At 36.8% G+C, this 72089-nt stretch overlaps 2 protein-coding genes across 4 annotated transcripts in view; both read right to left on the minus strand.

The window, feature by feature from the left end:
* Positions 1-18512: 18512 nt before the first annotated feature.
* Positions 18513-51738, minus strand: LOC103234708 (membrane-spanning 4-domains subfamily A member 5-like). The gene is made up of 5 exons (XM_037997592.1): positions 51691-51738; positions 44305-44448; positions 33099-33155; positions 20885-21015; positions 18513-18552 (listed from the first exon to the last, which is right to left on the minus strand). The coding sequence occupies exons 1-5, from the start codon at positions 51736-51738 to the stop codon at positions 18513-18515; spliced, it is 420 nt and encodes a 139-aa protein (XP_037853520.1).
* Positions 51739-68158: 16420 nt separating this feature from the next.
* Positions 68159-72089, minus strand: part of MS4A13 (membrane spanning 4-domains A13) — a 22513-nt gene continuing 18582 nt past the window's right edge. For all 3 annotated transcript variants that reach the window (XM_037997594.1, XM_037997593.1, XM_007996817.2), the window contains one exon: positions 68159-68353. In XM_037997594.1, coding sequence (XP_037853522.1) covers positions 68297-68353 — 57 coding nt within the window. In that variant the 3' untranslated portion in view covers positions 68159-68296. The remainder of the gene's footprint in view (positions 68354-72089) is intronic.

The following is a 72089-nucleotide window of genomic DNA, read 5'->3' on the forward strand; positions in this document are numbered from 1 at the left end:
TATTCTGGGTAGATACCCAGTAGTGGGATTACTGGATCAAATGGTAGATCACTTTTAGTTCTTTAAGGAATCTCCACACTGTTTTCCATAGTGATTGTACTATTTTATATTCCCACCAACATTGTAAAAGTGCTCCCTTTTCACCACATCCAGGGCAACATCTATTATTTTTTGATTATGGTCATTCTTGCAGGAGTGAGGTGGTATCACATTGTGGTTTTGATTTGCGTTTCCCTGATAATTAGTGATATTGAGCATTTTTCCATATGCTTGTTGGCCATTTGTATATCTTCTTTTGAGAATTGTCTATTCATGTCCTTAGCCTACTTTTTGATGGGACTGTTTGTTTTTTTCTTGCTGATTTGTTTGTGTTATTTGTAGATTCTAGATATTAGTCCTTCATTGGATGTATAGATTGTGAAGATTTTCTCCCACTCTGTATGTTGTCTGTTAACTCTGCTGATTATTTCTTTTGGTGTGCAGAAACTTTTTAGTTTAATTAAGTCCCATCTAGTTTTCTTTGTTTTGGTTGCATTTGCTTTGGGGTTCTTGGTCATGAAGTCTTTGCCCAAGCCAATGTCTAGAAGGGTTTTACGATGTTATTTTCTAGAATCTTTAGGGTTTCTGGTCTTATATTTGAGTCTTTGATTCATCTTGGGTTGATTTTTGTAGGAGATGAGAGACAAAGATCCAGTTTAATTCTTCAACACGTGGCTTGCCAATTATCCCAGCATTTGTTGAATATAGTGTCCTTTCCCCACTTTATGTTTTTGTTTGCTTCGTGGAAGATCAACTGGCTATAAGTATTTAGGTTTATTTCTGGGTTCTCTGTTCTGTTCAGTCTATGTGCCTATTTTTATACTAGTACTATGCTGTTTTGTACCAGTACCATGCTGTTTTGGTAACTATGGCCTTACGGTTTAGTTTGAAGTTGGGTAATGTGATGCCTCCAGATTTGTTCTTTTTGCTTAGTCTTGCGTTGGCTATGCAGGCTCTTTTTAGTTCCATATGAATTTTAGGATTGTTTTTCCTAGTTCTGTGAAGAATGATTGTGGTATTTTGATGGTAATTGCTTTGAATTTTTAGATTACTTTTGGCAGTATGAACGTTTTCCCAATATTGATTCTACCTATCCCTGAGCATGGAATGTGTTTCCATTTGTCTGTGTCATCTACGATTTCTTTCAGCAGAGTTTTGTAGTTTTCCTGTAGAGATCTTTCATCTCCTTGGTTAGGTACATTCCTAAGTGTTTTATTTTTATGTTTTTGCAGCTATTGTAAAAGGGGTGGAGTTTTTGATTTGATTCTCAGCTTGGTAACTGTTGGTGTATAGCAGAGCTACTCATTTGTGTACGTTAATTTTATATCATGAAACTTTGCTGAATTCATTTACCAGTTCTAGGAGCTTTTTGGAAGAGTCTTTAGAGTTCTCTAGGTATACATTCATGTCATCAGCAAACAGCAACAGTTTGACTTCCTCTTTACTGATTTGGATGCCCTTTATTTCTCTCTCTTGTCTGATTGCTCTGGCTAGGACTTCCAGTACTATATTGAATACAGGTAGTAAAAGTGGGCATCCCTGTCTTGTTCCAGTTCTCAGGGGGAAGAATTTCAAGTTTTACACTTTCAGTGTAATGTTGACTGTGGTTTTGTTGTAGATGGCTTTATTACCTTTATATCCCTTCTATGCCAATTTTGCTGAGGGTTTTAATCATAAACAGATGCAGAATTTTGTCAAATTCTTCTTATGAATCTATTGAGATTATCATGTGACTTTTGTTTTTAATTCTGTTTATGTGATGTATTCCATTTATTGACTTGTGCATGTTAAACTATCCCTGCCTCCCTGATATAAAACCCACTTGATTATGGTGGATTATCTTTTTGATATGCTGTTGGATTCTAGTTTGTTAGTATTTTTTGCTAGTATTTTTTTGAGCATTTTTAAATCTATGTTCATTAAGGATATTGGTCTGTAGCTTTCTTTTTTTGTTATATTCTTCTCTGGTTTTGATATTAGGGTGATACTGGCTTCATAAAATAATTTAGGGAGGATTCCTTCTTTCTCTGTCTTTTGAAATAGTGTCAATAGGATTGGTACCAATTCTTCTTTGAATGTCTGACAGAATTAAGCTGTGAATTCGTCTGGTCCTGGACTTTATTTTATTGGCAGTTTTTACAAATTATCATTTCCAATCTTGTTGCTTGTTATTGGTATGTTCAAAGATTCTATATCTTCCTGGTTTAATCTAGGAGGGTTCTATGTTTCCAGGAATGTATCCATCTCCTTTAGGTTTTCTAGTTTATGCATGTAAAGGTGTTCATAGTAGCCTTGACTAATCTTTTGCATTTCTGTGGTATCAGTTGTAATTTCTCCCTTTTTGTTTCTAATTGAGCTTATTTGGATCTTCTGTCTTCTTTTCTTGGTTAATTTGGCTAACATTCTATCAATTTTATTATTCTTTTCAAAGAATCAGCTTTTTTTTTTTTTTTTGTATTTTTTTGTTTCAATTTCATTTAGTTCTGATCTGATCTTTATTAATTTTTTCTTCTGCTGGGTTTGGGTTTGGATTGTTCTTGTTTCCCTGAGGCATTTTCCTCACAGTTCTTAAAATTCTTTCCTTTTTCTTGACTTTAGATAACCTGATGACTATGTGCCTAGGCAATGATCTTTTTGCAATGAATTTCTTAGGTGTTCTTTGAGGTTCTTATATTGGATGTCTAGATCTCTAACAAGGCTGGGGAAGTTTTCCTTGATTATTCTCTCAAATATGTTTTCCAAACCTTTAGATTTCTCTTCTTCCTTAAGAACACCAATTATTCTTAGGTTTGAAGATTTAACATAGTTCCAAACTTCTTAGAGGCTTTGTTCATTTTTTAAAATTCTTTTTCTTGTCTTTGATGGATTGAGTTAATTTGAAAACCTGTCTTTAAGCTCTGAAGTTCTTTCTTCTGCTTTTTCAATTCTATTGCAGAGACTTTCCAGTGCATGTTGCATTTCTCTAAGTGTGTCCTTGATTTCCAGAAGTTGTGATTGTTTTTTATTTATGCTCTCCATTTCACTGAAGAAATTTCCTTTCATATTCTGTATCATGTTTTTGACTTCCTTAAGTTGAACTTCACCTTTCTCTGGTGCCTCCTTGATTAGCTTAATAGCTGACCTTCTGAATTATTTTTCTGGCAATTTGGATCTTTCATCTTGGTTTGGATCCATTGTTGGTGAACTGGTATGATCTTTTGGGGATGTTAAAGAACTTTGTTTCGTCATATTGCCAGAATTATTTTTCTGGTTCCTTCTCATTTGGGTAGACTATGTCAGAGGGAAGATCTGGGATTCAAGTGCTGCTGTTCAGATTCTTGTGTCTCACGGGGTGCTCCCTCAATGTGGTTTCCTCTAGAAATGGGGCTTCCTAAGAGCCAAACTTTAGTGATTGTTTTTGCTTTTCTGGGTCTAGCCATCCAGCAGAACTACTGGGCTCCAGGCTGGTACTGGGGAGTGTCTGCAAAGAGTCCTGTGATGTGATCTGTCTTCAGGTCCTACAGCCATGGGTACCAGCACCTGCTCTGGTGGAGGTAGCAGGGGAGTGAAGTGGACTCTGTGAGGGTCCTTGGTTGTGTTTTTATTTAGTGCGCTGGTTTTGTTTTGGTTGGTCTCCAGCCAGGAGGTGATTCTTTCAAGAATATATCAACCATGGTCTTATAGGGAGGATGCAAACTTGCCCTAGGAACATCTGATAAAGTACTCAGTTTTTTCAGGCAGTGGGCAGGGTCATAGAGCTCCTAAGAGATTATGACCTTTATCTTTGGCTACCATGGCAGGTAGAGAAAGACCATCAGGTGGGAGCAGGCATAAGAGTGTCTGAGTTCAGTCTCTTTTTGGGCAGGGTTTGCTGTGGCTGCTATGTGGGCTGGGCGCATGGTTCCCAGTCTAATGGAGTTATATTCCCAGGGGGATTGTGGCTGCCTCTGCTGAATCATATAGGTCACCAGAGAAGTAGGGGAAAGCTGGGAGTCACAGGCCTCACCTTGCTCCCATGCAGCCCACAGTCCTAAAGGCCAGTCTCACTTGGGAGGGTTTTGATTATTGATTCAATCTTCACTAATATTGTTCTGTTCAGATTTTCTATTTCTTCAAGAATCAGTGTTGGTGGGTTATACATTTCTAATCTTGGTCTATTGTATCCACTGCTGTAAGTGAAGCACTTAGAAGAAAGCCTGGTCTATAGTAGGTATTTAGTAAATTTTTGCTGAGTGAATGTACTAAAATATTTTTGGGAGATAGATATTACTGAGAAGTGTGTGGGAAAATGGAAGGAGGAATGTTTTACTCTGTGCTATAAGACATAATATAAATTCCTTAGAAATCTCTGTTGAGTCCGGGTGTGGTGGCTCATGCCTGTAATCCCAGCACTTTGGGAGGCTGAGGCAAGCGGATCACAAGGTCAGGAGTTTGAGACCAGCCTGACCAACATGGTGAAACCCGGTCTGTACTAAAAATAGAAAAAAAATAGCCAGGTGTGGTGGCATGCACCTGTAATCCCAGCTACTCGAGAGGCTAGGGAGGAGAATTGCTTGAACCCGGGAAGCGGATGTTGCAGCGAGCTGAGATTGCGCCATTGCACTCCAGCCTGTGCAACAAAGTGAGACTCCATCTCAAAAAACAAAAAACAAACAAACAAACAAAGGAAATCCCTGTTGAATTCTTTCAAATTCCTCTTGGGCCAGTAATGCCCTGATCTCTCTTCTTCTTTGTGGAACTACTTTTAATAGTTCCTTCTATTGCCCCAGAAATGAAGTTCTGGCTCTCAGATTGCCTATATTATTGGGAAACCTGAGCTTTATAAGTAAGCTGAGCACTCATTAACCACTTACTATTTGTCGTTTGGAACCTTACCATTCTTTGACCCCCAATGTTTGCTCAACTAAATAAACTCTTTGTATGAAACAATTTTATAAGTAAATTTACCACTTTAAAATATCTTCAAAGATACAAGACTGAATTCTTCAACAGCAAGGATTATACATTTTCACAGATGGCATCTCTAGCACATTGCTTGGCCACAGAAGCAGTCATTAAATATATTGAATGAATAAATAAATGCTCATCAGAAAAATAATTTACTCACAATTAAGAATGACAAAAATGGAAATCCTGATATCAAGGCTATAGGCAAGTAGGTTGCTGAAAATGAAGCAGATTGATTAAGACATAAATATATCCAGATTTTTCCCAGAGCACAGTGGATCAGACCAATAATTATTTGAGCAGCCTATAAGAAAAGAATGTCAGAATCAATTATATGATACATACGTTTTAAGAGAGTTACAAATTAGGTGATGGAAAGGGAAGGGAGGGAGTATAGCTTCCATGTTTCTGAATCTCAGGAGTCTTTGCTACTATTCTTGTTCAGCCCTCAAAATTATCCAAAAACTGGGGAGAAGCCAAGGTGACAGAAGAAGGTAGCAGCCATAAAAGTGCTTAGAATTGCTACATGTAGTTCACACAGGAATTATGCATGAGGGTTTTTAGCAACTAGGAGATGAATGGTTGCTTTCAGGCAAATGAAGGTGTTCTAGTGGCTTGGTTATGGGCCAGGTCAGCAAAATACATGGATCCAGCTCCTTTCCCTGATGTGTTTTTTTACCATACCTATCAATCAGTTAATACAAAAATGGTTTTCTTGTGATAGCAATTTTGATTTTTAACACCATGGGGTGGGAGGAACACTTGCACTCAGTCCTGCTGAATCCTAAGATTCTGGCCCCTGTGATCTTAGGCACTTTCTTGAGCCATACAATCTCATAGTTTGGTTTTTGAGCTCACTCAAATCCCCAATAATTAGGCTGTATTATGAAAAAATATGTAGCATACTAGGTTTGGTTGGGGAAAAAGAGTAGATAGTGGTCCAAAATATCAACTTCCTTGAGACAAATGTAGAGAAAGAGCATCGAGAGCATCGTGCTATGAGATGATCAATGTCCACAAAGCCCTATGATCTAGATTATCTCTTGACTATGACCCCAACCTTGTCATCTCCTTTAGGACCCAGTCTCAGCTTTATTTCAAACTCTTTATAGATACACACAGACAAAGGGAAAATCACAGCAGTAGGATTGCTGGGACTCAGTTTATCAACTCTCTCCCATTGGGTAGCTGAGATAGAGGAATTGATGTCTCTTTCCTTAAATATTTGGGATCTGCAACACCAAAATCATTTATCCATTCAAGTAGCACTGAATCTTACCCCCAACATTCTGATTTCTTCTTTCAACACAATGTGAGATGATGGCATGTTATTCAAAATATGGTGTAGACATTAGAAAGGATGAATGCAATCTATCTCTAAAGGCAACATAGAAAAAATAAACATAGTGATTTTAAAAACAGTGATCTCAGATAAGCACTTAAAAGTCATTGAGAAACCTATCATTGTTGTCTTTAATTTTTAAATAATGAAACAGTTCCCTGAAATAGGTATTTAAAAATTAATCAGTTGATAAGCTGTCTTGGACACAGCTAACCTCTTGGCAATTCTAATTGTCCTATTAGATTTTATACAGTTTTACCAATTTTAAATGACATCCTGTGGGTCCTTAGGATTCTAAGATGCAGGACATCATAATTTAATATGGCTTGTTTAAGCAAAATAGAACACAAGTGAGCTCACATAATCACTGGGAAGGGCAGGCTTTTCAAACAGTGCCCTGAGACAACTCGCTGATCTAAACTGAGGAGGAAGTGCTCTTGCCACTTACTGCCCCAGAACTCTGTTGTAGAACTGGCATCATGAGAAAACCTTCCCTGTCTCCTAGGCCATCGTCTGTCCAATTGATGACTACTGTAGGGTCTCTTTTGTTGTTCTCCCCTAAATCAAACTTTAGTGCAAGAATATGTAATTGGCAGAACCTAGATCAAATGCCTGCACTTTGATTTCAAGGGAGGCAAGGGAATATCATTTTTTGGATTCTATTTTGGCAAAGGTAGCTTTTACAACTTAGTGACCAAAAAAAGGTAGGGAAGATGTTTGACACATGGCAGCCATGAATGTTTAAAAGATGGCCGCCATACATTATCTCTATGACTTTGCTATTGTGGACACCATTCTGGGTATGTGGCCAACTCACCTCAGTTTCATGCTCGTCATCTGTAGGAATTATTCCCTTATTGTACTAACTGGAAGAGAGGTGGGGAGTCTGTCTCAGGTTGGGTCCATCAGTGTCACTTTCCCAGGAACTGTGTATTTAGAACTTAGATATTATAATGTTAGTCTGGGTTTGCCTCTAGATAAGATTATATAAACTCTTGAAATGAAGAACATTAATGTGTTCTACCATATGAGCTGAGAAGACATCCAGAAAAATCAAAAATAAAAAATAGACCAAGAGAACTACTGGAGTTCCTAATAACTTTCAATTTTCTAGTTATAGTCCTTTTCTGAAACTGAGATGTCTTCCTGCCCTTGGAAAATACATGTGTCTTTGTTTTGCTTAAGCTAGCAAGAGCTGTTTTCTGTTACTCGCAGCCAAAGTATTTTTAAATTATTGCTTTGTCTTTCTTATAACTCTTGCCCTACGGCTTTGAGAATTTACTCTTTAGATTTTACAATATCTGATGGATCTTCGTTCTTTACCTAGTTTAGATTTTTTCTCAATATTTTGCCAATAGCCAACTCTGAAGTCTAAGATCTTGGTTTCAAAATCTTTGCTTACGTTATTTTTCTTTCTGATTTACATCAACCATTAATTCTTAAGGATCAGTTACCAAATAGATGTACCAATGACACATGAAACTGAGAAAATGGAGCATAGTGTTGTGAAACAAGCGGATATAGACTGGAGTTCAAATCTTATCTAGATTGACTGCTAATTGTATAGTTGGTACAACTACTTTTAGACTAATAACAGTTGTCTATATTAATTACTAATGTTAAGTTCTACTTAATATTTCAGAGAATTAGTTTTCTATTCCCACAGAGTTGTTTTGGGAAGCAAATAATAGGAACTGGCACAAAGTCAAATGCCAATAATGCTTTTTTCCTGTTTCCCTTCAACCTCTCTCCAGTTACTTGTATCAGATTCCTGATTCCCCTATAGTTTTGGACACTGCTTTTGGTTTCTTTTCCAGATTGTATTAGAAACAACCTCACTGGTTATTTGTGAGCGGCAAGCCACCCAGGTGCCGAGGCAAGAGACTGAAGGCACAAGCTGTTTCAGTATAATAAACAAAATACTTAAAATAAGAATAGTTATATTAGACATAGAATATAGATATGATTATCTATGAATATTCCTAATCATTAGTTTATAGCATTATTCTTTATTCTAATATCGTAATAATATTTGTTCTACAATTATAACCTAGGAAAAACCAGGCTATACAGCGACAGGAGCTGAAGGTACACGGTGAGCAAGTGACCAGCAGTGTGAGCCCTCTGTCATGCCCGAATAGGGCCACTAGAGGGCTCCCTGGTCTAGCGGTAATGCAGTGCCTGGGCAGGCACCCATTACTTAGCAGACCTTGGTCTAGAGGTAGCGCCAGTGCCTCTGAAGGCACCCGTTACTTAGCAGACCAGGAAAGGGAGTCTCCCTTTCCTCGGGGGAGTTAGAGAAGACTCTGCTCCACCACCTCTTGTGGAAGGCCCGCCCGCATTATCAGTCAGGCCCGCCCGCAGCCATGCGGAGGCCTAACCGTCTCCCTGTGATGCTGTGCTTTAGCCGTCACGCTCCTGGTCCACTTTCATGTTCCGCCCTGTACACCTGGCTCCGCCTTCTAGATCGCAGTAGCAGAATTAGTGTAAGTATTAAAGTCTTCGATCTTTCTGAGAAGAGCATAGAAGAAATAATGACGTAAGCTGTGCCCTCTCTGTCTGCCTTGGCTGCCTCAAAGGGAAAGGCCCCCTGTCTAGTGGACACGTGACTCACGTGACCGTGTCAATCACTGGAGATGGCTCACACGCCTTACCCTGCCCCTTTTGCCTTGTATACAGTAACTAGCAGCGCGGTCACGCATTCGGGGCCACTACCAGTCTCCGCGCCTTGGTCGTAGTGGTCCCCGGGGCCCAGCTGTCTTTTCTTCTTTCTCTTTGTGTTGTGTCTTTATTTCTACAATCTCTTGTCTCTGCACACGAAGAGAAAAACCCACAGGCCCTGTAGGGCTGGACCCTACTGTTATTTCACACCATTCCTTTGAATTATTCCCTTGAGTTACAATTTGCTACACAGTAGCAAAATGTGAAACAACTCAATCACCACAGCAAAGCAACCTAAAAGCTTAAATCCAGCCTCTATAACATGACCACAGTGGCATTTCCAAAACAGAAATCACGTGTAGAAATCACTTGTTTAAATCATTCTACCACAAAGATACATGCACTTGTATGTTCATTGCCATGCTATTCACAATGGCAAAGACATAGAATCAACCTAAATACCCATCAAAGCGGACTAGATAAAGAAAATGTGACACATATGCACTGTGGAATACTACATGGCCATAAAAAAGAACAAAATCATGTCCTTTGCAGCAACATGAATGGAGCTGGAAGTCATTATCCTAAGTAAATTAATGCAGGAACAGAAAACCAAACACTGCATGTTCTTACTTATGTGAGCTAAGCATTTAGTACACATGAACATGAAGAAGGGAACAGTAGACACTAGGCCCTATGTGATGGTGGATGGCGGGAGGAGGTGAAGATAGGATATCTACCTATTACGCTGGGGGCGGTGGGTCACTCCTGTAATCCCAGCACTTTGGGCTACCGAGGCAGTCAAATCACGAGAACAGGAGTTCAAGACCAGCTTGACCAACAAGGTGAAACTGTGTCTCCACTAAAAATACAAAAAATTAGTTGGGCATGGTGACAGGCACCTATAATCCCAGCACTTGGGAGGCTGAGGCCGGAGAATCGTTTGAACCTGGGAGGCGAAGGTTGTAGTGAGTTGAGATTGCACCACTGCACTCCAGCTGGGGTGACAATGTCTCAAAAAAAAAAAAAAAAAAAAAAAAAAAATCTACCTTTCAAGTACTACAAGTACTATGCTTATTAGCTGGGTAATAAAATTATCTGTACACTAAACCCCTATGACATGCAGTTTATCCGTGTAACAAACCTGGATATGTACCCCTTGAACTTAAAACAAAAGTTGGAAAGGAAAAAAAAATCTTTCAATGACTCCTCGTTCTCTTCAGGTCACAGTACACATTTCTTTGTGTGGCACATTGGAGCCAGGTATATTTGGCCTACACTGCTTTTTCCCACACAGCACTCCATCCATTCCTGACCGCTGACATTTCCACTACTGTGTGATATTTAAGCACCTGATGGTTTTTAAGTGCCTTCCCATATACATCATTGTTGCTGCAAAATCTCACAGTGTCACAGTATCTGGCTCTAGCAATGAGTTTGCACATTGTTGGAATACAATCATTGCTGGGAGAATCCTTTCTACCCATTTTGGGTATCTTGTGCCTTGGGTTTTGCACTAGAGATTATATCAACAGAAACTCATATTTTGGATGATAAGAAAGGTTGATTTCCAAGAACAGTGATTTAAGAGTTTCCCTGGTTGTGTATTCCCTTTCCTGGCTGATGCGTTACCAGGAAATGCATGACGAGTTACCCCATTAGGTATAGATGGGTAGATTTGTTTATGCCAGTTATGAAACATGTTTGGGAAGTTCAGCCTTAGAGCATAGGTTCTCTGGCATTTATTGAATTAGTGTTGGGCAGCCTTGGAAGGTTACCCCAAAGACACACACTGTCTTTCTCCGTAGCAGATGAACCCAAGGAGATAGAACAGACTTCACTGAGACATGTGCCAGGTACTAAAAAGTCTTGAGAAGGCAAACTTCGGTTTCAATGTTAAGGATCAAATTGAATTTATACGTGCAGACAATATGAATTGCAGGAGGTGATTCTCAGAAGAGCCACTTTTCACACGAGGACTCTGTGGCCTGCTCCAGAGAAGCAGCAGTGGAATCTACTTATATAATCCTGGTTGAGGGTTCTCCCTCCTAAAGCTTTGTAGGCCAGTCGGGAAAGGGAATACACAATCAGGAAAACTCTTGAGTCACTGTTCTTGGAAATCCACCATTCCTATCATCCAAAATATGAGTTTCTGTGGATATAATCTCTAGTGCAAAACCCAAGGCACATCTCCTAAGCTAAAACGGATATAGAAATACGGTAAAAGATGGAAAGTAAGAGCCATTCTTGCCACAACCACGACCCTGGGATCCCCACTTCACTACGCTATCTCCATATTCTCCTCCTGTCAATTAGCCCATTTATTTTTACATGAGAGGATGCTGGGTGTGTCAACCAGGTCCCTTATTGAAAACACACATTGGAAGAAAAGATATTGAAAGAAATACGTGAAAAGTGCCACCATGTATTAACTGAGGCTCTTTCCAACTGGAAGTGCTTTGGAAAACACTATGACTATGGGGCGGTGGGGAACACCTGACCCTCAGCAGGTGCTAGTTTTATTCCCAGCGCCAGTGAAAATCCAACCAGGGATCCCTCCACTCACGCCTGGGCCCAGAGAGTGTGATCTGGCATTCAACTTCCTCAGTGCGGGGCCTGGCAGCCCCGGGAGCCCGGTGGGTGCTTCCTGGGTGGTGCCCCTCACCTCGCCTCGCGAGGTTCTAACGTCCAAGAGCGCGGCTGTGCGAGAGACCCGCGCGGACACCTGAGGTGCAGTGGGGCTCCCGTGGCTCCGCGGAGCCTGCAGGTTCCCAAGACGAGGGTGGGGTAGGGGCTGACGACGATGCCGCCCTTTCCTGGCTGTGTGGGCTTTATCCTCTGTCCTTGGGCCTGGAACGCCCGTGGGGAAGAGGCTGTGCTTGACGTGTCGGCGGGCTGATCACGTGGGGGCCTCTCACTGCTAACCCCAGACACACCCCCGCTTAGAAGCAGCAACATTGTCAGAAGCTCCTTGCCGCTAAGAATCCTCTGCAAAATGTGGTGGATACAGCACTGCACTTAACTCCTTCGGTTCTCAGCTTATTCTTTGGTAGAGTGGAGATGATACCTGCTCAGGTACCTCATATGCTCATGCTGCAGAACTTTAAAAACCAAAGATGTTTTACAAACATATTCCACTGCGATAAGCAGAGTGCATCTATGTCCTTCATGCTGAACCTGACAGTTTAAGTTGTATTCTCAGTGTTTAACAACTATCCTCAACACATAGTAGGAACAGATGAATGATTGCAAGGTTTTGTCTAACTTATTAAAGTGTTAGCATCAGCTGGCTAATTATGAGTAATAGATGACAGTCATGTTTGTTGAACTCTTTTATGTTTGGCGTTTTTATGATAAATCAATTCAGCAAATTTCCACTTGGTGCCAGTATGTGCCAGGCATTGTTCACAAGGCTGGGGATACAGTAGTGAATAAAACAGATGAAATTCTAATAAGAATAAGGAGGCTAATAATAAGATTCATAAGGAAAATTTATAGCATGTTAAGAATAATGAGAGAGCTAAGGAGAATGATAAAGTATGAAAGGGAGGTGGGTCAATGGAAATGTAAATGAGGGGAGTCAGGAAAGTCCTCATTATAAAAAAACTTGCATACAAATGTTCACAGGAGCATTCCTATATATTCCTAATAGCCAAAAATGAAAACAACCCAAATCCCTATCAACTAATGAATGAACAAATAATATTTGGTATATCCATATAATGTATTATTTGACAATGAAACACAACAAAGTTCTAGTTTATGCTACAGCACGAATAAGCCTTGAAATCATTATGGTAAGTGAAAGAAGCAAGTCACAAAAGACATTCATATAAAATAGCCCCGGTAGGCAAATCCACAGAGACGAAAAGTAGACCAGTGGTTTGCTAACACTGAGGTAAGTGGTGGAGAATAAGAATTACTCTTAATGGGTTTGGGTACAAAATTAGGTGCTGTTATTTACACGACTCTGTGAATATACTAAAAGCCACTAAACTATACACTTTAAGTGGGCAAATTTTATAATATTTGAATTATATCTCAATCTAAACTGTTATAAAAATGAAATGCAAGATGTATGTTTTATCTCTTTACTTATGAAATTTTGAAATAATGAACACCCTACAAGGGTGACTATGATTCTTATTCTTTTTTTATGGGGGAGGGAGAGATTGGCCTTTTAAATTTTTATGTATTTGCTTTGTTGACCAGTGTGTGATCCATATAGTGTCACTGACTTCTTTTCCCTAGAATATAAGCTCCCTGAAGGGAGCTTGTCTCTTTTGTTTAAATCTGTTCCCAGAAGCAAGCATTATGCCTGGTGCAAAGTAGATTGTCAAAAAGTAGTTTATGATGAATGTATGGATGAATGGAGGAGCTACTCTATATTTACATTAACAGCTCATTCTTTCCAGTATCTCAATGGTGATATCCTGCTCTGTGATAAAAAACAAATATCTTTCAGATCTGACATGGCATCCCTATCTAGAGCCATTCTTTGTGTTAAACTAGCTCAGGCTCTAAAGCTGGGACCTTGTTCAAGGACGCATGTGAATGGAGTTAAAGATTGGCGCTGCAATTGCACCTGATCTCCAATTGCAGGGCAGACTTCCTTGGTGCTGGGTTGATCAGTTAGGAGGAAGGGGCCTCAATTTCTAATTGTACTGTTCAGAGGGGACTCATCGTCTGTTTCATTTTCCCAGAGGAGCTGTTATTGAGCAGTCTGTCCTTTTGAACAGGGTACTCCTGTCTAGTTTGCACAACGGCATCTTACGTGTTAGTAGCCCCTTTTCAGATTATTGGCCCCCGATCTCTACATTTCTTTCAAAATTTCTGGCATCATATCCTTCCTCATTCAGCCTGGATCCCACAGATCCAACTAATTATCTTCTTATTAAAACCCACAAATGCAAGTTTACCACCTTGTAATGCTACCTTTTCTGTGTAGGATATTTTAGGGAAACTCACAATGGCATGGATAGACACCCAACAAAGATGTCATTTGAAAGTCCAGTGTCTTCATCTGTGCTTCTAATTAAATCGTTGAGTATAATTTGGCCAATTTTTCCTCTGATTCCTGGCAACTCTTAATCCAAACAAGTACTTTATTCATTACCACTCCTCACTCCTAAATGACTTCCTTGTCAATATTTTCAAAGGAAAGACAAAGGCTCTCATGTTCTTTCTTATCCTCCTCATATGGAGAAATGGATAAAAAACATTTACATTAAAGCTATTGATTCACTATTTTCTTACTTGATCAGAATTAGGTATCTTTCCTGGGTTCTAAAGTGTAATCTGTTCCTGTGCTACTAATCTCATTTCCTTCAAAGGGCTTATAAACCTTAATCCATCAATTATCTCTTTCTCCCCAGTATATTCAAATATTACTCCCTGCTTCGTATTTCTTCTCAACCCATACATTTATACAAGTCTTTCTCACAGTTGTGGTTTCTAGTTCATGAAGGTAGACCAAACAGATGCTACTTATTCCTCATATGAACTCCAATTCCAAGGAGCACCCCTACAAAAAAAATTCCCTTGCCACATTGAAAAATAAGAAGCAACTCTCTTGGTGAGCCAGAATCTGTGAATTCCTGAGAGACTGAAAGTATGCAGACTAGACTGAAGAAAAACTACACAATAATAAAGGACCTGCAACAGAAGATGGTTCTAAATGGTGGGATTTTTGCATTTCATAAACAAATGGCATATACATAAATAACACAGATACTCTAATCTTGAATTTATATCCCCCCAAATTACTTAAGGGGCAAGATGGGGACACCCAGTTGCCCATTCCTGGGATAGCAAATGTATAAATGTGCTGGGTGCATGGCACAGACTTTTAGGCAGCATTTAAAATCAACTGATAGAGGCACTGATAGCAACATGGATAGATCTTTAAAACTTACTGTAGGGAGGAGCAAAATTTGTGCATGTAATTTATCAGTGTGTATGATCTTCATGGATTCCAAATACATTCCCACAATAGAATGCCATACATTTTTGGGGAGATACTGACAAATAAAATATCCATGTTTTATAAAGTGGAACAATTGCTCATGGAGGGAGGGAAGGGGGAGTGGAGTATGGACAGCAAAGAAAATTTTAAAAATAGGAAGCATCCTTATAGACACAACAAAACATTTCTAAGATAATTTACTTAAAATTTGAGTGTGATAAGCCACAGTGTAAAATTATAGGCAAAAATATGTAACATTTTAGGAGCTGGACTTTCTAGACAAAATAAATCCAGTAGCTATTAATTCATGTAGTCTCAATAACATAAAGATATGGCTAATTGTAATATACCTTCTTCACTATATGTAAGCTATGCCTGTTTTAATAATATCCAGTGAGAAAGAAATAATTAGAAGTAGTATTTAGAGCTAATCAGCAAAGAAGCCTTCACAAGTAATGGGATTATTTATCACTTATGTGAAATCTCCTTCTCACAATGAAATAATTTTCTCGAGTTAGCATTTATTACATCATTATCAATTTTAGGTATAGATTCTACTCTAGAAACACGTGCCCATTCATAGAATTTCTCTTACATGAAAGAATCTCTTAATTCAGGCTGACCATATTCAAACTGAGATAAATTCATGCACAGTTCCCCACATAGACAAAAATAACCACGTTCATCAATTTTAATTTTTATTAATGAAATAGGGGAAAGAGAATACTGAGATGGATTTAATGAAATTACATTTTCCAAGAAGCCTCTTGAACAGAATGAAGTTCTTCATTTGTCACTAAATTTTCATCCTTGACTGAGCTCACCGATGGTTTCTTTAATATGTAGAAAAAGGATCTCCTTCTGCCATGAACCTGAGGTTAAGTTAGATATCAGTACATTGATCATTAATACACTCTAAAATAAAGAACTATAAGGGGTAGAATTTTGGAAATAATTCTAATAGAAGTATTCTCATCATTGAGATTTTTATTTTATTTATTTATTTTTTAGAGATGAGGTCTCTATCTGTCACCCAGCCTGGAGTGCAGTGGCACTATCATCGCTCACTATAACCCTGAATTCCTGGGCTCAAGCCCTCCTTCCACCTTCCCCTCCTAACTAGCTATAGGACTGCAGGTATGTGCCACCACTCCTGGGTATTTTATTTTATTTTATTTTTATTTTATTTTATTTTATTTTATTTTATTTTAGATGGGGTCTCACTGTGTTGCCCAGGCTGGTCTCAATCCTGAGCTCAAGCAATTCCCCTGCCTTAGCCTCTCAAAGTGCTGAAATTATGGGTGTGAACCACCCCACCAGGCGAGATTTTTTAATTAAACCACGTGCTTTTGATACTTTTTAGTTTCTTTCTTTGTCCTCTCTCCCTTTCTCCCTGGTTTCCATCCTCTCTTCCCTTTTGTTTCTATAGATTGAAAGCCAAAGACAATGCCATATGACAAGACAGTCCCCAAGACAATGACTCATCATAAAGGACATACTGTTTTCTACTCAAACTTGATTGCATTATTAAGTATAGCATTGAATACCTATCAGTTTAAATTCTATTTAGTTGGAGTAGAAATCTATATGTCCTTATATACCCAATCCATGTTTGTTCTCTTTTCACTTTATTCAGAGAAGAATTAAGAATAAGACCTGTGTGTGTGTGTGTGTGTGTGTGTGTGTGTGTGTGTGGTGTGTTTTTGTTTACTTTGCTTTTAGGTAGAGCCATATTTTTTTGAGATTTTGAGTTTGAATACCTTTAGATAGAACTTCAGCTCCCCATTTTAATACCTTACCTAAAGAAAATTCATTGAAAGGCAATCAGTGATCCAGATAATAGGTTTTCAATACCCTAATTCATCTGGAATTATAGCTAATTCACATGTTTTGAAAAGTAAATGACTTTTGCAGTACAAATGAAGATGTAGCCTCTGAGTGTCAAGAGAAAGTGGGAAATACGAGAAAAGAAATCTATATGATAAATTCCTCTCCCTCCTAATTCATTTTATCAGGTTAATTCAAAATAGAGATTCCTAAACAAAGCTATTTGTAAATTAAGATGGTAAACTTAACAAGGTATCTATATGGAATGATAAGTAAATTGGTGAGGCTGGAGCACAGCGTTTATGGGAGTGAGTGGTAGGAAATGAAGTCAAGAAGGTAGATTGGGCTAATTTATTGCAGAAATGAATGTTGTGCTAGAATATCAGGCTTTCATGTGGTGAGTGTTGCCTGTTTAAACTTTCATTTGGGGAGATGAAGAAACAGAGGACAGAACTGAAGTACATTTAAGGGATCATATAAAAAGGATTATCAGCTAGTTTCAATTTGAGAGTATTTCTCAGCTCCCTGGCCAGGACAGCCAAGTAGATGGTGGTGCTCTTAAATGGAAAAGACAAGGTAATCACTTTGTGGGTGAGATGATTAGTTCAGTTTTAGATGTGTTTTATTTCAGGTGCTTTGGGATCATTTGAAGTTGGCAATATGAGCCTAGAGCTCAGTAGAAAGGTCTAGGGTGGAGATTCAACATTTGGATTATTATCAATTTATAGATGGTATACATCTACCAAGCTGTAGGTATATATGGTGTTGCCTATACAAAAGCTATAGAGGTACAGTTGGAAAAGTCAAGGCACAGAATAGCAACCTGAAGAGATTAAGACCTAGGTAAGAAGGCAGGTCAAAGGGTCAAACAGATGAGATTAGAAAGTGGTAAAATGGGGAGGAAGCTTAAATTTCCTAAACCTTTCTACACATGTGGTCTAGGATATATGGACAACTCATTTTCTTCTTTGTGTTAACTTTGGTCTCCTTCTCAGTTGTTTCTATGATCTCACAGATCCCTAAGCCTCAGCCTGTTGATTGGGTACTGGGGAAAATGGGTGGGAATATTTTTCACTGAAGTTCTCTGATTTAATGAGATTGAGGTCAAATGGAGGTTAAGTTTTCCTTTAGACATGAAGTAGTTGGAATGGAGAAAGTAGGAAAATAGCTTTATTGAAAAAAGGTTTTTACCATCTTTTTCAACTTCTCCATTACTCCCACATCTTGGTTTCTGAAGACACTAAATTTCTACACTTAGATAGTTGACTTGTTCTCCCAAATTTTGAGAAATAAAGGCTTCAGACTTCAGTAATCCCATATCCCCGTGCCTGGTAACAACTTCTACAAAGCTTTTTGTTTCCAGGGTAATATCTGTTGAATTAAACAGACCTGAGCCAGAAAATCACATGTCTTCTACCTTATTCTCTCATATGGTGTGGACATAAAAGTATCCTGTAATGCAAAACACTTCTATAAAAGGGAAGATTATTCAGCTGTGGAGGGACTCATGTAAGTGCACAACAGTTAGTGCCGAGTGTTCTCGGTTATCTACGATCAGAGCTTAGTGGTGGCATTATTTATACTTAATTCATATCAAAACCTTAGTTATTCAAATAGTGTTCATAACAGAAGACAACATCCTCTGATTTACTAAGGGAGAAATGGGATACTCACTGCATCTTTATCTTCCTGTATATTTTGCTTGAAATGCCCAGTGGATGACTCTACTTGCGACAGACAACTCCAAGATGGTTAATATGAACAGATATTCCGAAAGGAGTTTACCAGTTTTCTGTATCCAAAAAGAAAATGTACATTCCTTACAGATCTTTCTATGTGAGTGCTTTAGAGTTGATAAAGGTATCTTAAAATTGAAGAAGAAAAACAGAAGAGAAAAATGACCCACCATATCCTGCACCCTCAACAAGAGAATTTTAAATATTTTTTAATTGTAATTATAACTGATAATTATTGAGGATGATGATAAACTGATACATTTCTCCCAAGTGGATGATGAGAATCATTGATTGTGTTTTCTTGTTTATTGTTGTGGATAATGACAGGAAATTTTCACTGAGGCCAATAACTCTGGGGAAGATGGAATTGTGATACCCTTGAGGTTTAGTGTTGTAGAACGTATTTAATAGAGAAACATATAAAAATCTGCCCTGTTGATAGGAAAGGACGCTAAAGAGAAACAATGAAAGAAAAGAATGTTTAGACTTATAACCTGGACTCAACACAAGGGCTTATGTGGCCTGGGGGTAGGAGTTTCCTCCTGGGATTGTGCCTCTGTCTATAAGCCCCAATAGATCCATATCCTGACAGGATAGCTGGGTTGGAAACAATAATACAGAATCTGTAATATTGGAAGCCCAAGCCTCTTCAGTACTCAATGCACTTTTATGACAAGGTCACCACGGGCTACTCAGATCAGTGTTAAATAATGACATCATTTAGTAGTGACTGAACCGTGGCAGTGGAAATTAAGGGCACGCTGGTGGACTGATGAGATACTCCATGACTCTGTTAACTAAGGGTTTGGAGTCAATATTGAACCTTTGGATCCTAGTGGTTTTGAGTAACTTGAGAGGGTCAACAGGGAGGGGACCTCAGAAGGAAGATTCTGGATTTCCTACTAATATGAATATTGATAGTTTAAGAGATAAATTAGAAAAATGAAAGAGTTAAGATCATAATTAAAGATCAATCCAATAAAATGAGGCATTCTTGTTATACAAATATAATCTTAAGCAACATCTTTATGTTTCTCTTTATTTAAGATACCACTTTAAGGTATCCATCAGGGTATGTGTCATAAAATATTAACATTCTCTGCAGCAGCAGAATGATTCTTTGATGTGCCACTGAATTGATTTTTGTAAAAGCTCAATTCTGTGGGGTAAGATAATTTAGAATTTAAAACCATTCTGCATTAGAAAAAATGATCTGTAAGTGACTAGCCATGTGACACTGAGCAAGTAGTTTAAAATTTCAAAACTCATTTCTTTATTGAATCAGAGACACAAATGGTCCCCTAAGGAGGTTTACAGTTGTACTCACGGTAAAAATCACTTTCAAAGCTACATAGAAATAAGAAAAAGCCAGCAAAATGCAAACTGGTGTATTCTTTGCAACTAGATAATTAACCAAGAGTTTTGGATGTTGAAGTAAGGAGAGTTTACTTAATGAGTTAGGAATTTAAATATAGGCAATATCTAATGGGTTCAATTCAGAAAAGTTGATTTCTAAGTATTGGTAAAAGTCCCCACTGTTTTGCCCTTCATCAAGCCCTGAACAGATGGGATAGAGCAGAAGGACAGAAACCCTAGAGAAGACTTTGGCCCTTATGCTTCAATTTCTATACAACTTGCTTAGCACTGACTTCCACCTTCTTGCCCTCCTAGCCCCTTCTCTATACACCAACAAACGTGTACAGATAAATGCACATATGTCCACAGTTCCACATGAATGGGAACATAGATATACACAGATACTGAAATGCAAATGTGAACACACTTAGACTCCCACAGACCTGCTGAACAACTGACAGACTCAAAGCAGGCAGTGCAAAAATGTCCACATAGTCGTGAACGATATAGAACTGAGTACTCATGCATTCAAAATTACATACGTGTACAGAGTTCAGCTTTATTCTTTTTATAAACTCCAGCCCTGACATTGAACATAAACCCCTGGGTATCACAGGTACATGAGTATGCCCGTTCCTTCTTGGAAGACCAAGTCTTGCTATAACAAACTTGATCTTTTAAGGCCTGGGAGAACTGATCTCAGAGATGCAGGAACCTGGAATGAACTGGGCTGCCCAGCATAAAAACATCATAGCTATCAGGTGGGTCCAGAATTGAATATAATGCTTAGTCACTCAAAAGGCATCTATTAATATTTATAATACCTTTCATTTGTTTACTTGAGGTTTTGGGCGGTCTTGGGTTTAGAAATGTAACTCGTAGTTTGATTCACATTTTTAATAGATGCATATACCATGAGGTAAACTAATGGTGAGGGTTACCTCCATGACTTGCATTGTACTTAAGTACCCTGATCACTTAGTAAATATTTAACACATAATTCTAAAATTGTGATGAGATTCTCACAGAAACCTGGTACTTACTTGTGGCCAAAGTGGATTTTTTGAACTTTTACTATATTTTATAAACTCAATTGATAGTAAAAGCAGACCAATCACTGAAATACAGGCACTTATGATGTTTACTACTAAAGCGTAAGACACCTGCAATAGAGAAAAATAATCATTTGGTCATTGGAAATTATCAATATGCATCATTGACAAGTATATTAAAGTAAAAGATTTTTTTAAAAGTAAAAGGTTTATATAAATGTTGATCTTTTCAGCAGAGTAGGATCATTACAAAGACGGTCAGAACTGCAGATGTGTCAGGATCCCAATAGGAATAAACCATTCTGGAGGTGATACAATTTTTGATGTAATAAACAAGTTTATTTCTTCACTGACAATTTATTGAATACCTATTCTATACTCTGTAATCTATGCTCTGCATCAGTAGATAAAAAGACAGAAAAGAAATGGTCTCTGCACTCAAGGAATTTTCAGACTATTGAGGAAGACAAACAAGTGCATGTTAAATGTGAATAGAATGCAAAAAAATTGTTAATAATGCAGGCAAATTCATAGTGCCATACAGTTTCAGAATATCAGAGAGCTAACATTTCAGGAGTTTGTTATGGTTCATTTTGGAGTGAAAGAAGGAGAGCTGTAGAAAATTTTGTTGGAAAGATAGGTGCTATCTAGCTAGATATTTAGGATTTTATCTTAAAGATGGTAGAGAATGGCATGCATATGTATAACGTTGCTGCATAATTGCACTTTGTCCATGTATAGGATCTGAGAGGTGACATGATATTAAGAAGATCCTTATTGATTATATTTATTTCTTTGTCTACATTTGAATATCTATATCTATATCTCTCCTGTACAAACTAGATAATACCATTCTGGATATAGAAATCAGCAAAGATTTCATGACAAAGACACCAAAAGCAATTGCAACAAAAACAAAAATTGAAAAATGGGATCTAATTAAACCAAGCAACTTCTGTGCACAGCAAAAGAAACAATCAACAGAATGAACAGACAACCTACAGAATGAGAGAAAATTTTTGCAAACTAGGCATCTGACAAAGGTCTAATATCCAGCATCTGTAAGAAACTTAAACAAATTTACAAAGATAAAACCAAACATCCCCATTAACAAGCAGACAAAGGACAGAAACAGACATTTTTCAAAAGAAGACATACATGTGGCCAACCAGCATATGATAAAAAACTCAACATCACTGATCATTAGAGAAATGCAAATCAAACACGAGATACCATTTCACACCAGTTAGAATGGCTATTACTAAGAAGTCAAAAAATGACAGATGCTGATAAGGTTTTAGAGAAAAAGTAACACTTATACACTGTGGGTGGGAGTGTACATTAGTTCAATTAGTGTGGAAGACAGTGTGGTGATTCCTCAAAGACATAAAAACAAACTACAATTTGACCCAGCAGTCCCATTATTGGAAATATATCCAAGGGAATATAAATCATTCTGTCATAAAGACACATGCATGTAGATGTTTACTGCAGCATGATTCACAATAACAAAGACATGGAATCCACCTAAATGCCCGTCAATGGTAGACTGGATAAATAAAATGTGGTACATATACACCATGGAATACTATGCAGCCATAAAAAAGAGAAGATCATTTTCTTTGCAGGAACATGGAAGGAGCTGGATGCCATTATCCTTAGCAAACTAATGCAGGAACAGAAAACCAAATACTGCCTGTTCTCACTTGTAAACGGGAGCTAAATGATGAGAACACATGAACACATAGAGGGAAACAACACACTGGAGCCTATTGGAGGGTGAGGGTGAGAGAAGGGAGAGGATGAGAAAAAATAACTAATGGGTACTAGGCTTAATACCTGGGTGACAAAATAATCTGTAAAACAAACCCCCATGACACAGGTTTACCTATATAACAAACCTGCACATGTACCCCGGAACTTAAAATAAAAGTTAAATTTAAAAAGATACGTATATTTCCTCTGTCTAATATGAATTAGGTAATAATTACTAAAGCTTAAACTACTGAATTCTGAAACCAACTTCACTGGATAAAGGATGTGTTTATCGAAGTTGCTGTTGTATGTTGTATAGTGATCTCAACTAATGTATTCTTTTGGAACAAATCTCCCTTAAAGAAAGACAAATGAAAATAAAATGTTTATTATTTCATTTTATAACCTAAACATACAACTGTATTGCTTAATACATTTTGGTATGTTGACATAATCCAGTCTTTAAAATGAAGTATATTTGGTAAATATTTCATTTTCTCAACTATACAGGCAATAGTTATGTCAAAATAATCTGTTTTTATTTAGAAAAGAGCCACCTTGTTGAGGAAATGCATCAATAAGGCCCTGTGGAGCAGGTGTTCTTCTCTGGAGCGTGAAGTTTTTCTGGGAAAAACTTATCTGAATAAAACAAGCAGAAACACTTGTTTTGATTCCTGCCCTCCGTTAGGATGATGTTGGACATATTTAAAGTATACGATTTGATAAATCATTAATACAGAAAGATATACAGTAAGTGCACTGTAAGAAGAGAGTGAAAGTATGGAGGAACTGGAATACTCAGCCTGAGGGTGGAAATGTAATATGCTACAACCACTTTGGAAAACAGGTTAGCAGTTTCTTGAAAAGTGAAACATGCATATACCCTACGATTCACGTATTTACTAAAGAGAAATGAAGGCATATGTCTGTATGAAGACTTATATGTAAACGTTCATAGTAGCTTTATTTGTAAAAGCTCAAAACTGGAAACAATGCAAGTTCCATCAATAGGTGAATGGATAAATGAATTGTGATATATCCATAAAATTGAATATAATTTAGAAATAAAAAAGGGATTGATAACATATACATGGATGAATCTCAGGATAATTATGCTGAATGAAATAAGTCAAACAAGAAAGCATATATACTGTATTATTCCATGTGTATAAAACTCTAGAGAAAGCAAATTAATCTGTAGTGATAAAAAGCAGATCAGTAGATGCCTGGGGGAGGGAGGGTTTTGAGGAGGGATAAGCAAGAGGGATGGCAAAGGGGCATGGGAAAACTGTTGGGGGTGACATATGCACTATCTTATTGTATTCATGGCTTACCAAATTGTGTACTTTAAATACATACAGTTTATTGTTTATTGTATGTCAATTATGCCTCAATAAAGCTATTAAAAATTAAGAAAGAAGAGCATGAAGGGGCACTATGTGAAAGCCAGATGCAGTAAAAGAGTGTGAGGCATGGGATAAGCTACCCTCTATGACCCTGCCATCTACTATGAAGTTTTGTTTTGTTTGCTTTTTAATAATTTTTGAAAATAGAGACCATATAATCTTTTTTTTTTTTTTTTTTTTTTTTTTTTTTTTTTTTTTTTTTTTTTGAGACAGAGTCTCACTCTGTCGCCCAGGCTGGAGTGCAGTAGTGGGATCTCAGCTCACTGCAACCTCCACCTCCCAGGTTCAAGCAATTCTCATGCCTCAGCCTCCCAAGTAGCTGGGATTACAGTCACATGCCATCACGCCCGGCTAATTTTTGTATTTTTAGTAGAGACCGGGTTTCACTATGTTGGCCAGGCTGGTCTTGATCTCCTGACCTCAAGTGATCTGCCCATCTTAGTCTCCTAAAGTGCTGGGATTACAGGCATGAGCCACTGCGCCCAGCGAGATGGTATAAAGAATATTTTAAGAAACACTTTTATACTTTTATTGCAGCCACAGAAAATCATAAATTATTAATCTTTATTTTAAAAAACCCAGGCTTTGTTTCTAAAATAACTGAAACATTTCAGATAAAAGTTTTCTTGCCTAGTTCAATTTCAGGTTTTGGCTATTGTGAATAAACTCCTATAAATATGTGGGCAAGTTTTTGTTTTTTGTTTTTGACATATGTTTTTATTTCTCAGAGGTAAGTGCCTAGCAATGAATTGCTGAATCATATGGCAGGTGTATATTTAAATTTTGAATGAATAACCACATATTTTTACAAGGTCATGGTGTCATTTTACACTTCCAATGACAATATGAAGGGCTTATTTTCTCCACATACCTGTTAACATTTGGTGTTAAGTATGCTATTTCTTCTCTTTGGTTTCTATTTTCAGGAAATATCTTTCTTCACTCCTTCACTTTCAGTCCATATGTGTCCTTAAAGGTGAAGCGAGTGTCTTGTAGGCAGCAAATAGTTGCATTTTGTTTTCCAGTCCATTTAGTTACTTTATTTTTTTATTGGAGAATGCAGTCAATTTACATTCTAGGTAATTATTAATATATAAGAACTCTTATTGCTGTTTTGTGGTTTCTTTTCTTTTTAAACCATCCTTTGTTTCTTTCCTCCTCTCTTACTGTCTTTTGTGATTTGATGATTTTCTGTGGTGGTATGATTTGATTTCTTAGTTTTTATATTTTGTGCAACTATTATAAGTTTTTGTATTGTGGTTACCATGAGGCACAAATAAAATATTTTGTAGTTGTACCAGGCTTTGAAAGCTGATAACAACTTAACTTTCAATACAAAATGTCTGCATTTTACTTTTTCCCCTATTTGTTATTTGGATGTCAAAATGTGTATTTTGTGTAATTTGTATCTCTTAGTTTATTGTAGTTATAGGTGTTTTTCTTCTAACACTTATATTAGAGATAAAATTGCTTTATGTACTACCATTATAGTACTAGAGTATTCTGAATATGACTGTGTATGATTTATATCACCAAGTTTTATACTTTTATATGTTTTATGTTGTTAATTTGTATCATTGTTTTTTTGGTTTCATCTTAAATAGCTCCCTTTCATGATTCCTGTAAGGCAGGTGTAGTGATGATGAGACCCTTTAGCTTTTTTTTTTTTTTTTGGTCTGGGAAAGTTTTAATTTTTCCCTTATTTCCTTAGAATAGCTTTGCAAGGGCTGGGCGCAGTGGCTCACGCCTGTAATCCCAGCACTTTGGGAGGCTGAGGCGGGTGGATCGCCCGAGATCAGGAGTTTGAGACCAGACTGGCCAACATGGTGAAACCTGTCTCTACTGAAAATACAAAAATTGACCAGGCATGATGGCAGGTGCCTGTAATCCCAGCTACTCAGGAGGCTGAGGCAGGAGAATCGCTTGAACCCGGGAGGTGGAGGTTGCAGTGAGCCGAGATCACACCATTGCACTCCAGCCTGGGCGACAAGAGCAAGACTTTGTGTCAAGAAAAAAAAAAAATAATAAAAAGAATAGCTTTGCAAGGTAAAATATTCTTGGTTGACCTTTTGTTGTTATTGTCGTTGTTGTTTACAGCACTTTGAGTACATTATTCCACTCTCTCCTGGCCTGCATGATATCTGCTGATAAGTCTGCTGATAGCTGTATTGGAACCCTCTCGAATATGATATGTTTCTTATCTCTTGCTACTTTGAGAATTCTTTGTCTTTGATTTTTGATAGTTTGAACATGGTATGTCTTGGTTAACCCTTCTTTGGGTTTAATTTGATTGAACACTTCTGAGCCTCCTGTATCTGTATGTTGCCATCTTTTTCCAGATTTGAAACGTTTTCAGCCATTATTTTCTTAAATATGCTTGCTCTTCCTTTCTCTCTTTCCCTTCTATAAATTCAATTATGAAAATGTTATTTGAAATGGTCAGGGTCAGAGACTATATTCCACAGGTATGTGTAGTCATAGGATTTCCTCCCTGCCGCGGTCTGGATAGAACCTCCGACTGGGCTCTGAAGATTGACGGGGCCTCTGCTCAACTGCTAGCGTCAGGCAGAGCCAGATGCTCTGCTTCATAGATATGCTCATACATTGGCTTGCCTCCCAGCCTGATACATCCTTATGCAGGTCTCTGAGGCTAGGTTACTGCTTAGCTAATCATGTTGAGCTGGGCCAGAAGGTACACTCTGTAGCAGTGTCCAAATGCAGACTTGCTTCTCAGCCTGGGAGAGCCTTATGCAGAGCTCTGATGCTAGGTGTCAAAGCTAGACAAAGGCTTGAGCCTGGCAAATCTCTCAACTGTGCTTCCTGCAGAGAGATGCTTTTGGCTAATCTCTCTGGTTGGGTGCCTCTGCTGACTAGAATACAGAGGCACAGCCAAGATTCACGTGCTGGTTGCTGTGGGCCCCACCTTTCTATTTCTAGCTGACACCACATAGTCTATCCCTGGTGATACTTCCAATGTTCCCCATTTGGCAAGACAGAAGTGGGCCTCCGGCAGAATACCCAAGAATGCTGGGAAAGCTGGATGTCTACCATGGGCTCCCTTTTCATTCCCTTGTAGAAATCTTGGGCCTAAGGAAATTCTTCCTGTGTAGTGGGTGCTATGCCATTGTCGTGGAGAGGTGACATAGTCAAAGTGAAAGCATTTCTCTTACCTTTCTAATGTAGCTTTTATTTTCATCACAGTGTGATCCGAGAGCATAAATTGTACAATGTTTATTTTTAAAAATCGATTAGCAATTAGCATGTATTTTATGACTCAGAGCATGGTCTATCTTAGGGGCTGTTATAAGTGTCCTTGAGAAAAATGTGTTCTTTTATTGTATGAGTATTGCATTGATGTCAATTATATCCAAGTGACTGATGGTGTTGTTGAGTTCAACTCTGTAATACTGATTTTCTGCTTGCAGAATGTCTTTATTGCTTATAGGAGTTAAAATCTTCAACTCTAATAGTGGATCCATATATGTTTCCTTGTAGTTCTATCAGCTGTTGCCTCATGTATTTTATTACTTTTTTGTTGGTCACATACATTGACCCCTTTATCATTATGTAATGCCTCTCTTTATTCCTGATAATTTTTCTTGCCCTGACGTCTGCTCTGTCTGAAGTTAATATAGTTATTCCTACTTTCTTTCAATTAGTATTAACATGTGGTATCTTTTTCCATCCTTTTACTTTCAATCTATATGTGTCTTTATATTTACAGCAGGTTTCCTCTAGACAACATATTGTTGAATATTGTTTTTTGTTCCACTCTTCAAAAATCTCTGTGTTTTGATAGGTGCATTTAGATCACTGGTGTTTATAGTGATTATTGATAGAGGTGGATTAATATCTGTCATATATTTATTACTGGTCTTTATTCATTTCCCTTGTTCTTGCTTGTTTTTTCAGATTATGCTGTTTTTCTACCTTTTTTGGCTTAAATGAACATTTTATGTGATTCTGTTTTCTCTTCTTTATTAGCAAATCAAATATTTAAATAAACTTCTTCAAGTGGTTACCACAGTGTTTTCAATATACATTTACAACTAATCCAACTCTATTTGTCAAATAACAATATACTACTTCACAGATAGTACAAGTATCTTATGTTAACAAAGTAGTTCTAATTCCTTCCTCTCATCTTTTGTATCATTGCTTTCTTTCATTAAACCTATTCATAGGGTGTGATCATTGAATACATTGCTGCTATCATCATTTTGAACAAACTGTTAGATTAAATATAAGAAAAATGAAAGTTTTAATTTTTTACCTTCACTTTTTCTTTCTCTATCTTTTTTTCTTTATTAAGTTGTAAGTCTGACAAATATCATTTCTTTTGGTTCCTGAAAAATCTTAACTTTAACATTTCTTGCAAAGCAGGTTTACTCTCAACAAATTTCTTCAATTTTACTTGTCTGAGAAAATCTTTATTTCTCTTTCACTTCTGAAGAATAATTTCACAGACTGCAGAATTCTAGGTTGGCATTTCTCCAAATACTTTAAATATTTAACTCCACTCTTTTTACTTGTGTGGTGTATGAGGAGAAGTCCTATGCAATTCTTATCCTTGATCCTCTATAGGTAATTTCTTTTTGGCTTCTGATATGGTTTGGATCTGTGTCACTGCCCAAATCTCATGTTGAATTATAATCTCTCATGTTGGAGGCAGGGCCTGGTGGGAGGTGATTAGATCAAAAGAGTGGATTTCCCCCTCTGTTCTCATGAGAGTGAATGAGTTATCATGAGATCTGGTTGTTTAAAAATGTGTGGCACCTCCTCCCACCTTGGTCATGCTCCTGTCATGTAAGATGTACCTGTTTCCCTTTCACCTTCTGCCATGATTTTAAGTTTCCTGAGGCCTCCCTAGAAGCCAAGCAGATGCTGTCCTGCTTCCTATACAGCCTGAGGAACTGTGAGTCAATTAAATCTCTTTTCTTTATAAATACCCAGTCTCAGGTATTTCTATATAGCAGTATAAGAACAAACTAATACAACTTCTTTCAAAATTTTTTAAAAAATATTTGATTTTCTGTGGTTTAAGTATAATTTTCCTAAGTGTATATTTTTGGCATTTATTCTCCTTAGTGTCCTTTAAGTTTCTGGATCTGTGGTTTGGTCTGATATTAATTATCAGTCATTATTGCTACAAATATTTCTTCCGCTCCCTCTTGTTCTTTTTTTGGCGGTTCCATTATGCACACGTTACTTCTTTTGTCTTTGTCTCACAGTTCTTGGATTTTTTGTCCTGCTTTTTTTCAGGTTTTTTTCCCCTTTACTTTTTAGTTGTGGATGCTTCTACATTTACTGATCCTTAAACTCACTAATTCTTTCCTCAGACATGTCCAGACTACTAATGAGCCCATCAAAGGCATTATTCATTTCTGTTATAACATTTTTTATTTCTAGCATTTCCTTTTTATTACATCTTAGAATTTCTGTTTCTCTGATTACATTACTTATCTGTTCTTGCATGTTGCCCACTTTATTCCATTAGATTTCTCAGCATATTAATCATAGCTTTTTGAAGTCACAGTGTGATAATTTCAACACCTCTGTTACATCTGGTTTTTTTAACTATAGTCATCATGTTGCACCATAAGGTCTCTTGAACTTATTACTCCTATCTAACTAAAATTTTGTAAACTTTGACCCTTCCATTACAGGATAATACACTCTCTTAGCTTTTGTTTGTCTGAGAAAGTCTTCATTCTTAGTTTTTGAAGAACAGCTTTCCTGGGTCATTTGTTGACAGTATTTTTCTTTCACCACTTTGATTATATCATCCTATTCTGTCCAGGCTTGTTACATTTGTGCTGAGAAATCTCCTACCAGTCTTGTTGAAACTTTCTTATATATTAGTTACTTCTTTTTTCTTATTGTTTTCAGGAGCCTCTCTTTGTCTTTGATTTTCGACAGTTTGATTATATCTTGGTGTAATCTTGCTTGGATTGATCTAATTGGAGACCTTTGGTCCTTCCTGTACCTGGATATTTATATCTTTTCCCAGATTTAGAAAGCTTTCTTATGTTATTTTAATAATCTTCCTATAGCCATTTGTCTTTGTCGTCTTCTTCTTGAACTTCTATATTTTGAATATTTCCTCTTTTGATCTTGTCCCACAAATCCTATAGACATTTTTGTCCTTTTCATTTTTTTCTCCTATGACTGTATATATTCAAATGCCTTGTCTTCAGTGTCACAGTATTTCTTCTGATTGATGAATTCTGTTGTTGCTGCTCTCCATTGCATTTTTAACTTCATTCATTTATTTTTCAGCTTCAGAATTTCTGTTCAATTTTCAAAAATAATTTTATTCACTCTGTTAAATTTCTCATTTTGGTCAGTTATTGTTTTCCTGATTTTATAAAATTATCTGCATTTTCTTGAAGTTCCTTGAGCCTTTCAATGACAATTACTTTGAATTATTGATGATGAAGTTCATATATTTCCATTTATTTGGGGTCAGCTATCGGCAGCATATTGTGTTGTTTTGGTGGTATGTCTTCTTGTTTTCTCATCTTTTTTTGCCTTATGTTGATATCTGTCCATTTGAAGTAGGAGCCTTATTCCAGTTTTTTCATACCGGCTTTGTCTAGAAAAGACTTTCACCAGATTCAGAGATTCTGGGCAGAACATCTGGTATGGTTGGCTTGTTGCTGGAGTCCTCAGGCAAGCTGGCCTCATACCAGGTTAGCAGGTAGGTGGGCCTGAATCCTGGTTCTGTGGAGTTGTGCCTGTAGCCCTGATCTACCATGGTGGACTTGTTGATTGGCATATGGGTATGGACCAGGAGCCTGTATCCAATGGGGCCAGCCTGAAGCCTGAGTCTACAAGAGCTGAGCTGATGTGAACTAGTTCACTAGTGTGAACCTTGAGCCTGAGTCTTTAGGGGTCACTCAGATGTTGTGATGGGCCTGGCACCTGGGACCACTGACATGGGTCTGCATTCTCAGTCCATGGGGCTAGTCTGGTGCTGGGGCAAGTCTAAACCAAGTCTGTAGGGATGAGTCTGGGTCCTGAGTCCATGGGCATTGGAATGGGTCTGCAAGGGTGGTCATGGTGCCTCAGTCCATGTGGCTCATTTTGGCAATGGGGTCCACTGGGGTGGGCCTGGACCTTGGGCCTGCTGGAGCAGGCGTAGACCCTGGGTCCTCTGGAGACTTGGGCTATAGGAACTGGCCTGCAGCTTAGGGTTGGCCTGGTGCTAGGGCAGGTGTAGAGTCTGGGTCCGTAGGACTAGTCTGGAGTCTAGGATAGTTTGAGTTGAACTTGTGCCTGGCATCACTGGAGATGGCCTTATTTCTTGTTGTGTATATTTTCAGTCATGTTTTAAAGTGATTTCTATGGGAATTCCAATTAGCATGTTAATTTTTTAAAATCTATAATTTCTATCTCTTTATTGATATTCTGTATTTGATGACATATCACTTTCATGCTTTCTTTTAATTCTTTAAACAATTTTTTTTTTTTTTTTTTGGTTCTCTGACCATAAAAGATCTAATTTAAAGTCTTTGAGTAGTAACTACCAAATTTTGGCCCCCACAGTAATATTTTTCTGTTGGTTGCTTTTTTGCTATTTTTGCTTTTTTTGTTTTTGTTTTTCTTATTTCTTCTTCTTTGTTAAATTTCCTGGATTAATTCTGTAAATATTTTATTCCCTCAATGTGGCCCATGGGTTATCTGCTTCCTGGGAGCCATCCCTGGCCCAGTGTAATTTAATGTCAGTCCATAATCCTTTGCCAAGGAGAGTATGTATGAGAATATATGCTTAAAACTTCAGTTAGTTTATAAGACAGCTTCAGCTTTCACTTCTTCCTTGCTTAGGGCCTCATAGTCAGCCAGAGGTAAATGAGTGGTGGACCTTTCTTCTTTCTTAGTTGTTTCCTGGGCATGCACATAACTTTCCATATTTGTGAAGGACTTTAGATCTCCAAGAATATGTCAGAGCTTTTCAAAGCTCCTTATGATTATCTAGTTATTCAGGATTGTCTTTTAAATTTCTGACCAAGCCCTTATTTACCTGCATTCATAGCCTTACTAAGCTGTGCTATTGTTAGCAGATTGATGGTGTTTACGCCATCTAGTGGTAGGACTTTGTTTTCACTGAGCTGAAATCTTTATACAAAAAATAGCCAAAACATCCTGGGAACAGAGGTGCAATTTCAGACAAAATATTGATTGTGCTCAGATGATGGTACTTTTAATAGAGCATCACAAGATGTCGGACCTCTCAGCTGGTTGCTCTACTGCTGGCTTTTCATACATACTCTGCCAATGAGCTTGAAGGGAGAGGGGATAGCCTCAAATTAAAACATTATAGATCTCTCTATTTTTCTGAGGTTTACTGGTATCTCTTAGATAATCTTCTGTTTTAGCTGTGACTTTGATTAATTTCCAATGCTCTGAAATCATTACTTTTGGTTGTTTTGCCAGTGCTTTCCCTGCTTTTGTTAAAGAACGATTTCATGGAGTTCTCAGTCTGCCATTCCAGAAGTCAATCTTCTAGCATTTACATACATAATTCTTCTAATTTCTTATTCTTTCACCTCACTTCCTATCAATACAAAATGCGATATTCACTAAAGGAAATCAACATGATCCAGACTCTTTAAAACACCACATACACAGTAGCCCTCATACAATTAAAAGTTCCTAGACATGTGAAGAAAGAAGCAAGAGAAAAAGAAGGTAATAACAGAAACGGGGTCATTTCAAGATAGCTATATTTATGTCTTCATTGAATTTTAATTTGCACTAAATGATTTATCATGTAGAAATTTAGCTTCTTGATTAACTTCATACATCTGAGTTATTTTTATAACTGATGAAATATGACAATGACTTCAGTAACTGGCATGTATTCTGTTTTTGTTTGAAAATGCAATGGAAACTTACATTTCTTATATTTTAAAAATCTATTCTTCAATTATATGTAGGTTTCTAGTGACACACAGACAATGCTGCCTACCCACTGACATTCCTTCTTTTGGCAAATAAAACTCTAGAGCTGCTATAAGCATTCTGACTTACCAAGAATGGTGAACGTCTCTTTTCTAACAATACTGTAAAGGCTCCCGAGAAGATAAACTGGAAACAAAGATTACATTTATTAATACCCAGTCATTATGCTTATGTGTAAACTTAAAAAGTAAGAGAATTCTGGAATGTTTTAACATAAAGAATATGGGACCATTGAGAAAATCATTCAGGATATAATTCAAAGGTTTTTTTTTTTTATTTGTGGAGATGGGAGAAAGCCATGAAATCTCTGGCTACTAATTTAATATATGTATTGGAAATAGAATCTAAGGGCATTCTGAAGTGACTTTATGGAAAAAGGAGTATCAATGTTTCCTTAGTTTTTGTCAATTATAATTTATTAAAGCCAATATGTGAATTGCAGGAAAATGCACACAATTAATGAATTTACTACTGGGAAATGTTGTATCTTGGTGACTTCATATGAAAATACTTTTAATATAATGCTTATATATTTTATTAGTAGAAAATATTCATAAAATATTGATGCTTCAGTTTACATACTTAAATAGAAGAATTATACAATGTCTTCCATGAGAAGCTTGTTTTGAGATCTTCCATCATTTCGTGACACTTGTTAGAAAGATGGCAATTATGGTGTATCAGAAATTTATTTTACTCACAGATGCAACATTTATGAACTTATAAAACTTTCCACAGCATTAAGAAATGAACAGGTCAGTTAGTAGTATGGGGGAGGGATGTTCTTTTCCTAGAAAAATCTGGAAACTCATATGTCAATGCTAAATAGAATTTTGAAGTAAGAAGGATCTGAGGTTGAGTTCTTTGCTCTTTGCTTTCTCTGTGACTCAGGAAAATTACTTAACCTATAACTTAGTTTTGCTTTTTTCATTGGTAAAATGAGGATAATCTGTTACACTGAGTTATTGTGGTAGTGTCGTGATAGTTACATATAATGTTTCGATTTTTTTTCCCAAGATGGCAGATTAGGGGGCTTTTAGCATACCTTAGCAACTTGGAAATAAAAGAATAGTGAATAAAGATCAACTCTGTGGGCTTTAATTCAAAAAGGAAAACAGAAACTCACAGGTGTTGTTAAGGACACCCAGATCCTGGAGAGGAGAGCATGGGCGAACAGTCCCCGTGATGATGTCTGGCTGATAGAAGTGAGTGAAGTCCCACTGTGTGAGAGAAGCAGAGAGCCTCCCTCTGTGACTCATCTTTCCACGGGAAATCCAAGGAACCCAGGTTGAGGGGGAGCATTTTATTTCTCCCAAGCCCTGGAGCTAACTTAGGGAGAAGCTTGGAGACACTGAGAGGGAAAAGCGCTGGGAAAAGCTGCAGACATTTTCCCAAACCCAGGACCAATAGCAGGACATCATTTTTAATCTGGGTGCATACAAAGTCAGTCATTCTATGGTGAGCCTGCAGCATGGCCACGTAAGGATTATGGTCTTGGGCCAGAGATTGGAGTTCTTGCCCTGGTGTGGGCTAAGAGCCTCCACAGCTAGAATTGTGGAAAGTGTCTCAGCAGTGAGCACTGGAATTGTGCTCTCCTGTGTTGCAGGCCTGAGGTGGGAGCAGAGCTGCTACAGTTGTGGATCTCATTCTTTTGTATGGTTGAGTAGTACTCCATTGTGTATATGTACCACATTTTCTTTATTCATCTGTTTATGTACACTTACGTTGCTTCCAAATCTTAGCTATTGTAAACAGTGCTGCAATAAATGTAGGAGTGCAGATATTTCTTTGATACACTGATTTCCCTTCCTTTGGGTATATATGTAGCAGTGGGACTGCTGGATCATATAGTAGCTGAATTTTTAGTTATCTGAGGAACCTCCAAACTATTCTGCATAGTGGGTGTATTAATTTACATTCCCATGAACAGCGTACAAAGGTTCCCTTTCCTCCACATTGTCACCAGTATTTGTTAGTGCCTGTCTTTTGGATATAAGCCATTTTAACTGGGGTGAGATGACATCTCATTGTAGTCTTGATTTGCATTTCTCTGAAGATCAGTGATGTTGAGCACCTTTTCATATGCCTGTTTGTCATGTGTATGTCTTCTTTCAAGAAATGTCTACTGAAATCTTTTGCCCATTTTTTAATCGGATGACTAGATTTTTTCCTTATAGAGTTTTTTGAGCTCCTTATATATTCTGGCTATGAATCCCTTGTCAGATGGGTAGTTTGCAAACATTTTCTCCCATTCTACGGATTGTCTCTTCACTTTGTTGATTGTGTCCTTGCTGTGCAGAAGCTTTCAAACTTGATGTGATCCCATTTGTCCATGTTTGCTCTGATTGCCTGTGCTTCCGGGGTATTGCTCAAGAAATTTTTGCCCAAACCAATGTCCTGGAGATTTTCCTCATGTTTTCTTGTAGTAGTTTCATAGTTTGAGGTCTTAGATTTGTCTTTAATCCATTTTGATTTGATTTTTGTGTATGGTGAGAGATATTCATTCTTCTGCATATGGATATTCAGTTTTCCCATCACCATTTGTTGAAGAGACTGTCTTTTCCCCAGTATATGTTCTTGGTACCTTTGTTGAATATGTATTCACTCTAGGTGTATGGATTTGTTTCCAGGTTCCCTAGTTAATTTCTAGGTATTTAATTTTATGTGTGGCTGTTGTAAATGAGATTAATCTTTTTATTTTTTTTTCAGATTGTTCACAGTTGGCATATAGAAATGCTACTGATTTTTGTATGTTGATGTTGCATCCTGCAACTTTACTGAGTTTATCAGTTTTAATAGTTTTCTAGTGGAGTCTTTAGGTTTTTCCAAATATAAGACAATATCATGTGTAAACAAGAATAATTTGACTTTTCCTTTTCAATTTGGATGCCCTTCATAGCTTTTTCTCGTCTGATTGCTCTAACTAGGACTTCCAGTACTATGTTAAATAACAGTGGTGGCAGTAGGCATCCTTGTTGTGTTCCAGATCTTAGAGGAAAGGCTTTCCATTTTTCCCCATTCAGTATGATACTAGCTGTGGGTCTGTCATAAGTGACTTTTATTATATTGATGTATGTTCCTTATATCCTCAGCTTTTTGAGGGTTTTTAACATGAAGAGATGTTGAGTTTTATCATATGACTTTTCAGCGTCATTTGAAGTGATCTTATGGTTTTTATTTTTCATTTTGTTGATATAATGTACTACGTTGATTTACTTGGGTATGTTGATTCATTCTTGCATCCCAGGGGTAAATCCCACTTGGTCACGATGAATGATCTTTCTGATGCATAGTTGAATTTGGTTTGCTATTATTTTGTTGAGGATTTTTGCATCAATATTCATCAGATTGACCTGTAGTTTTCTTTTTTTCTTTTTTTTTGATGGGTCCTTGTCTGGTTTTGGTATTAGGGTTTTACTAGCCTTGTAGAATGACTTTGGAAGTATTCCCTTCTCCTCTATTTTTTTTTTGAAACAGTTTGAGTAGAATTGATACTAGTTCTTTAAATGTTTGGTAGAATTCATCAGTTAAGCTATCAGGTCCCAGGTTTTTCTTTACTGAGAAACTTTTTACTATGGCTTTGACCTCATTACTTGTTATTGGTCTGTTCAGGTTTTGGCTTTCTTTATGGTTCAATCTTGCTAGGTTGTATGTATCCTGGAATTTGTTCATTTTGTCTAGATTTTCCAATTTATTGGCATATAGTTGCTCATAGTAGCCACTAATGATCTTTTGAATTTCTGCAACATCAGTTGTAATGTCTCTTTTTTAATTCCAGATTTTATTTATTCGAATCTTCTCTCTTTTTTTCCTGGTTAGTCTGGCTAAACATTTGTCAAATTTGTTTAACTTTGCAAAATATCAACTACCTGTTTCACTGATTCTTTTTTTCCCCGAGACAGAGTCTCACTCTGTTGCCCAGGCTGGAGTGCAGTAGTGCGATCTTGGCTCACTGCAAGCTCCGCCTCCTGGGTTCACACCATTCTCCTGCCTCAGCCTCCCGAGTAGCTGGGACTACAGGCGCCCACCTCACCATGCCCGGCTAATGTTTTGTATTTTTAGTACAGACAGGGTTTCACTGTATTAGCCAGGATGGTCTCGATCTCCTGACCTCGTGATCTGCCCACCTCAGCCTCCAAAAGTGCTGGGATTACAGGCATGAGCCACTGTCCCTGGCCTGCCCTTACAGTTTCTATCATGAGATGATGCAGCATGAAGGTCCTCACAAGATGCCAGCATCTTGATATTAGAGTTCCCAGCCCCAAGAACTGTGAGAAATACATTTGTTTTCTTTTATAAATTACTTAGCCTGTGATGTTCTATCACAGCAACACAAAATGGACTAAGACAGAACCCATATTTTTGGCACCTCTGAATTGAATTAAGGCCCTATTTTTCTTATCTGAATCACTGTAGTAGCCTCTTCTAACTTCCCTAACATTCTCAAATCTAATCGCTTATTACTCATAGAGCAATGGTATTAAAACAAACCTAATCATAGCACTATCCTGAGTCAGAATATTGTCTAGGGCTGTCCAATAGAAATATAATGCAAGCAACACATGTAATTGTAAGTTTTCAAGTGCCATATTAAGAAAACTAAAAAGAAATATATATAACTTATTTTAATAATATTTTCTATAACTTCACATATCCAAAATTATTTCAACATAGAATCAATATAAAATAATTATATATTTTACATTTTAAAATGTATATTAAGTTTTGAAACCTTATATGTATTTTATCTTTACAGCACTTCTCAGTGCAGTTTAGTTGCATTTTCCAGGTTCAGTAGGTACATGTGACTATTGTATTGGACAGTGCAGCTCTAGTCCTTAGTTATCTCCTCTTTTCTGTTTATTCATTTCCTTGGTGATCTCATCTAGTCTCATTACTAGATGCCAATGACTCTTCATTCTACTTTTTTAAGATTTCTTTCTTAAGCTTCTTTTTTGTCATTACATTAAAAAAATTTTTATATAGGTTTTTGGGAACAGGTCATATTTGGTTACATGAGTAAATTCTTTAGTGGTGATTTGTGAGATTTTGGTGTACCCATCTCCTTAGCAGTATACACTGAACCCAATTTGTAGTCTTTTATCCCTCACCCCCTCCCACCCTTTCCCCCGAGTCCCCAAAGTCCACTGTATTGTTCTTATGCCTTTGCAGCCTCATAGTTTAGCTCCCACTTATGAGTGAGAACATACAATGTATGGTTTTCCATTCCTGAGTTACTTCACTTAAATTAATAGTCTCCAGTTCCATCCAGGTTGTTGTGAATGCCATTCATTTGTTGCTTTTTATGGCTGAGTAATAGACCATTGTATATGTATACCACAGCTTCTTTATCTATTCATAGATTGATGGACATTTGGGCTGGTTCCATATTTTTGCAATTGCAACTTGTGCTGCTATAAATATGTGGGTGCAAGTATCTTCTTTTTTTTCCTCTGAGTAGATACCCAGCAGTGAGATTGCTGGGTCAAATGGTAGTTCTACTTTTAATTCTTTAAGAACTCTCCACACTGTTTCCATAATAGTTGTATTAGTTTACATTCCCCCACCAGCAGAGAAGTGTTCCCTTTTCACTGCATCCATGCCAACATCTATTTTCAAAAAAAATTTTTTGATTATGGCCATTCTTGCAGGAGTAAGGTGGTATCACATTGTGGTTTTGATTTGCATTTCCCTGATCATTAGAGATGTTGAGCATTTTTTCATATGTTTATTGGCCATTTGTATATCTTCTTTTGAGAATTATCTGTTCATGTCCTTAGCCCACTTTTTGATGGGACTGTTTGATTTTTTTCTTGCTAATTTGTTTGAGTTCCTTGTAAATTCTGGATATTAGTCCTGTGTCAGATGTGTAGATTGTGAAGATTTTCTCCCACTCTGTGGGTTGTTTGTTTACTCTGCTGACTGTTCTTTTTGCTGCACAGAAGCTATTTAGTTTAATTAAGTCCCACCTATTTATTTTTGTTTTTGTTGCATTTGCTTTTGGGTTCTCAGTCATGAAGTCTTTGCCCAAGTCAATGTCTAGAAGGGTTCTTCCGATGTTAATTTTTTTTTTTTTTAGATTTAAGTCCTTGATCCATGTTGAGTTGATTTTTGAATAAGGTAAGAGATGAGGGTCCAGTTTCATTCTCCTATATGTGACTTGCCAATTATCTCAGCACCATTTGTTAAATAGGGTGTCCTTTTCCCACTTTATGTTTTTGTTTGCTTTGTCAAAGATACGCCAACTGTAAGTATTTGGCTTTATTTCTGGGTTCTCTATTCTGTTCCATTGGTCTATGTGCCTATTTTTATACCAGTGCCATGCTGTTTGGGTGACTATGGCTTTATAGTATAGTTTGAAGTTGGGTAATATGATGCCTCCAGATTTGTTGTTTTTGCTTAATGTTGCTTTAGCTATGTGGGCTTTTTTTTTTTTTTTTTTTTTTTTGGTTCCATATGAACTGTAGGATTGGTTTTTTCCAGTTCTGTGAGGAATGATGGTAATATTTTGATGGGAATTGTGCTGAATTTGTAGATTGCTTTGGCAGTATGGTCATTTTCACAATACTGATTCTACCCATCCATTAGCATGGGATGTGTTTCTGTTTGTTTCTGTCATCTATAATTTGTTTTAGCAGTGTTTTGTAGTTTTCCTTGCAGAGGTCTTTCAACTCCTTGATTAGGTATACTCTTAAATATTTTATTTTATTTTTGCAGCTATTGTAAAAGGGGTTGAGTTCTTGATTTCTCAGCTTGGTCGCTGTTGGTGTATAGCAGAGCTACTGATTTGTGTACATTAATTTTATATCCTGAAACTTTGCTGAATTCATTTACCAGTTCTAAGAGTTTTTTGGATGAGTCATTAGGGGTTTCTAGATATACAACTGTATCATTAGGAAAAAGCAAGAGTTTGACTTCCTCTTTATTGATTTGGATGTCTTTTATTTCTTTCTCTTGTCTGACTGCTCTGGCTAGGACTTCCAGCACTATGTTGAATAAAAGTGGTGAGAGTGAGCATCCTTGCCTTGTTCCAGTTCTCAGAGGGAAAGCTTTCAACTTTTCCCCATTCAGTATTATGTTGGCTGTAGATTTGTTATAGATGACTTTTATTACATTGAGGTATGTCCTTTGTATGCTGATTTTGCTGAGGGTTTTAATCATAAAATGATGCTGGATTTTGTCAAATGCTTATTCTGCATATATTGAGATGATCATGGGACTTTTTTTTTGAGATGGAGTCTCGCTCTGTTGCCCAGGCTGGAGTGCAGTGGCCGAATCTCAGCTCACTGCAAGCTCCACCTCCTGGGTTTATGCCATTCTCCTGCCTCAGCCTCCCGAGTAGCTGGGACTAGAGGTGCCCACCACCTCGCCCAGCTAGTTTTTTGTATTTTTTAGTAGAGATGGGGTTTCACGATGTTCGCCAGGATGGTCTCAATCTCCTGACCTCATGATCCGCCTGTCTCGGCCTCCCAAAGTGCTGGGATTACAGGCTTGAGCCACCATGCCCGGCCGATCAGGTGATTTTTGTTTTTAATTCTGTTTATGTGGTGTATCACATTTATTGACTTATGTTAAAACACCCCTGCATCCCTGGTGTGAAACCCACTCGATCATGGTGGATTATTTTTTTGATATGCTGTGGGATTCAGTTAGCTAGTATTTTGTTAAGGATTTTTGCATTTATGTTCATCAGGGATATTGGTCTATATTTTTCTTTTTTTGTTATGTCCTTTTCCTGGTTTTGGTATTGGGGTGATACTGGTCTCATAGAATGATTTAGGGAGGATTCCCTCTTTCTCTATTTTCTGGAGTTGTGTCAGTAGGATTGGTACCAATTCTTCTTTGAAGGTCTGATAGAATTCTGCTGTGAATCCATCTCGTCCTGGGCTTTTTTTTTTTTTTTTTTGTTAGCAATTTTTTTATTACCATTTTAAGCTCACTGCATTTTTTTTTTTTTTTTTTTTTTTTTTTTTTTGGTATGTTCAGAGCTTCTATATCTTCCTGGTGTAATCTAGGAGGGTAGTAAATTTCCAGAAATGTTTCCATCTCCTCTAAGTTTTCTAATTTATGTGCACAAGATGTTGATAGTAGCCTTGAGTTATCTTTTGTATTTCTGTGGTTTCAGTTGTAATATCTCCCATTTCATTTCTAATTGAGCTTATTTGGATTGTCTCTCTTTTCTTGGTTACTCTTGCTAATGTTCTATCAACTGTATTTACGTATTCAAAGAGCCAGCTTTTTGTTGCATTTATCTTTTGTATTGCCTTCCCCTCCCAATTTCATTTAGTTCTGCTTTAATCTTTGTTATTTCTTTTCTTCTGTTGGGTTTGTGTTTGGTTTGTTCTTGTTTCTCTAGTTCCTTGAGGTGTGACCTTAGATTGTCTATTTGTGCTCTTTCAGACTTTTTGATGTAGGCATGTAAACTTTTTCTTAGTACTGCCTTTGCTGTATCCCAGAGGTTTTGATAGGTTGTGTCACTATTATTGAGTTCAAATAATTTTATAATTTCCATTGTGATTTCATTGTTGACCCAATGATCATTCAGGAGCAGGTTATTTAATTTCCATGTATTTGTTTGGTTTTAAAGGTCCCTTTTGGAGTTGATTTCCAATTTTATTCCACTGTGGTCTGAGAGAGTATTTGATATTATTTCAATTTTCCTAAATTTATTGAGACTTGTTTTGTGGCCTATCACTTGGTCTATCTTGGAGAAAGTTCCATGTGCTGATGAATAGAATGTATATTCTGCAGTTGTCAGGTAGAATTGTTCTGTAAATATCTGTTAAGTTAATTTGTTCCAGGGTATAGTTTAAATCCATATTTCTTTGTTGATTTTCTGTCTTGATGACCTGTCTAGTGCTGCCAGTGGAGTACTGAAGTCCCCCCTATTATTGTGTTGCGATCTCATTTCTTAGGTCTAGTATTAATTGTTTTATAAATTTGGGAGCTTCAGTGTTAGGTGCATATATATTTAGGACTGTGATATTTTCTTGTTGGACAAGGCCTTTTATTATTATATAAAGTCTCTCTTTGTCTTTTTTAACTGTTGTTCCTTTAAAGTTTGTTTTGTCTCATACAGGGATAGTTACTCCTGCTAGCTTTTGGTGTCCATTTGCATGGAATATCTTTTTCTACCCCTTTCCCTTAAGTTTATGTGATTCCTTGTGTGTTAGGTGAGTCTCTTGAAGGCAGCAGATACTTGGTTGGTGAATTCTTGTCCTTTCTGCAATTCTGTATCTTTTATTCTAATTCTGTCTTCTGAACTCTACATTCCATATCCAACAGGTTACTTGACATCTCCAGTTGAATATTAAATAAATATTTCAAACTCAATATTGTCAAAGCAAACTCATCATCTTCCTCTGAAAACCAGTTCTGTACAGTCTCACCTGTATCACTTGATGTCAAGTCATTCCTTCTATTAGCTTGAACAAAAACCCTGGCATTATCTTTAACTTCTTTCACACTCCATACCCAATCCATCAAGATATTAAGTTGGCTCTACCTCAACATATATCAATATTACTTTCACCACCTTCACTACTAACAACTTTGAGTCTCACCTGGACTTTTGAAGTAGCTTTCTAAAAAGTCTATTTGGACCCCTTCATTCTCTTTTCAACACAGAAACCAAAGTGATTCTTTTAAAACTTAAACCAGATTATTTAACTTCTGTTTATGAAACACTATAATAACTCCAATTCACTTACAGTAAAAGCTAAAATGTTTACAATGGCTTACATAGCCCTGTATTGTCATGCACCTCATTATTTTTTCTAGCTTGTTTTCTACTACTATTGTGGTTGCTCACTCTGTTCCAGAAATGTTCCAGAAATACTGACTACATTTTTCTAGGAACTCTTCATCGAAGACTTCATTCTGACTCTTTTCTCCCCAAAATGTTCTTTCCCAACATATCTTTGTGGTCAAAACCATCACTTTTTCAAGTCCTTGCTCAAATGTCACTATGGTAGTTTGAACTGTTGGTCACAATTTTTTACTTTTAGGTAATAATAATATATTTTCATACTCTTGCCATGATCTCATGGTGCTTGGATTATGCTTCCCTGCTCTTTAATTTAGGACTTGATCATTTTATTTGTTTTAGCTGGGATTTTAACAAACATGACCCAAGCCAAAGCTTGAAATGGTCTTGTGTGATTAGGATTGTCCTCTTGTGTTCTCACTTTTCATTGTGAGAAGAATATGACTCTAGTAGCCCCTAGTCTAAAAGCAATAAGATACATATGGAGTGGATCTGGACCTGTCCTGTAGCTTGAAACCAGGCCAAGAGCAGCTGAATCTCTGCCAAGTCTGCATGAGTAAAAAATAAATGCTTGTAATTGTATGCCACTGGGTTTTTGGTGGTTTATTACATAATAATAGATGAGTAATAGAGTCACTTTTTCAATGAGCCCTACCTCAACCACCCAATTTTAGGTGATAACCTATATCCCTTTGCCACTTTCTCAAAAATTTCAGTCCCCCTTAGCCTACTCTTTTTCTTTTTGCTTCTATAGCCTTATCATCTTCTAATATACTGTGCCATGCTAAAATAAAAGCTCCATAAGAACTTGGATCTTTGTTTTGTTTGCTAATGTATCTCAGGCACCTAAAACAGTGCCTGACACATCATGGTACTCAATAAGTACCGGTTGAGTGATCAAACTCCAAATGTGATATTATAATAAGCTTCACTCAGGATTTTGTGGGAAACATGGCACATCAACCACCATAATATCCTTCTTCATGATATCCCCTTTAAAGACAATGGCACATCACTCATCATACTATCAGACACAATAAAATTCAATTTTAAAATCTCTGTTCAATTTTACCAAATACTTCTTGAATACAACACAAAGATTTTGTTTCTTTCCCTACACAAATTGTGTATATCCCACTATTTCCTCAGCAGTTATGCTCTCTCATTTTTTATTTGCCCCACTGGCAAAATAAATACCATATGGGCGGTTGAATAGTCACCAACAATTTTCTGTTTTCCCCAAATGCCCCTTGTGCATCTTATCATTTTTCATCATATCCTAGAAGAATGTAAAAGGTAGCCTTTTAACAAAAGACTCTTATTATTAAAGAATATCATTGATAAGAATCTAAGTTTTTTCATATTGGTATATTATTTTCAACTAGATAAAATGAGTTCCTTGAGAATAGAGATTGTGCATTTTTAGTTTCAGTCTCTGGCGTACTGCTTGACTGATACACAGTCATTAAATGTAATGAATAACAATCAGAAATTTGATTATTTACTCACAAGCCAGGATGACCAAAATGGGTATGCTGTTAGTAATGCAATAGGAGTATATGTGGCTCCAAATGCAACAATTTGTGTGAAAAACAAATACATCCAGAGCAGTCCCAGGCAATCAAGAAGTATACCAGTCATTATTTGTATGGCCTGGAAGAAAATAACACTACCATTAATTATTATTTTAGTTCAACCTTTGAAAGGAATATACATCAAGAAAAAGCCAAGGTGAAGATGGAAGGTGATGACCTAACAGAATTTTAAATTTCTCAACATTCAAATAAGATAAGGAGACTTTATTATTTCAGAGCAGTTTGTATGACTATGTACATATCCAATAAAATTATACTAGGAGTCTGTTTATCTGATCGGTTCAGGAGATTACATAGCATTAGTCCTGGAGTCCAGAAGAATTGATCTCTTTTGAGAGTCATCAGTCCCTGTGTGGTCAACAATCCTTGACCTGTATGGTCAAGAATTCTTGACCTAGGTCAACAATATTATCCTGCATATACAACTCTTATGTTCTACAGGCAACTAGACTTGGTATTTCTGACCTTCCCTAGATTCCTCTTATCTTACCAAAGCTGGGTTTTGAACTTTGGTTCCTTTTGTTCTTCCCACCTCCAAAACATCTATAACTGATAGTCTTGAGTCCTTCACAAGAGGGTCCTTTTGAAAGGAGAGTGAGCCTTTGGGATCCTTGGTTTTCTGTCACTCTTCCAAGGTGCTATTTCCTGATGTGGAGGTCTCAGATAATCCGTACCCACTGAAGTTATAGGTCAGCTATGACAGTTTCTCAGCCGTAGGAGGACAATTCTAAGTTGTATGAAGAGCCCTCTAATGTATCACTGTAGGGCCTTTCAGTTGGTTTTCAGGTAGATATTTTTCAGGGGTGCTTTTTTTCTGCCACAGCTGAATGAACCAACATTCTGACTCTCCCTACCTACACCCCCAGGTAAGCACAGGAGTTAAGTTTGAAAAAGCTGAAGGAGCAGGATTGGAGTTCACCATACTGCCACCATAGTTTCACAATGTCTGGGGATTCCTGACATATTTTTCTCACAGATTTTCTTAAAACATGGACACTTCTACTTGAAGTTTGCAATGAGCTTCTGTTCTGGTGTGTGATTCTGGGGAGAGCCAAGAAGTGGCTAATTAATGAAAATACTATTTTCACTTGCAGATTAACCCCTAGGCAACACAAAACTACGCATTTAGAGGTACTTCAGGCAGGCTGTGGCAGGAAGCAAGGGGAAATTGGAATGGACAGGACTTTTCCCACTGACTGACATGCTGTGCACATTTCATCTCCTTGCTTGGCATGGAACACAATGACTTTCTCTGAAGTCTGAGTTTAGTGAAGGATGTGAAATAAAAAAAAAAAACCTTTATTTTTAAGTAATTATAAATTCATAGGAATTTTCAAAACTATGGACAGGTCCTTGTGTCCTGAGTCCAGATTCTCAGAATGGTTATATCTTACATAACTATATGACAATATCAAAATTAGGAAATTAACCTTGATACAGTCTGTGTGTATAGTTATGTGTCATTTTAGCACATAAGCATATTTGCATAATCACAACCATAATCAGGATACAGAACTATTCTATCACCATGAAGATATCCCTCATGCTATATCTTTATTGTCCCAACAATGCTAAACTTCTGGTAGTCACTAATTTGTTTTTCATATCCTCACTATTATCATTTTGATAGTGTCAAATAAATGGAATAATTCAGTATGTTCCTTTTGTGATTGGCTTTTTTGTTGTTGTCCAGCAAAATACCTTTGAGATTCATCAAGTTGTTATGTGTAACAATGTGGTTCACTCCTTTTTAATTTCTGAGTAGTAGTCTATGGTATGAACAACTAGAGTTTATTCACCTCTTGAGGGGGTATTTTGACAGTTTCCAGTTTGGGAGCTATTACAAATAAAGATGCTATGAATAGTCATATGTAAATTCTGCAGACATCAGTTTTCAGTTATCCAAGATAAATACCCTGGAGCTCACTTGCTAAATTTAATGGTAAGTGTATGTTTAGTACTTAAATAAGATGTCAAACTATTTTTGAGAGTGATTATATTATTTTCATATTCTCACTGGCAATGTAAGAGAGATCGTTTCCCTGCATCATCTCCAGCATTTGGTATTGTCACAATTTCTTATTTTAGTTGTTCTAATAGGTTTGTAGTGATCTCTCATTATGGTCTTAATTTGCATTTCTCTTGTGGCTAATGATGTTGAGCATATTTCTATATGCTTATGCCATCTGTATATCTTCTTCAGTGAAATGTCTTTTCATGTCTTTTGCTGGTTTTAAAGTTGGATCATTTGTGTTTTTTCTGTGGTTGAGTCTTAAGGATTTTAAGAAGGATATTCTTAGATATAAATCCTTTGTCAGAGATGTGGTTAGCAAGCATTTTCTCCTACTCTGTAGCTTGTCATTTCATCTTCCAAACAAGGGTATTTCACAAAACAAAACTTAATTTTGGTGGATTAAAATTTATTGATTTGTGTCTTTTATGGATGGATCATGTTTTTAAGGTCATGTTAAAGAGCTCTAGAGTCCTAGGTACTAAATATTTTCTCCTATGCTTTCTTCTAAAGGTGTTATAGTTTTATATTTTATATTTAAATATAGTATTCATTTTGAGTTAATTTTTGTATAAGGTAAGAGACTTTAGTTTGAGGTTCTTTTATTTTTTGCCAGTGGTTATCCTGTTAGTCCAACACAATTTTTAGAGATGACTATACTTCCTCCATTGAATTACTTTTATAAAAAGTCAGTCAACCATAACTGTATGAGTCTACTTATGGATAGTGTGTTCTGTTCCATTTATCTGTGTATCTGTTACTACACCAATACCACACAGTCTTAATATCTGTAGTTATAAAATCTGTAGATTTTAATACATGTAGTTCATGTCTTAAAATCAGGTAGTATGATTCCTTTCACTTTATTCTTCTTTAAAAAGTTTTAGCTATTCTAGCTTCTCAACCTTTCCATAGAAATTTTTGATAATCTTATTTAAATCTACAAAAAATGTTTCCAGGATTTTGATAGGAATTGTGCTAAATCGATATGTCAATTTTGGGACAATTAATATTTTTACTATGTTGAGATTTTCAGTCACAACAATAAATGTCTTTTCATTTATGTAACCTACTTGGAATTATTTTATTTTATTTTATTTTATTTATTTATTTTTTGGAGATGAAGTTTTGCTCTTGTCAACCAGGTTGGAATTCAGTGGCATGATCTTGGCTCACTGCAACCTTTGCCTCCCAGGTTCAAGCAATCCTCCTGCCTCAGCCTCCTGAGTAGCTGGGATTACAGGCATGTGCCACGGCACCCGGCTAATTTTTGTATTTTTCGTAGAGACGGGGTTTTACCATGTTGGTCAGGTTTGTCTTGAACTCCTGACCTCAGGTGATCCACCTGCCTCAGCCTCTATTAGTATTAGATAATTTTCAAAATATGAGTCCTGTACATATTTTGCCAACTTTATACCTAAGTATTTGTTTGACTGATTTTAAATAGTATTGTGTTTTAAATTTTGTTGTCCATATGTTCATTGCTATTATATAAAAATATAATCAATTTTGTATGTTGATCATTAATCTTGTATCCTGTGACCTTACTGAACTCACTTAGTTCCAGGAGTCCTTTTTTTTTTTTTTTTTTTTTTTTAATTGCATGAGATTTTCTACATAGATCATCATGTCATCTGCAAACAGGGATATTTTCATTTTTTCCTTTACAATCTGTATGCTTTTTATTTTTCTTTTTTATCCTATTGATCTGTGCTAAGACTTCTACTACTGTGCTAGTAAGCATGGTGAGACATGATATCTTTGCACTGTTACCAATCTTAGGTGAAAATAATTCAATTTTTAAACATGAAATATAATGTTAGTTGTAAGTTTTTTTGTGGGTGTTCTTTATCAGGTTGTGGAAGTTCTCTTACATTTCTATTGTTCTAAGAGCTTTCTAAAATATCATGAACAGGTGTTAAATTTTGTCAAATGTGGTTTATTTTGCATCAACTGACATGATCATGTGATTTTTCTTCTTTAGCCTATTAATATGATGGGTTACATCAATTGCTTTTTGAGTACTAAACCAGCTTTGTATATCTGGAATAAGTCTCACTTAGTCATGGTGGAAAAGTATTTTTAAATATTGTTGAATTATACTTGCTAATACTTCATAAATGATTTTTGGGTCTATATTCTGAAGGATATGGATCTATAGTTTTCTTCTTTTGTACTATCTTTGTCTTATTTGTTTTTGGTATCAGAATAATATTGGCCTCTTCAAATAAGTTGGGAAATGTTTCATTCTCTTCTGTTTTTTTGAAATATATTGAAAATAACTGGTGTTGAATATTCTAAGAACATCTGGTAGAATTCTTCAGTGAAATCAGGCCTGGCCTGGAGATTTCCTTTTCAGGAGTTTTAAAATTACAAATTTAATTTTTCTAACAATTATAGGGTCATTAAAATGATCTGTTTCATATTGAGCTGTAGTTTGTGCTTTTTGGGAAAATTTGTTCATTTTATCAAAATTGTCAAATTTGTGTCTATAGTTACTGATAGCAGTCTCTTAATATTATTTTGAGATGTAAATTATCTGTAGTAATATACTCTTTTATTTCTGAGTTTGATAATTTTTGTCTTCTTTTTCTTGATCAGTCTTGCTAGATGTTTGTTGATTTTGATGATCTTTTATAAGAATCAACTATTTGTTGTACTGATTTTCTCTACTTTTTAAATTTTAATTTTATTGATTTATTTTCTTATCTTTATTATTTTCTCCTGATTTCTTTGGGTTTATTTTGGTCTTCTTTTTTCTAGTTTTTTTTTTAGGTGAGAGTTGAGAGTATTTATTTGACAATTTTCTTGTTTTCTGTAAGCATTTAGTGTTACACATTTTGATATCATGTATTTTCATTATAATTTAATTAATTTTATAAATTTTTCATTGAAATGTCCTCTTTAAAGCATTAATCATTTAGAAGTGTCTTAATTTTCAAGTTTGGAGCTTTTTTGTTATCTTTCTCTTACTTGGTTTCTAGTATGATTCTATTTTGGTGAAAGAACACATTCCATATGATTTCAATTCTTTTAAATATTTCAAAGTTTGTTTTATGGCCCAAAATATAGTTTATTTGGTTAATGGTCCATGGACACTTAAAAAGAATGTGTATTCTTAAGAGCAAAGACATGGAATCAACCTAAATGCTCATCAACGGTAGACTAGATAAAGAAAATGTGGTACATATACACTAAGCCATAAAAAAGAATGAAATCATGTCCTTTGCTGCAACATGAATAGAGCTGGAGGCCATTATCCTAAGCAAACTAACACATGAACAGAAAACTAAATACTGCATGTTCTGACTTATAAGTGGGAGCTAAATGTCCAGCACACATGAACACAAAGAAGGTAACAACAGACATCAGGACCTGCTTGAGGGTAGAAGTTTGGAACTGGGTGAGGATTGAAAAACTACCCATGAGGTACTATGCTTATGACTTGGGTGATTAAATAATCTGTACAATAAGCCCCCATAATAACAATTTACTATATAACAAACCCACCCATATACCCCTGAACCTAAAAGTAAAAAAAAAAAAAGAAAAAAAAAAAAGAAAAAAAAAAGAGTATATGTTCTGATGTTAGATATTCTATAAATATTAATTACATTTTACTGGTTGATGGTGGTGTTGAGTTCTTTAATATATTTGTTTTTCTTGCTTAGTTATATCAATCAAATTTTTATTTTTTTAATTTATTTTTTAGTGATATAATATTTGTACATATTTGTGGGGTACATGTAATATTTTGCTACCTTTATTGAATGTGTAATGATCAAGCCAGGGTATTTAGGATATTTCTATGTGTTGCAAATGTTTCAAGTTCCTCTCTTCTAGGTATTTTGAATTGCTTTGGCTATTTGAAAACTTTTTTGATTCCATACAAATTTTAGGATTCTTTTTTCTATTTCTATAAAAAATGACGTTGGTATTTGGATTTGGAATACATTGAAATTGTAGATTTCTTTGGTTAGTATCGTCATTTTTCCAATCCATGAGCATGGGATGTCTTTCTGTTTGTTTGTGCCCTCTTCAATTTCTTTTATCAGTCTTCTGTAGTTTTACTTATAGTTTTCCTTTCACCTTCTTGGTTAAATTTATTCCTAGGTATTTTATGTTTTGAAATTGCAGGCTTCAAAACATTAGTAGGTATATCTCAACTGGGGACTCAGTTTGAGGTATATGAAATAAAAAGAAAACCCAGGAAACTCGCTAACATATCATTCTCTGGGTTCAAAGCTCCCTAAATCTTATTCTTCCTTATCTGTACTTCTCAGAATCCTCTTGTATTTATCCAAAGTTTTAGATATAGTTAGTGGTAAGAATAGAGAGAAATGGCTGTTGGTATGTCTTAAAGCATGAAATAAAACCAAAGCTCTGTGTCTTCTTAGATAACAGTAGATCTCATTAGAAAGACAGTAATATAGACAATAACAAATTTATTTATTCTCAAATATATTTCAACTAATTATTTCCCAATATCAAGACCAGATAAATGGATAAGGGGGCTAGGAATCCACATCTTTAATATCATACCTTGAAAATGAGGAGAGAAAATATTGGGTTCATTGCTTGTTTTATGTAAGGCTCAGTATAATTCTGGCAAAGGATCAGGCAGATCTTAAATAAGTGGGAGTAATAATATACTTGTGATGTTTGGAATTTTCCTGAACCAAACTTTAATCCTGCTTGTTTAATCCTAATCTGGTTCCATCATCCAAAAATGAGTGGATAATGCAAAATCATCCAGCAATATGGGTGAATACCTGCCATATTTGATGAAGTTGACTGGGAAAAAAGTCATGTGTTTTGGGGGTAATCTTGAAAGCACAGTGCTATTGTGACCACTGTCCATAAAGCTCTATGGTCTGCAGCTTCTCCTGAACGTAGTTTCCACAATTTGATCATCTCATTTAGAACCATGTCATCAGCTTAGCTTGAAATAATTTATAGATGCCAAAAAGAGATTTCTTTTTGGAAATTTCCATTTCCAGAGTCAGGGTTTTCTGAGAGCATGAGTGGGTTTAGACGTTGTTGGGTCATTTACATGTTGCTGATAAATTCATAATTTCTGCTTTATTTAATGTGAGCCTGATAAATAGCTTATGTGTTGAGGCTGAATGTGGAAAAATGCAGATGCTACATAACAATTTCAGGACACTTCTATTAACATTCCTCCATTTGAGGAGTTCATAATAGAGGTGGTTACAGTCTCTTCCCTTTTATATTTAGAAATCGCAACACTATAATCATTTATTCACTCAAGTGGCATTTAGTTCTTACCCCCAACATTCTTGTTTCCTCTCTTATCCACAGACGAGTTCGTGGCATTTTTCACTAAGATACAATAGAGAAATGAAAGAATAAATGTGTTCCTTTTCTGTAGGAAAATATGAAAACAAATTAATGTTAATTTTTTTGGGGGTAAGAAACTTAAACTTTAGAGGGAAATCCAACCTACAGCTGCCTATTTTTCATGACTTTGTTGTTCCCTGAGAGCTTTTTGCATGAAACCACCAAGATTACCATCTTGAGAAATCCATTAGTTACCTCTCAAATTGTTCGTTCACTTACAAACCTTAAATTAGGCTTTGGTAAATAGAATATGTTGACTGTCCCAATAACATCAATCCCTCTAGAAATTACCCATCTCCCCACATCTTACAGGGTCAGAAACATTGGGCTTTTGGTTGACATGGTTTATTCTCTTACTCATTGTTTCCCTCTAAATTAAAGCCTGGTTCAGGGGTACCTGACTGGAAGAACCCATGTCATATACTTCCACCAGATGCAGGGGAGGCTGGAAAATAGAGTGATAAGTTATATTCTTGAAAGGTGGGCTTCATAAGTTAGGAACCAATAAAAATATAGAGAGGTGTTCAATAGATAAGAAAATTACAACTCACAGATAGCTATCATTAGATTGTATGTAACCTGTGTTATTCTCCCTAGCATCCATATTTAGTATCCATAATTATTATTTCATCCTAGCTGATTGGGTCAAAGGTAAACATCTAAAGCAAGGTGAGTTCATGATATTCTCTTTCCAAGATTGTTCAGGCTGGTCTCTTGTTGAGAAGATGTAAAAATTTAGTAGCAGTGGCATTGCCATGCTCTTCTCTAATGGACAAAATTGTAGAGAAAGTAAGTTTTGAGAGTGAGAGGATAGAGAAGACACCCAGAGAAAAGCAGAGATGGAAGAACAGAACTTCCCAAGATTATGATGGCTTTCCATTTTCTAGTTCCAATTTCTTTCAGAAACCTGGCTGATTTCTGGTCCTTACATTATGTAAAATACCTGTTCATCTATTATAACAAATATATCTTAATTTTGCTAAAACTAATAAGAGATAGCTTTTGTTTCTTGCAACATTTTTTTAATTGCTTTGTCTTGTAAATTTTCTCATGTGGTTTTGACAGTCTCCCCAATCTCCAAGGGAAGATTGTCAAAGTCTAATTTCTTGTCTTTATATTTTTCGTTTATAAACGTTTCCTTTCACTTATATAAACCATGAACTCTTAAGGCTTAAATTGCCTTTGAGATGGCCCATTAAGCTTGAAATTGAAAGCTACAGTGGAAAGAGTCAAACTTGAGTTCGTATCTTACCAGTCGTGAGTTCAAATCTTACCTTACGTGACCTTGTTCACATCATTTACTCTTTCAAAGTCTGTTTTCTCAGCGCCCAAAACAAAACAAAACAAAACAAAACAAAACAAAACAAAACACCCTCCCTCCTGTAGCACTGTATTGGGGAGCAAAAAAGAGAAACTTACAAAATTGAAACTCGAACAAGAGGAACTTATGGTCCACAGCAGACCATGCCCTACACTGACTTGATCACAAGGTCAGAGGGGTGTGATCCTGCAGTTGGTGCCCTTAGTTCTGGATCTTCCGGCTTCAGAGTTGCGGAGGCAGCACCTCCCTAGTCGGAGATGTTTCCTGGGTGTTGACCCTCATCTCTTCTCGCGAGATTCCAACGCAGCGGTTACGGTCTGGAGCGGCCGCCAAGGTACTCCACGTGGAGACCTGCGCCGACACAGGCACCCTGGGGGCCTGGAAACTCTTCTGAGCCGGCTCTCCCTCAGGACTGCAGTGAGAGATGAGGCGTGGGGTGGGATCTGACACTGACGAATGCTTTCCTGCCCATGTTAGCGTCATATTCGCTGCGCCTGACTCCAGCCGCAGGCCGATTCTCTGGATGCCTCCACAGAGACTTCGTTATCGAGCAAATGTCCTCTTCATCACTTCTGTAATAGGTTAGTATTAACAAGTCTTTTTACTTTTAATCCCCACAAGGTCTAGAGGGAAGGGTACTAATCAATAAACCTGGGCCCTGGTCCTTAACTCTCCCTTTTATTTGGTAGTTGCCTGTTTGAGCAAAATATTGATCTTCCCTATTCTTTACGTTGTTTTTCTGTATAGTTAAGGTGTGCATTTTGGGGTAAAGTAAATTATAAAATAGAGAGACCACAGATTTCAATGTGCCCTTAATCCTGTGCCTGGTGATGACCTGCCAAATGTCAGGCAAACAGTCAAAACACAAGTAAACAAGTAACAACAACAACAACAACAACAAACTCAAAAACCAAAACCAAAGTGTACAGTCACTGCAGACTTTTTCAGCTTCCTATGAAAACTCTTCAGAGATAATATTTTATGCCCAGTGAGACTCTGTGCTTAATTCAAGTTGCTGAATATAGATAAAATACCTTTCCATAGCCTGAAAATAAAACGTGTAATATGTGATATGATCTATAATTATTATGTACATGCATTTTATATATCAGGAAGTTTATAAAAGAGAAAAAACACCCATCATAGCATGATGATTTTATGAATTATTAATATCTTTGTCAGTTGATATTATTTATAGACCCTCTATATTATACGCAATTTAAACTTAAAAAATGTGTCACAAAGTGCTTGGTGTATCAGAACTGAAAATCCTTTTTTTTTTTTTTTGAGATGAAGTCTCACCCTGTCACCCAGGCTGGAGTGCAGTGGCATGATCTCAGCTCACTACAACCTCTGGCTCCCGGGTTCAACCGATTCTCCTGCCTCAGCCTCCTGAGTAGCTGGGATTACAGGAACATGCCACCATACCTGGCTAATTTTTGTATTTTTAGTAGAGACAGTGTTTCACCATGTTGGTCAGGCTGGTCTCGAACTCCTGACCTTGTGATCCGCCTGCCTCGGCCTCCCAAAGTGCTGCAATTTCAGACATGAGCCACCACACCTTGCCCTGATAATACCTTTCAGCAGAGTGAGCTGTTTGCCATTTCTCTGTGTAAGTGAATATTGAATGTTATTTTGGAGTACATCTTTTTGAATTCTTTCCTGACCACATGTGGAGCTATACAAAGTTAGGGAGATTAGCACCTCAAGTAAAAAAGGGAAAAATGTTTGTGGAGGAATTGGAGGCTTGAGAAAAGATGCTTTTCCTAGTTCTTATTGGTATATAGAGGTGATTTTTGAAGTTAAAGGTGAGATCATTTGTATAAAGGACTATTTTTGAATAAAGTTACTAGAAACATTCTAAACTTTTTTTTGTTCAAATATGGACTAATTTCTGTTATACCTAGGAATATATAGCTAGGAATGTGATTACTGAGTCATAGGGCATACTTTTAATTGGCTATAGTTGATTCTGCTAAACAGCTTCCTAAAAATATCAATTTATGCTTCCCTCATACACAATATGAGACTTGCACATATCGCTAATACTTGATGTTTTTAGTTTTTGTAATTTTATATTTTAGCATATTTGTAGTAGAGTTGTATTCAGGGTTTTTCATTTCCTTTAATGGTAATGATGTTGAGCACATTCTTATATGCCTGTTGGATACTCGGTGATCCTCATTTGAGAAGTACCTATTCACATTTTATACCCAATTTTATATTAGTCTATTTCTTAATACTTAGTAGGATTTCTTTATATAGGAAAACATGCAGCTTCTAGAGTCTAATAAACAGGCATGACTGGGAGGCAAAAACAGATTTTGAGAGAGATTCATCCACTTTTAATTCCTGGGGTTCCATGACGAGAACTGATTTCTTCCCAAAACAGGGTGAGTGGTGCCTTCACTGTTTTTCCCAAGGAGTCCAATGATCCCAGGACTTATCTTAAGGCCTCTCATGTGTGTATCGAGTGGCAAGACAAAATGGAGAAAAAGAATTTAGGCAACTGAGAACAAAACCTTTTTCCAGCAAAACAAGATCCAAGAAAAGAAAAACATAAAGGCCTTTTTAAATATATCTATAACTTGGATATCCACTCTTAATTAAGTTAAGTGCTGTTTAATGCTCATTTACCATTGCAAAAATCTTGATGTGAGTCTTTTGCCAGGAATACGTATTCAAATTACCTTCTGTCATTCATTTGAAGATGTCTGTTGATGATAAGTTTCAAATTTTAATGTAATCTAATTTATTAATGTTATCTTTCTGGGTGATCTTTAGTGTGTCCTGTTAAAAAGTTTTTTTCCTATCCAAAGTTAATAGAGATATACTTCTATGTTATATTCTAAATGCTTTATTGTTCTGTTTACATTTTGAGCCATCTGAAATTGATTTTGTATGGTATAAGGTAGAGGTCAAAATCTTTGTAGTGCTTTTTCTGGTTTCTATATTCTATTTCAGTTTCTGTCTCATTCTTCTGTATAAGGATATTCAGATTTCCCATTTATTATGCAAGTTACATCATTTATTGAAGAGACTATTCTTCCCTCACTGCATATTCTTGCACCTTTGTAGAAGATTAGTTGACTGTATATGTGTGGATTTATTTCTGGGTTTTCTATTATATAATATTACATGTTATGTATGTTTCATAAATCCTATAAGCTTTTTTTCTCTTTATTCTTTTTTTCTCCTCTGAATGTATACGTATTAGTTTGTTTTCACGTTGTCATAAAGATACTATCCAAGACTGGATAATTTATAAACAAAGGAGGTTTAATTGACTCACAGTTCTGCATGGCTTGGGAGACCTCAGGAAACTTACAGTCATGGTGGAAGGGGAAAGGGAAGCAAGGCATCTTCTTCACAAGGTGGCAGGAGGGAATTGCAAGTCAGGAAAATGCCAGATGCTTATAAAACCATCAGACCTCATGACAACTCACTCACTATCATGAGGATACCATGGGGGAGACTGCCTCCATGATCCAGCCAACTCCCTCCCTCGACACATGGGGATTACAATTCAAGATGAGATTTGGGTGGGAACATACAGCCAAGCCATATCAGTATATTTTAAAGTAATCTTTTACTTCACAGATGGATTTGATGAGTTTTGCTGTTGATGCTCTCTACTGAATTTGTTTTTCAGCTTTTATTTTAAGTTCTGGGTTACATGTGCACGTGTGTAGATTTTTTTTGTTTTGTTTTTTGAGGTGGAGTCTTGCTCTCTAGCCAGGCTGGAGTGCAGTGGTATGATCTTGGCTCACTGCAACTCTCCTTCCTGGGTTCAAGCAATTCTCCCACCTCAGCATCCTCAGTAGCTGGGACCACAGGTGTGTGCCACCATTCCTGGCTAATTTTTTGTATTTTTAGTAGAGACGGGGTTTCACCATGTTGGCCAGGATGGTCTCGATCTCCTGACCTCGTGATTTGCCCACCCCGGCCTCCCAAAATGCTGGGATTAGAAGCATGAGCCACTGTGCCTGGCCTGTAGGTTTGTTTTAGAGGTAAACATGTGCCATGGTGGTTTGCTGCACAGATCAACCCATCCCCTAGGTATTAAGTCCAAGATCCATTAGCTATTCTTCCTGATGCTCTCCCACCCCACCCATGACATTTTTCATGCAGTGCGTGTTGTTCCCCTCAATGTGTCCATATGTTCTCCTTGTTCAGCTCCTACTTATAAGTGGGAACATGCAGTGTTTGGTTTTCTGTTTTTGTGTTAGTTCACTGAGGTTAATGGCTTCCAGCACCATCCATGTCCCTGCAAAGGACACGATCTTCTTCCTTTTTATGATTGCGTAGTATTCCATGGTGTATATGTACCATATTTTCATTACCGAATCTATCATTGATGGGCCTTTGGGTTGATTCCATGTTTTTGCTATTGAGAATAGTGCTAGAATGAATGTAAGTGTGCATGTATCTTTATAATAGAATGATTTATATTCCTTTGGGTATATACCCAGTAATGGGATCCAGTGGCAGCCCATCAAAAGATTATCCACCATGATCAAGTTGACTTCATCCCTGGGATGCAGGGTTGGTTCAACATATGCAAATCAATAAATGTAATTCATCACATAAATAGAACTAAAGACAAGAACCACATGATTATCTCAATACATGCTGAAGAGGCCTTTGATAAAATTCAACATCCCTTCATGTTAAAAAATCTCAACAAACTAGGTATTGAAGGAACATGCCTCAAAATAATAAGAGCCATATATGACAGACTCACAGCCAATATCATACTGAATGGGCGAAAACTGGAAGCATTCCCTTTGAAAACCAGCACAAGACAAGGATGGCCTCTCTCACCACTACTGTTTAACATAGTATTGGGAGTTCTGGCCAGGGCAATCAGGCAAGAGAAAGAAAAAAAGGGTATATTCAAATAGGGAGGGAAGAAGTCAGATTATCTTTATTTGCAGATGACATGATCCTGTATCTAGAAAACTCCACCCTCTCGGCTCAAAAGCTTCCTCAGCTGATAAGCAATTTCAGCAAAGTCTCAGGACACAAAATCAGTGAGAAAAAATTGCTAGCATTCCTATACACCAACATGGACAGAGAGTCAAATCATGAATGAACTTCCATTTGCAATTGCTACAAAGAGAATAAAATACCTAGGAATACAACTAAAAAAGGAAGTGAAGAATGTCTTCAAGGGGAGCTACAAACTACTGCTCAAGGAAGTTAGAGAGGACACAAACAAATGAAAAAAACATTCGATGCTCATGGATAGGAAGAATCAATATTGTGAAAATGATCATATTGCTCAAAGTTATTTATAGATTCAGTGCTATTTCAGTTAAACTACCATGGACATTCTTCACAGGATTAGAAAAAAAAACTATTTTAAAATTTTTGCTAAGCAAAAAGAACACAACTGGAGACATAATGGTACCTGCTTTCAAAGTATACTACAAGGCAACAGTAGCCAAAAGAGCATGGTACTGGTACAAAAACAGACACATAGAGCAATGGACAAAAATAGAGAACTCAGAAATAAGACCACACACCTATAACCACCTGATCTTCAACCAACCTGACAAAAACAAACAATGGAGAAAAGATTCCCTCTTTAATAAATGCTGCTAGGAGAACTGCCTAGCTCTATGTGGAAAATTAAAACTGGACGTCTTCCTTATACCTTATAGAAAAATTAACTCAAGGTGGATTAAAGGCATAAATGTAAAATCCAAAGCTGTAAAGGCCCTAGAAGAGACTCTAGGCAATACCATTCAGGACACAGGCAATTGCAAAAATTGTATGATGAAAATGCCAAAAGCAATTTCAACGAAAGCAAAAATTGACAAAAGGGACCTAATTAAACTAAAGAACTTCTGCACAGCAAAAGAAACTATCATCAGATCAGGCATGGTGGCTCATGCCTGTAATCCCAGCTCTTTGGGAGGCTGACACAGGTGGATGATGAGGTCAGTAGTTCAAAACCAGCCTGGCCAAGATGGTGAGACCCCGTCTTTACTAAAAATACAAAAATTGGTTGGGTGTGGTGGTGGGCCCAGCTACTTGGGTGGCTGAGGCAGAGAATTGCTTGAATCTGAGAGGTAGAGGTTGCAGTTAGCTGAGATCACACCACTGGACTACACTACAGCCTGGGTGACAGAGTGAGACTCTGTCTCAAAAAAAAAAAAAAGAAATTATCATCAGAATGAACAGACAACCTACAGAATGGGAGAAAATTTTTACAATCTACCCATCTGACAAAGGTCTAGTATTCAGAGTCTACCATGAACTTAAATTTATAAGAAGAAAAAAAAACAGGCAATCCCATTAAAAACTGGGCAAAGGACAGGAACAGACAATTCTCAAAATAAGACATTCATGTGGCCAACAAATATGAAAAAAGCTCAACTTCACTGATCATTAGAGAAATGCAAACCAAACCACAGGGAGATACCATCTCATGCCAATTAGAATGGCGATTATTAAATAATCAAGAAACAACAGATGCTGGAGAGGCTGTAGAGAAAAGGAATGCTTTTATCCTTTTGGTGGGAGTATAAATTAGTTCAACCATTGTGGAGGACAGTGTGGCAAATCCTCAAAGATATAGAAGCAGAAATACCATTTGACTTCAGCAATCACATTACTGAGTCTATTGCAGTTTTTACTTCATTTATTATATTTTTCAGCTCCAAAATTTATTGTTTTAAAATAATTTTAATCTCTCTGTTAAGTGTATCCATTTGATCATTTATTATTTTCCTTATTTCATTGAGTTGTTTGTATTTTCTTGAAGTTTGCTGAGCTTTCTTAAAGCAATTATTTTAAATGGTCTGTGAAGCAGTTTGTATATCTTTATTTCTTTGGGGTCAGCTACTGGGAGACTGTTATTTCGGTAGTATGTCTCTTTAGTTGTTCATGTTCCTTACTGTCTTATATTGATTTCTCTGCATTTGTGGAGCAGTTACCTATACTAGAATTTACAGGCTAGTTTTTGTGTATAAACACCTTTTCCTGTGGGCAAAAAGGAGGTGCAAGAGTGTTTGCTAGGTTGGATGTAGCAGAAGTTCTGGCATCACTAAGGGGCACAGCTGTGCAGTATCTTTGCAGCTCTGTCAGCTCGGTTTGGTATTGACAAAGATTACAGGGATCCTCAGCATGCAACAGTGTGGATGTTTGTTGCAGTAGTGTGAGTTTTTGGGGTTTATGGTGGTTGTAGCTGTTAGGGTCTTCTTGATCCTAATGTTGTAGTGATGGAAGTTCTCTTGACACTGGATCCTACTTGCAAGCCCAAATGGCATTGGCACTGACGTCTGCTGAGTGGTACCTATGGAGTGGCCATAGACATGAAGCCTGAAGTGTTGGGATTCACTCAGGATGGTGGCAGAAATATTAAAGGGAAGTATTAGGAAAAGTTATAAGAAATAGTCACAAACCTGTTGGAAGGTCGAAAGGTTACATAGCTTGTAATAATTGAACGGGCTCAAGGCAGCTGGTTCTTACCTGAGAGCATTAGGTCATAGGGTAAATACTAGGGACAATAGAGGCTTCCCCAGTTAAGTCTGTTTACCCTACCTCCATTAACTAACTTTTGAGCCAGATGGCCCTCTTGAGGGGAGGTCGACCAGGAATATTGCCCCCAATGGTGTTTACTTTAGATCGCAGTACCTGAGCTTTAATCATTCCTAGAACTACTCTCTTAACCATGTTATTATCCACAAGTGTGTTGACTAAGAGCTTTTGTTGTTTATTGTATACTAAATAAATGCCTGGAGTGTGAACTGCTCAGGGCTGGCCGCAGCGACAAACCCTTCTTGGTGTGCAGGCGGTTGGACGCTCAGCAGGACTGGCAAAACAGAGTATCTGTGTACATCAATGTAGATTTTATTCATGCGTTGTTTGGGTCAGGGTCTGCGGGTGGAACCCCCATAGCTAATGCCCTCCAGTGAGGAGCAATATCTCACTGAAGCACTGGTACTTGTGGAGGGTCTATGAATCCTGAATCTGAGGTGGTACTGGCATTGGTGGCTTGGGCACTGGTACCCTTTCACTGACCCCTCATGCTTCCCAGGTGAGGTGATGCCCCACCCTGCTTTGGCTCACACTCTGTGGGCTGCACCCACTGTCCAACAAGTCCCAATGAGATGAACCCAGTACCTCAGTTGGAAATGCAGAAATCACCTGTCTTCTGCATCGCTCATGCTGGGAGCTGTAGACTGGAGCTGTTCCTATTCAGCCATCTTGGAGCAATCTTGGGATTGCTTTCTTGATTTATTTTTTGGATTGATTGCTGTTTGCATGTAGAAACACTATTGATTTTTGTGTGTGTTGATTTTATATCCTGCAAATTTACTGAATTCATTTATCAGTCCTGTGAGTTTTTTTCATGGAGTATTTACATTTTTCTAAATATAGGATCATGTCATCTGGAAGAAAAGATAATTTGACTTCTTCCTTTCCAATCTGGGTGCCCTTTATTTCTTTCTCTTGCCTAATTGCTCTGGCTAGCAATCCAGTACTGTGTTGAATACAAGTCGTGAAAGTGGGCATCCTTGCCTTGTTACAGATCTCAGTGGGAAGGCTTTCAGTTTTTCTTTGTTCAGTATGATATTAGCTGTGGGCTTGTCTCATATGGCCTTTATCATGTGCACGTATGTTCCTTCTATACCAGTTTATTGAGGGTTTTTATCATGAAGGGATGTTGAATTTTATTGAATGCTTTTTCAGACTGTAATGAAATGATTATATAGTTTTTGTCCTTTATTGTTGATATGATTTACCACATTTACTGATTTGTACATGTTGAACCATTTTTGCATCTCTAGGTTGAATTCCAATAGATCATGATAAATAATCTCTCTTAGTATGTTGTTCAGATTGCTAGCATTTTGTTGAGGATTTTTGCATCTATGTTCATTAGGGATATTGGCCTGTAGTTTTTGTTGTGTTCTTGTTTGGTTTTGGTATCAGAGTAATTCTAGTCTTATAAATGAGTTGAGTACTATTCTCTCCTCTTTAATTTTTTGAAATAGTTTGAGTAGAGTTGATATTAGTTCTTCTTCCAATGTTTGGTAGACTTTAACAGTCAATCTCTCAGATCCTGGACTTTTCTTGATGGGAGACTGCTTATAACTGCTTTGATCTTGTTACTCATTATTGGTATGTTCAGATTTTCTATTTCTTCATAGTTCAATCTTGGTAGGTTGTATGTGTCCAGAAATTTATCCATTTCTTCTAGATTATCCAAGTTATTGGCACATAGTTGTTCATAATAGTCTCTAATGATCCTTTGTATTTCTTTGGTTTCAGTTGTAATGTTTCCTTTTTCTTCTCCGATTTTATTCATTTGGGGCTTCTCTTTTTATTTTCCTTTTTAATCTAACTAAAGGTTTGCCAATGTTGTTTTATCTTTTCAAAATTCAACTTTTCATTTTGCTGATCTTTTGTATTGTTTTTTGGTCTCAATTTCACTTATTTCTGCTCTGATCTTTTAGAAATGTCTTTCTTTCTACTAATTTCAGGGTGGTTTATTCTTGCTTTTATAGTTCCTTGAGGTGCACTGTTAGGTTGCTTATTTGAAATTTATTTAATATAGCTATTTATTAGTATAAACTTCCCTCTTAGTACACTTTTTCTGCACCCATAGATTCTGGTGCTTTTTGTTTCCATTTTCATTTGTTTCAAAAATATTTAAAATTCCTTCTTAATTTCTTCCTTGACCCATTGGTTGTTTGGGGATATATTGTTTAATTTTCATGTATTTGTACAGTTTCGCAAGTTCCACTTGTTCTTGATTTCTAGTTTTATTCCATTGTGGTCGGAAAAGATACCTGATACAATTTTTACTTTTTTGAATTTGTTGAGACTTATTTTGTGGCTAAAATATGGTCTCTCCTGGAGGTTATTCCATTTGCTGATGAGAAGAATATGTGTTCTGCAGCAGTTGGGCAAAGTGTTCCCTAAATGTCTGTTAGGTCCAATTCATGTGTAGTTTAACTACAATATTTCTTTGTTGATTTTCTTCATGGATGATCTGTCCACTGCCAAAAATGTGATGTTGAAGTCCTTACTATTATTGTGTTGCAGTATATCTCTCATTTCAAATCTATTAATATTTGCTGATATATTTGGGTGCTCTGGTGTTGGGTGCATACATATTTACTATTGTTATCTCCTATTGTTGAAGTGACACCTTTATTATTATACAATGGCCTTTTTGCCTTTTTGTATAATTTTTGACTTAAAGTCTATTTTATATTATCTAAGCATAGCTACTCCTGTTCATGTTTGGTTTCCATTTGCATGGGATATCTTTTTCCATCCTTCACTTTCAATCTGTCTGTGTCTTTATAAGTGAAGTAAATTTCTTGTATGCAGCATATAGTTGGGTTCTGTTTTGAATTCATGCAACCACTGTATGTCTTTTAATTGGATAATTTAATTTACTTAATAACAGTGTTATTATTGACAGGTAAGGCCTTACTACTGCCATTTTGCTACTTGTTTTATAGTTGTTGTGTAACTTTTCTCTTCCTTTCTTACTGTTTTCCTTTGTGCGTAAGTGGTTTTCTCTGGTAGCATGTTTTAATTCATTGTTTTTAATTTTTAGGATATCGATTATAGTTTTTTATTCTGTGGTTTCCATTATGCTTATATAAAGCATCTTACAGCTATAGCAAGTTGTTTAAAACTGACACCAACTGAACTGATTGCACACAACACAAAGAAAAAAACAACCCTGTATACATTAACTTCCTTCTCTCCCCACATTTTGAATTTTTGAAGTCACAGTTTACTTTATAAAAAATATTGCCTATTTAAAATAGTTGTATTTTATATCTTCAGGATTTCTGTTTTATTTTAATTATTTCAATCTCTCTTAAAATTTCTTGATAAATATTGCCTATTTAAGATAGGCAATATTTTTATTTTTAGTAGTTTAAATGTTCTTTTTTTAAATAGTTTTGGCTTTTAGTCTTCTTACTAAAGATATAAATCATTTAAACACCACAGTTACAATATCAATTTAACAATCACCTTAGCATTCTATTCTTTGGGTTTGAAGAACTTCCATTAGCACTTCTTGTTGGACAGGTGTAGTAACAATATATTTCCTCAGCTTTCGTTTGTCAGTTAAAGCTTTTTCTTTCTCCTTCATTTCTGAAGGATAGCTTTGTTGGGTACAGTGTTCTTGTTTGGCATTTTCTTTAGCACTCTGGATATATTGTTTTACTCCCTCCTGGCCTGTAAAATTCCTGCTGAGAAGTCTGCTGCTGCCATGTGTATTGGATCTCCCTTACATTTTGTTTCTTTTCTCTTGCTGCATTTTGAATCCTCTCTTTGTTTTTTACCTTTTAGTGTTTATGTCTTGGGGTGTTCTTGTTTGTGTTAAATCTGATTGATGACCTTTAACCTTTCTGTGCCTGGATATTTATATCTTTCTTCAGGTTTGGAAAGTTCATGTTATTATTTATTTGAATAAGCTTCCCATCCCTTTGTCTTTTTCAGTTCCCTCTTTGACTCCAATAACCTGAATATGCTGTCTTTTAATGTTGTCTCATAGGTCCTGTAAGCTTTCTTTATTATTTTTCATTCTTTTTTCTCCTCGACTATATATTTTCAAATAATCTGTCTTTGAGCTCACTGCTTATTCTGTTTGATCACTTTTGCTGTGTATGCTCACTATTGAATTTTTCATTTCATTCATTGTATTTTATACCTTCAGGATTTATGTTTGATTTTAATTATTTCAATCTCTCTTAAAATTTCTATGATAAATTTCTAAATGGATTCTCTGTGTTTACTTAAAGTTCATTGGGCTTCCCTACAGCAGCTTTTTTGAATTCTTTGTCTGAGAGAACACATCTCCATCATTTTAGGGTTGGTCTCTGGTGCCTTATTTTCTCCATTTGTTGAGGTCATATTTCCCTGAATGTTCTTGATGCTTGTGGAAGTGTGACAATATCCATGCATTCAGGGATTAGGTATTTATTTCATTCTTCACAGACTGGCTTTGTTTGTGCCTGTCCTTTAGAGGGATTTCCAGGGATTCTAAGCTGACTTACTGTTGTTTTACCAGAGCCTGTGACCACTGCAGCTATCTCAGCGTTATAAGACACCTTAAGCCCAGGCTTACTGTGAACCTCTTGAAGACTTCAAGGTTGACACAGCTTTCTGATCCAGATGGACCTGGGAAAGACTCAAGAAGGGTACTGGGATTGTGTGAAAATGCTGAATGACTGACCCAGCGACCCAGATAGGCGTACCGCCTAGCAAGTCTCTGTACAGGTAGGCTGTGTCCCCAAGTGCAGCAAGAGTAGCTAGAGTTGAGACTGGGCCCTTTTGGGAACTGTTGTGAGAAGGAGGCTAGTGGGCCCATGTCAGTTCAGATAAGCATGCATCATCCAGCAGATTCCTGCACAAGTGGGCTAGTTTCTTGACTGCTGCAGGAAGGGCCAGAGCTGAGATTGGCCCCCCTCAAGATCTGCTGTGAAACAGGGTGGGGTGCTGGTATAGCTACCTGACTGTACCAGGAGGGTTTTGAGCTGAAATTGGGCCCCCTTGGGATTTTCAGTGAGACAGAGGATGAGGAGGTCAATTTCAGTGTAGAGGGGTGCATGCCACCCAGCAAGTTCCTGCACAGATAGGATAGTTCCTCAACTGCAGTGAGAGGGGCCAGAGCTGAGATTGGGGCCCCTCAGGATCTGCGGTGGGATAAAGGTTATAGAGCTCAGTCTTGTTGGCTTAGAGGGCACATGTCTCCCAGGAGGACCTTGCAAAAATGGGATGGTTCCTTGACTGCAGCAGAAGGGACTGGAACTGAGACTGGGCTCCCTTGGGGTCTCCTTTATGATGTAGGATGGAATACTCATCTTGTTGGCCCAGACAAGTACTCATTTCCCAGCAGATTCTCAGCACAGATGGGATAGTTTCTCACTGCAGTGAGAGGCACTGGAGCTGAGAGTGGACCCCCTTGGGATCTGCTGTGGGACAGAAGTTGGCAAACCCATCATGGAGGCTCAGAATTCTGGGTTACAAGAGATGAGTGAGTCTCACTTTGGGGTTCTTGTGTGAGTAGCTTTGAGCTGGGACCTCAGCTAAGGAAGGCTGAAGCAGAGCCACAGTGCACCTTTCAGGATCACTGCCAAGATCGATGTCAGCAGGCAGACAAGCCTTTCCACCACGGCACTGGTGTGCATGGTTCCTTCTGGAACCCTTGGTAGATGGTTTTGGTTGTAGGCTCAAAGCCAAATGAGGCTTTAAACAAACCCCTTCGAGGGCTAGGATATTACCGGGCTTGAATCTACAAGCAATCTCGGCAAATCAGCCACTTGGGTGTTGGTCTGCACTCTAAAAATGACTCACCTGGATCTTGGGCTCCACTGGGATTTGACAAGCTCCTACCTGAATCCTGAGGCTCCTGCAGAGAGACTTTTGACTTGGAATGGGTGCAGAATTGTTATTGTTCTGGGAGATATGAGTAGGTTATTTTCGAGTCTGCCATCATGGTAACATCAACCCTCAATATTTTTAAGTACCATCAAAATCAATCAGTTTATAACTGATCTTTCCTCTGTTTCCAGATTTGTATTTTCAACTACTTAATTGATATCTGTACTTTGATGTTCTATAGTTACCTCAAACTCAACTTATCCTAATAGAATTTGTCATTTTATCCAATTCTGTTATGTCTTATATGCTTTATATCACTGTAGGTTTTATCTAATCCAGAAACTAGGGGATTATTTTAGATTTCTTCACACCTCATGTTTAATCAGCCAGTAAGGCTAAAAGTTACCACGTTTCATTGCTTCTCTGAATCACTACAATAATACTTCATTTTTCCCTCCCACAATCCAGTTGCTTTAATCAAATTTATACTTTCTATCACATTTTCCCATATTTCATACTTTTTTTCAATGTAAATCCAAGCCTGTAATTTTCCTATTGAAATACTTTCCAATGGTCCCCCACTGTCTGCAAAATTTAGTTCAATACTTTAGTATTAACTTTTTGTTGATTTGACTTCTTTATTATCTGACCTCCCCCAATTTCTCCAGCTTTCACTCTTGACTTCCTCCTCCCTGTCATTAGATTTTAATATATTTATTTTAGCTGTGATCTCTCCCACATTTGTAATAAGCTAAAATCTTCTATTCAAAATGTCTTCCTACCTTTCTGCTTGGTAAACTACTAATCCCCTGCTCAGGGGTCTTTCATAAAGCTTTATTCCTCTTATTTCACATCTGAAGGATTATTTCTTCTGTCTTATTTCTACTTTTTTATACTCTGTTAATTTATATGTCATACATAGTCTTAATTTGGTAGCTGTTTGTTTCCTCCCCTAAAATAAAGTCTCCTTGTCATCAGGTACCTTATTAATTGCTGATACTCCAGAACTTAATATATTATTCATTGGCATACAGTAGACAATCTGAAAAAGAATGAGCTAAGCACTGAAATTCTTAGAATCAAGTAACCTCAGTTTACAGTGTTAGATAGCAATCAGCGAAACATCTTTCTGAAGTAATGTTCCATATTAGAAGAGAGGGTGAACGGAATTCAGAACAGATTTCTAGAAAATTCTCCTTATTGTGGAAAAACAGCCTGTCTGCTTCAAAAAGCAGTTGAACAGATGATCCAAACAATGATAAGAAGAAAGAACCAAGGGGAAAGAAAGATAAGAAAGATAGCAGATATGTTCAGGGCAGAAAGGAACTTTAAATAAGGAGAAGACAAGTCAAAGAGCAATGAAGGAAACATGAATTAGAGGCCTTTTGATTCATACTTTGTTAAAGTAGAAGCTAGTTAAAGTAGAAGAACTCAGACTGTAAAATGTGCTTTCTACTTGTATGGACGTAAGTATTTAAAGTTACCCTGTGAATTATATGGCATCGTGGCCCAAGTCTTTATAGCCTTCACTCTAGAGATAATAATGAATCTTTTTGACAGTCTCTTACAAAAGCTCTGTTATGGAGAGTTGACAGCTATTCAGAGTACCTAGATAACAAATTCATTCTGTAATAATCTCATATTTAAACAGGGAAAAGCTTTCCCCTTGCAGCCTAGAAAAATATGAGCAGAGACATTTTTGAATACTGAGGAGAAAAATTCACCTCGCTTGTATTTTATTTTGCACAAAGTCTGTAGGCTTCGTAACTGCTTTGTTATACAGGGATATCATTGGGACCCACGTCAGGCATCAGCAACAGCAAAATTCTCACATTTCTAGGGTTGTTAAAATGTGTTCTCAGCTTCCTCAGCAACAGATGTAAGATCACTTTGTCTTCGAAACTGGAAAAAAAAGCAACCTCTTACAAATCATATCATGTTTCTTAAAATTATACAACTAATAAGTAGGTCTTTTTCTTTAAAAATACAGGCAATACTGATATTTATAGAGAAAAATCTTAGTACCGTATTTCTGTCCCATTCCTATTTCAACCTTCTTTCTTCTTTTCTTTCCCTCCCTCTCTCTCTCTCTTTCTTTCTTGCTTTCTTTCTCTCTCTCTCTCTCTTTCTTTCTTTCCTTGTTTTTTTTTTTTTTTCCCCCCAAGGTCTTGCTCTGTCGCCCAGGCTGGAGTGCAGTGGTGCAATCTCTGCTCATTGCAACCGCCTCTCTCTCAGGCTCAGACTCAAGCAATTCTCATGCCCCAGCCACCCAAGTAGTTATGATTACAGGCCTGTGCCACCCTGCCTAATTTTTTTTCTGTTTTTAGTAGAGATGGGGTTTCACCATGTTGACCAAGCTGGTCTTGAACTCCTGGCCTCAAGTGATCCTCCTGCCTCAGCCTCCCAAAGTGTTAGGATTACAGGGTGTGAGCCACCGTGCCCAGCCTTCAACCTACTTTCTCAATTTCTGTTGGATCACTTGTATCTTTTGGTATACTTTCAAACGTTTATAATAAAAGTGACCATAGTCTTCTTGAACATAAATCTTAATAGATGCCAGCACCCTATCCTCTCATGACATTTCTCAACTATTACCTATTCCTTTCCTTCAAGGTAGTGGTCATTTTGACTTTTAGATAAAGTCATCAATCCTGTCAATTTTTTTTTCTAGTTTCATCAACTAAGCTTGCATCCCTAAACACTATAAGTTAGCTTTAGTTTTACCTGGTTTCAAAGTTCATATGAATGGAGTTTTTAAAACTATGCATTCTTTTGAGTTTTTATACTCAACATTTTATTTGTGAGATCTAACCATGTTGTTAAGTGCAGGTATAGTTCCTTTTAATCAGCATGTCAAATTTCAATATAGTAATACACCTCAATTTATTCACCACTCACCCACCTGTGTTGTTTCCACTTTGGGGCCACTATGAATAATACTGCTGTCTATATATTCCTGGAAGTTTATCTGAATGCATAAGGGCAAACGTTTCTGTTGGTTATATACCAAAGACTGAGATTACTGATCATAGGGTATGCACAGTTTAATTTTTAGTAGGTAATGCCCAAAAGGTTTTAAAAATTGTTGCAATAACTTATATTTCAACCAGGAGTGTGAGAGATATTTCTTTTATCCATAATCTTTGCTATCTGTTGGCATCATCAATATTTTGAAATTCAGTCATTCCAGTAGGTATTTTAAAACATCTCATTGTCATTTTAATGTTGTTATTACAATGAATAGATTTATATCTGACATTTTGTTATTTCTTTTATATGTGTCTCATGTGTTTTATTTTCCTTTTTTTTTTTTTTTTTTTTGTGTGAGATAGGGTTTTGCTCTGTCACCCAGGCTGGGGTACAGTGACATGAATACGGCTCATGGAAGCTTTGACCTCCTGGGTTCAAATGATCCTTCCACCTCAGCCGTTAAAGTAGCTGGGACCACAGGCATGTAGCACCATGCCTGGCTAATGTTTTTATTTTTATTTTTTTGTAGAGACGAGGTCTCGTCGTGTTGCCCAAGTTAGTCTTAAACTCCTAGGCTCAAATGGTCCTCCTGAGTTGGCCTCCCAAAATGCTGGGAATATGGCTGTTAACCAACCAAGCCTGGCCATTGTGTTCTTTATTTTTTAAAAATTAAACATACTTTGTATATGTTAATTCCCTTATTTTTAAGCTGTTATGTTTTTAGCTTTCTTAATCACTAAATAAGCACCCTAATTTATCACAGACTACTTCAGATGAATGCTAATTCAATTCCAGTAAAATACAGCAACTTTATTCCCATATAACTCATTCCCTTTCCTTTTCTTTGAGCTATTATTGTCATATATTCTATCTATATATATAATATAACTACCTATGGTGTTATAATTACTGCTTTTATGGTCTTATCTTTTTAAAATTTAAGATAAAAATGGAGAAACTATCTATTGAAGAAGGGTTGGCAAGCTATGATACATGGACCAAATCTAGCCCACTGCCCATTTTTGTAAATAAAGTTTTGCTGGAACAAGCCATATCCATTCCTTTATGTATTGTCTATGAATACTTTTGTGCTAAAAAGTGGAGCTGAGTAGTAATGACAGATGGAATTAATGTTACTAATAACACGACCTTAAATTAAGGTAATCATCCTGGATTACCTGGGTGAGCCCAATGAGATTAATGCAACTGTCTTTTAAATCAGTAAACAGAAGAAAGCACAAAAGATGTATTTATACATCTTTTGTTATTTCATAACCACCTACATAATTACTTTTACTGGTACTTTTTTATTTATTCATGTGCATTTGAGTTTCATCTGATGTCACTTCTTTTCAGTCTGAAGAACTTCCTTTAGTGTTTCTCATGAGGAATTTCTGCTAGCAACACGTTATTCATCTGTGTATGTCTCTATTTCACCTTCATTTTTGAGGGATAGTTTTAAAGGATAAAGAATTCCTGCCTGTTTTTCCCCATGTACTTTAATATCCCATCCATTGTTTTGGATGAGAACCCAGCTCTTAATATTATTGTGGTTCCCTTGTATATGAAGAGTCTTTTTTTGTTTTTTTTTTTCCCGCTGCTTTCAAGATTTTCCTTTTTATCAGTTTGACATGGAGGTGTCTAGGCGTGGATCTCTTTGTGTTTATTTTACTTGAAGATCCTTGAGCTTTTTGGATGTATTGAATATTTTCCATGAAATGAGGGGAATTTGGGGCCATTATTTCTTTAATTTGTTTCTGGTACTCCCCATTTTTATGGGACTCCCATTATACATGTGATGGTATTTCAGAGGATTTTGAGGTTCTGTTCAGTTTTCTTCATTTTCTTTTTTTTTCCTGTTCTTTGGACTGGGCAGTATCTTTTTTGCTATCTTTATGTCTGTTTATTTTGTCTTTTGTCAGCTCACCTCTGCTCTTGAGTTCCTCTAGTGGGTTTTGGGTTTTTCATTTCAGTTCTTGTATTTTTAAACCCTAGAACCTCCATTGGGTTTTTTTTTTTATAATTTCTGTCTCTTTTATTGACTTTTATTTGATGAATCATTGTTGCCATCTTATAATTCTTCAAACATATTTACTAATTTTTGAAGCCTTTCTTTGTTAAGTCCAACATTTATCCTTCCCTTGCTCCAAAACACTATGTCTGTTAAGTGTTGTTTTGAACTCTATGGTTAACTATTTCCTATTATTTGCATATTTTTGTTGTTGAAAACTGGACATTTTAGATAATATATCATAGCAATTTTAGATTCTGATTGCCTCATTTCCCAGGAGCGGTGGCTATTGCTAACCACTAGTATCTTGGAATACTGGAAGTCCTAACTCCCAATACCTTGGAATATGACTGTATTTGGAGATAGGGTCTTTTAAGTGGCAATGAAGTTATAATAAGGTAATTAGAATAAGCCCTAATGCAATATGACTGGTATGCTTAGAAGAGCCTAGGACACAGACACATAAAGAGAAAAGACCATGTGAAGACACAGGAAGAAGACAGCCAAGTGAAAGCCAAGGAGAGAGGCCTCAGAAGAAACTAACCCTGCCAACACCTTGATGTTGAACTTCTAGCCTCTAGAATTGTAAGAAAATAAATTTGTTGTTTAAGCCACAGTTTGTGGTGCTTTGTTATAGAAGCTCTAGGAAAGTATTAG

This window comes from Chlorocebus sabaeus, chromosome 1 (assembly GCF_047675955.1).
Source record: "Chlorocebus sabaeus isolate Y175 chromosome 1, mChlSab1.0.hap1, whole genome shotgun sequence".
NCBI lineage: Eukaryota > Metazoa > Chordata > Mammalia > Primates > Cercopithecidae > Chlorocebus > Chlorocebus sabaeus.

Bases quoted from the DNA above. Each gene is read 5' to 3' on its own strand.
- LOC103234708 (XM_037997592.1), bottom strand. From the start codon at position 51,738: ATGCCACGAACTCGTCTGTGGATAAGAGAGGAAACAAGAATGTTGGGG. The intron at 33,156-44,304 runs GTGAGTAAATAA...CTTTGTTTCCAG, and splicing joins CATTTTGGTCATCCTGGCTT to TTTATCTTCTCGGGAGCCTT. The intron at 21,016-33,098 runs GTAAGTCAGAAT...TCTCTATTGCAG, and splicing joins AGAGACGTTCACCATTCTTG to GTGTCTTACGCTTTAGTAGT.